Genomic DNA, 72089 nt, shown 5'->3' with positions numbered 1-72089 from the left:
TGATAGCTTTATTTTGCTTGACCCTAGAGGACCAAGAATTAAAAGGTACAGAGGCATGTTTTGGATTAGTAATAGAGATAGTCTCCTAATGATTAGAGATATCCAAAATGGAAGTTTTCTGTCTATCAGTCTTTAGCTGAAGTCTAGTTATTGCTATTGCAGAAAGAAATTACCGAAGTGTACGTGTATGAGGAGGGTAGTTTGGGGGTGGGGATGGGGGGAGTTTCCTGGCCCTGATGGAACTATAGGAGAATTCTGTCAAACCTTTAAAGACAAATTAATACAAATACTACATAAATCATTTTCAATTACTGAGAATACGATATCAAACTAATTTTTGAGACATATATAGTCTAGATGGCACAGAATGATGGAGCAAAGAAGGAGAATTATACACCAATATCATTAATGAACATGGATTTAAAGAGTTTAAATAAAACCCCATCAAATAGACTTCAGCAATTCATTCAGAAAATCATTCACTAACAACCAAGTTGGATTTATACCAGGGATGCCAGGATAGTTCAGCATTAGGAAATCAAACAAAAGCACTTGAAATTATGTAATTATCTCACTAGATGCAGAACAAGCCTTTAACAAAATATAAGGTTCATTTTTGCTAAAAACAAAGTGAGAGTTGCAAAATTGCAAAGAACAGGCATGTACTCAAAGAAGAGAAGACACTTTCCCCACTGGGAGATGGTAGAGGTTGGAGGCCTTTGAGTGTAGAGCATTGCATATGTTTTCAGAGATTTTTCATTGTATCGATGACTTTTGGTAATTATTTTTCAGTTCCTTTTTTCATTTTTTCTTTGAAAATATTCTTTGTTATATGGCATTGCTCTCTGGGTGGTGGTGGTGGAGAAGGGAGTGTTCAGGGGGATATTTAGGAAAACAAAAAAGCCAAATACATTTAAAAATATTCAGCAAATGTGTCTTCTCAGGTAAAAGTCGTCACTGAATAGGTTGGCTTTCACATCTTCTCAGAGAAGCATTTTGGAGTCAACATATTCTTTACAGCTGTCTTTACGTCCTTGTTCCTCAGGCTATAAATGATGGGGTTGAGCATGGGTGTCACCACACCATAGAAGAGGGAAATGAGTTTGTCTGTAATATCTTGTTTTTCTGCATTAACTGAATCTTTGGTTTTGGGTTTCGCATACATGAAGAAGATTGTTCCATAGAAGATAGTCACCACAGTCAGGTGGGCTGAGCAGGTAGAAAAGGCTTTACGTCTCCCCTCTGCTGAAGGGATCCTCAGAATTGTGGCAAGAATGAAAATGTAAGAGATGGAAATTGATATCAGAGGAATAACTAGAAAGATGAGGTTGGATCCTGTCATACTAAGCACATTAATGGTAATATCTCCACAGGCCAATTTCAGGACAGCAAGAATCTCACAGACAAAATGGTCAATGACATTAGCCCCACAAAATGGCAACTGGACCGCAAGGGATGTTTGTACTATGGAATCCACAGCCCCTGCTGTCCAAGACAAAGCTGCCAGTGACACATATGCAGTCTTCCTCATGATGACAGCGTATCTCAGGGGGTTGCAGATAGCCACATAGCGGTCAAATGCCATCATACTAAGGAGCATGCACTCAGTTGCTCCCATGGCAAAAGACAGAAACATCTGTATGGCACAGCTGGAGAAGGAAATAGTTTTCCTTGGAGTGAGGAAGCTGTCTAGAATTAGGGGTACAGAGGAGGTTGTGTAGCAAATATCCAGGAAAGAGAGATTACTGAGAAAAAAGTACATGGGTGTGTGTAGGTGGGAGTCATAGATGGTTACTGTGATGAGGGCTCCATTTCCCAGCAAGATTACCAGGTACATCCACAGGATCAGTACAAACAAAATGGTCTCCAGCTTTGGGTGGCCAGAAAGGCCCAGCAGGATGAATTCTTTCACAGTGGTTTGATTGGTCTCATTCATTTTTGAAGTTCTCTTTCAGTTTCAAGGATTCTGAGGCAAACAGAATAGATGGTTTTATTCCATAGGTGCTAGTAAGTATGTCTCTGAAGATATGTCAAGTAAACTATAATCCCATGTGTGTGAATATGGGAATTTATTACAACACATAAGATCAAGAGACAATCTACAGTGGATTGCCAAAAGACATGAATAAGTAGTTATCAAAAGAATAATTGCAAACTATTAACAATATTGAAGATTTTCTCAAATCACTAATTATAGAAGAAACGCAAGCCAGAACAGCTTTGAGGTTTCACCTTACAACCAGTAAATTGTCAAATATGATGAAAGACAGGAGGATTCATTGCTTGATGGTGCAAATGGTGGAGGGGTGAATTTGACCAATCATTCTGGAAGGCAATTTGGAATGATACTTCAAAAAATGAAAAAAAGTCCTTATTCAATGCCATATCAATCAAACAACAGAAATGAAAAAAAGAATAACAAAATCCATATGGATGGAAAAAGTTCAGTAATCTCAAGAAAATAATGAAAATGTTATTAAAGGGTAACTACTCCTGCCGGATCTCAAACCATATTATAAAGCAGTAATTATTAAAGCAATTTGCTACTGGTTAAAAATATTAAGAGATCAATCAGTGGAACAGATTAATGAAGCAGATTCGTCAAGCAGAAAAAAAAGTATATCTAATACCCTAGTGTCTGGTAAATATGAAGACCCTAGTACTGGGATAAGAACTCGCTGTTTGACAAAAACATCTGGGAAAACTGTACAACAGCATGAAAGAAATCAGATTGAGATCACATCTTATGCCAAAATAAGCTCCAAATGGGTATATGACCTAGGTATAAGAGGTCACATCATAAACGAATGAGAGAAAAGTAGAAAACACTATGACATCTATGAGGAGAAAAGTTCATGACCAAAAAAGGAACAGAGAGGACTACAGAAGACAAATTACATAACTTTGATTGCATGAAATTTAAAAATATTTTTTGCACAAACAAATCTAGTAAAGCCAAGGAAAAAAGGAAACAATTCCCTGGGAAAAAACTTTGCAGTAAATTTCTCTTGTAAATGTCTAATTTCCAACATATAAGGAATGAATTCAAATTCATAAGAATGAGAGCCATTTCACACATAGTCTAAGAGCATGAGCAAGCAGTTCTTAAGGGAGAAACCTAGGCTATAGTCACGTGAAAAAAATGTTCTGAATCACTACCAATGAGAGAAATTAAAATTCAAACTTTCTGAGATTCTACCCCACACCCATCAGAGTAGCAAAGGTAACAAGAAAGGAAAATGATCAATGTTGGAGGGGCTGTGGGAAAACAGGCAAGAGAGATTGCATTGTTGGTGCAAGTATGAATAGGTACACCCATTCTGGAAAGCAAATCCAGAAAAATTACTGAATAGTGCATGCCCTTTGACTCAGCTATGTAACTGCTAGGCCTATACCCAAAAACGATAAAAGAAATATTGAAAGGTGTGTTATGCACAGAAATTTATAGTAGCTTCTTTTATGTAAAGGCAATAAAACTGGAAATTAAGGCGATATCCATCAAGTGAGGAATAACAGAATAAGTTGTGGCATAAGGATATCATGGCACACTAATGCTGTAAGAAATGAAGAAATAGATTATTTCTAAGAGATCCGAAAAGTTCTATAAACTGATGCTGAGTGAAGTCACCAGAATCAGAAGAACCATTTATACCATAACATCAATACTATAACAATGAAAAATTCCAAGGACCTTTATAAACCAAAGAAGATGAAATTAGCAAAACCAGGAGAACGATTTATGTAATAACAACAATATTAAATGAATTACTTTGAGAGTTGTGAGAACTATGATTAACACAATGACCATTCATGATTCTAGAGGATCAATGATAAAACACATCATGTATTACGTGGATTTTGGGTGAAGAATGAGACATGCATATTTTGTATATAGCCACTGGAGGAATTTGTTTTGCATGACTAAGTATGTTTGTTACAAAGAATTTGTTTTTTTTTCTTTTTCAATGAGTTAGGGAATGGGGAGAGGAGAAAATAAATTTCTATTAATTAAAAAAGAGGTGTGGTTAGAGCGAGTTTAAAACTCCTATACCATTGCTGAGTTGAAATGTCACAATTACAGTTTCAATTTCAATTTATCATAATTTTGATGGCAACTTGACTAATAAAGTTTAGATTAAAATCAGGATAGATGAGGTTCCAATAGACAGAACCCAGATGAGATTCAGAGAGCACCTGGGTCCAAGTCCTGGTTCGTCTGCTTATTCTCTGTGTAGCCTTGGGCAAATCAGATCCACCTCTCTGGGCCTTATTTTCCTCTTCTATAAAGCAGAAAGTTGAATTCATCTCAAAAGCTCTAATTTTTTCTATGATCTATGATAACAAAAAATACAAAAAAGCAACTGTGGCTGATGATTTTTTCCATTCAGATAACGGTGTCTCCCAAATATTGATAACAGAATAGGACATGTCTCCTAACCAGAGGTTGCTTCAGCACTGAGGTTCCTATTAATTAAGGAATCACAGAAACAACTCCTCAGTCAGGAAAATAGACTATTAAGTGGCATGCCTGTCCCTGAAGGATAGGTGGTGGAAACAGGAATGGATTTGGAGTCAGAGACTTGAGTTAAGAATCCGGACTCTCCCAGGTGCTATCTGTGTGACCTGGGTTAAAAGCTTCTCTAAAGCTCAGCTTCACACATAGTTATATGTAAAACCCAAATTATAAAATTATAAAATAATTGACTTGTGAGACTCAAATGAGATAATTGTTGTACACACTTTATCATTCATAAAGTACTATGTAAATGGAAGTACTTATGACCAATGACTTTAGATTGCATCTTAAGCTAAGATCTGTCTCCGTAAGAACCCTACAAATAACATCTATTTTTATCAATTCATTTTGTACATATGAAAGCAAAACTGGCCTGTTTTCCAGAGTCTTATAACTCAACACCTCACTAATATCTGTGGAAAAATGGAGCCGTATCATTCTAGAGAATTGTGGTTGCCTTACTTCTTCAACAAAATCCTTTCCACACTAACCAGGTAATTATGGTGAACCAGAAAGAGTTCATATTCCTCCTTAAACGTTGTATCAGAAGTAGATGACCTCTGAGATCATCTGGCTTACTTAATCCCAGCTAGGTATGATCTCCCTTTGAGTGCATAAACTCAGAAGGCTCTATTTCCAAATATGGAAGATTCAGTATAACAAGGATGTCCATTTACCTCTTTATCCTCTAAGAAATAGCTTCCTTCTTGATCAGAAGAAATTTATTTTTCACTTCCAGTGGCTCTAAAATTATGTCAGGAAACTGTTTTTGCTAGCATATAGAGCAGTGATCAGTATAATGTGGGTAAATATTTTTGGTATTTTTTTCAAGATTCACTGATAGAATATTCATCTAAAAAGTTGAAAATGTGGCTATATGGGAAGCCATTTGAGATTTTAGTACACTCAATTTTATGAATTTTCTGTCTTCATTCTCTGTAAGTGAATGAAATAAAGAAATACCAGCGTGTCAGGCTGCATCAGCACATACAGAACTATCCACCGACACAGATCTCTATTAGAACTGAGCCAATTTCCAGGAAACAACAGTCTTGTTCTCTATAGCATTTCTGTGCTTTCCAAGTTCCAGTTCCATTCTCCAAAGGATCAGCTCTTGGAATTTAGGAAATTTAAATCCCTCTTTGCTTTAAGGGGAAGTTCTAATCCCTGAAGCAATTTAAAGTTTATAGAAAGTGAAATGGGGAAACCTGGAAACTTTGTGATGCTTCAGGGACAATGTCCCACAGACCTAATTAGAAGGAAGTTACTATTCTACTCTAATTGAAGTCTAACTTGGAGAACAATTTGTCTATATGATCCTTAGATAGTGGAAGTATTATGTAATGTTCACTGACTTTAGGACCAAAGTTCTAGCACGGGCCACTGGTCTTTGTCCCAGTTAACATACTGACTTTCAGGGGTTAGGGGTAGGGTCAATGACACTTCTGCTCCCTGGTGAATTTAATGTTTTGGCTATTCCTCTCCCTTACCTGAAGTCATGAGGTATTGTTGCCAACCAGTTCCTCTCCTTTCCCAACCTCCAACTTTGGCAAATTGGCTTGACTGGGTTCAGGCTACCTAGTACACATGGGTTTGAGCATGGAAGAAGGGCGAAGGAAAAGAGTCAATGGTGAAGGCACCATGCACCAGTATTTACTTTTTTGGCCCTCAGATTTCTCTTAAGGTATCTGTATTTAAGGATAATGTTTGCAAAGGTAAAAACAACCCCTTGTAGTAGGAATGGGCCTAGAATTTTGGTGTTCTGGGATCAAGCAAAGGTTATAGACCATTTACTAGCTTTGTGAACATGGAAGGGTCGGAACAGTACATTTGTGTGGTAGCAAGGAATGGGTAAAAAAAAGTAGTTGGCCATTGGTTTGGGGATGGCTAAGCAAATTATACTATATGAATTTAACAAAATGTTATTGGACTATAAGAAAAGAGGAAAATGAAATCATGAGAAGTCTTATATGAACTCATGCAGATTGGAGGAAGTAGAACCAGGAAAACAAGATACGCTAGAATGATTGCATTGTAACTGGAAAGAACAACTAAAAAAATCCAAAATTGAACACTGCACATAATAATCAAGCTTGGCCTTAGAGAAGAGCTGAGAAAATGTGTCTTTTTTTCTTCATTGCAATAGTGGTGGACTGTGGGTACAGAATATTGGTTATGCATTAAGTTGTCTTGTAGAGAGACTGTGAGATAAAGTGAAAAAGAACACTCATCTTGGAGATGCTCATGAGAAGCTTGGTTTCAAGTCTGTTCTTACATTACCAGGTACATGACTTACGTGATTTCTGTTCTCCAGGTATCACTTTCCTCTTCTGCAAAAAGGGATGTTCTCTGGATTCTACTCTTGACTCTCTGGACTTATATTGTTTTTTTTTTTTTAGTTTACAACACATGGTTCAACATAATTTTGAGTTCCAGATTTCTCCCCTCCCTCCCCCTCCCTCCCCAAGATGGCATGGAATCTCATATAACTACCATGTATAACTTTGCATTGAATTAATTTACACTAGTCAAGTTGTGGAGAAGAATTATGACCAATGGAATGAATCATGAGAAAGAAAAAACAGAACCAAAAAAAAACAAAAAAAAACCCCCAAAACAAAAACAAAAGAGAAGAAAAAAGGGGGGAAAAAGGCGAGCATGAAGTGTGCCTCAATCTGCATTCAAACTTCATAGTGCTTTTCTGGATATAGATAGCATTCTCCATCAAGTCCTTTGGAGTTGTTTTTGTACCTTGTGTTGCTGAGAAGAGCGAAGTCTGTCAGGGTTGGTCCTCACGGAATCCATATATCTGTGGTTGTGTATAATGTTCTCTGGCTGCTCCGCTCACTCAGCATTATGTCGTGTAAGTTTTCCATATGGCACAATAGTATTCCATTACCTTCATTTACACAGCTTGTTCAGCCATTCCTAATTGATGGGCATCCCTTTGATTTCCAATTCTTGGCTACTGCAAAAAGAGTCGCTATAAATATTTTGTACATATGGGTCCTTTTCCCGCTTGTGTGTGTTCTTTGGGATACAACCCTAGAAGTGGTATTGCTGGGTCAAAGGGTATGACTACCCAGCAAAACTAAGCATAATTTTCAGGCAAGGAGATGGACATTCAACAAAATAAGGGAATTCCAGACCTTACTGATGAAAAGGCCAGAACTCAATGGAAAATTCCAAATACAAAACTCAAGAGAGACATAAAAAGGTAACCAGGGGAAAACCCCTACAAACCTTATTAACCAATAAGGGCAGGTGTTTGCATCTTTATGTGGGATTATATCATCTTATGTATGTTCTTCATTGCAGTAGTGGTGGACTGTGGGTACAGAATATTAGTTATCCATTAAGTTGTCTTGTAGAGGACTGTGAGATAAAGTGAAAAGAACATATATAGTGTATATATATATATGTATATATATATACATATATATACATATAACATATATATGTCAGTCTTGAGAATGGTACAGCTATTATGACAATTGAAAGGGATACACATAGATTGTGAATGCCTGTATAAATTAACTGATGTAAGGATAAAAAACGTAAGTAAGAGATGTAAAGGGAGGGCTATGAGAGAAGAGGTAAGGAGGTAGTAGAAAAGGGTAAATTACACCAAATGAAGAGGCACAAAAACATATTATAGTAGAAGGAAAGAAGGGAGGGAGAAGAGCAGTATTGAGCTTTACTGTCATCTGATCTGGTTCAAGAAGGGAATAACATACCCTGATAAGTTTAGAAATCTATCTTGTCCTATGGGAAGTAGGAGGAGAAGGGGGGAAAAAAGGGAGCGGGGGTGGTCAGAAGGGAGGGGAGAAGTAGCAAGTGGGAAACAGTAAGATAAAGGAGGGAATAAAGAGGGAGGCTAAACTGAGGAAGGCGGCGGTCAAAAGCAAAACTTTGTTGAGGAGGAGAAGGGGAAAGGGAGAAAAAAAAGCATAAACGGGGGAATAGGATGGAGAAAAAGACACAGACGAAATTATAACTGTGAACATGAATGGGATGAACTCTCCCAAACAGAAGCGGATAGCAGAATGGATTAAAACCATAATCCTACAATATGCTGTTTACAAGAAACACATTTGAAACAGGGGGATACACACAGGGTAAGGTAAAAGGCTGGAGTAAAATATATTGCGCCTCAGCTAAAGAAAAAAAGCAGGTGTAGCAATCCTAATCTCAGACAAAGCGAAAGTAAAGATAGATTCAATTAAAAGAGATAAGGAAGGACATTATATCCTGCTCAAAGGCACCAAACAATGAAGCATATCATTGTTTAACATGTATGCACCAAGTGGTATGGCATAAATTCTTAGAGGAGAGGTTAAGGGAGTTACAGGAAGAAATAGACAGCAAACTATAATATTGGGAGACCTCAACCTCCCCCTTTCTGAACTTGAGAAATCTAACCTCAAAATAAATAAGAAAGAAGTTAAGGAGGTAAACAGAATTTTAGAAAAGGCAGATATGATAGACCTCTGGAGAAAACTGAATGGGGATAAAAAGGAATAATTTCTTCTCAGCAGTACATGGCACATACTCAAAAATTGACCATGTGCTAGGGCATAAAAACCTCACAATTCAGTGCAGAAAGGCAGAAGTAGTGTTGTGTTGGTAACCAAAAAATGGGCTCCTTAGCACTTAGTCAACAAGTGCCCTTGACTACTTTGGCTTTTTCCCCTGAACTGAATGCTGTTTGTATGTTGGATTGGAGTAAGCTTGTCGGCCCCTTCACCTTGCTTCCCTTGCTTAAGCTGATCGAAAGAACCTGTGCTTTCCCGGTCAACCCCTTCACCTTGCTCAAGCAGTTCGAAAGAACCTGTGCTTTCCCTGGCGTACCTTACACCCGCAGAAGCCGGATGGTTAAAAACAGCTTCCGGAGCCAGAGGCTGCTACAGCTACAGCCACAGCCAAAGCCGAAGCAGGAGCTGCCGGTAGCAGAGCTGACTTACAGGAGGAAGCTGAACAAGGACTTGAGGCCAGTGGGTAATCTTTTTACCATAGAGGGGAAGCATGTATATGATTTTGCTGTACACCATCATGCTTCTCTGTGGCCTCCTGGTTACTCTTGCGAGGTGTACTTACTGGGCCTGGAAGCTTTTGATCAATATAATGGGCATGCTGGTTCATGGGTTGGTTACTGTGGAGCCTAAATATATGCTTTGATTCTTTGCCTTCTACTCTGAGAGTTTCTTATATCCGGTGGTTCCGAACCTTTCAGACATATATTGATCCTCTTTGAAATTATAAACTCTGCCCTCCTAATACAGTAGTCAAAGTACACTTTTCAGATCATGATGCAATAAGAATTATTTGTAACAAAGAACCATGGAAAAATAAGCTAAAAATTAATTGGAAACTAAATAATCTAATTCTAAAGAGTGAGTGGGCCAAAGAACAAATCAGAGAAACAATTAATAACTTCATTCAAGAGAATGACAATAATGAAACAACATACCAAAACTTATGGGATGCAGCAAAAGCAGTTCTTAGGGAAGAGTTTTATATCTCTAAATGCCTACATGATAAAATAGGGAAAAAGGAGATCAATGATCTGGGCATACAGCTGAAAAGCTAGAAAAAGAGCAAATTGAAAATCCCCAATTAAATACCAAATTAGAAATACTGAAAATCAAAGGAGAGATTAATAAAATTGAAACCAAGAAAACTATTGAATTAAATAAAAAAAAGAGCTGGTTTTATGAAACAACCAATAAAATTGATAAACCTTTGGTCAATTTGATTAAAAAAAGAAAGAAGAAAATAAAATTACCAGTATCAAAATGAAAAGGGCGAGTTCACTTCTAACGAAGAGGAATCAAAACAATAATTAGGAATTATTTTTCCCAATTGTATGCCCATAAATTTGACAACCTTAGAGATATGGATGAATATCTACAAAAACATAAACTGCCCAGGCTAACAGAAAAGGAAGTGAAATTTCTTAATAACCCCATCTCAGAAAAAGAAATTGAGCATGCCATCAATGAACTCCCTAGGAAAAAATCTCCAGGGCCAGACGGTTTACATGTGAATTCTATCAAACATTTAAAGATCAACTAATTCCAATACTTTGTAGACTATTTATATTGTTTTTTAAACAATGCCATAGTGACCTCTTCCCCATACTTCTCATACTAGAATTTTACTCCACTCCACGGTTCTTCCGATTGTCTAGTTCTTCCTAGAACATCCATTTTAGGTAAAGCGACCAATTCCTCTCTGGGATCCACTACTGAATCTCTGCACTTTCTCTACCATTCCTCACCCCTTTGTCATTGCTCCTCACTTTTCAGCTTCCTTTTATGTATTTCCTCCCCCATTAGAATGTAGACTCCTTGAGGGCAGGGGCATCTTTCTCTCTCCTTGTATTTGTATTTTCAGTGCTTAGCACAGTTCCTGGAGCATAGTAGGCGGTTAATAAGTTCTTGTTCGCTTGTTGACTACTTTATGCATATTGGGAAAGAGTGCTATAAATCCTACATGAATGTGAGTTGCTACTATTACTGTGATTTCCATTCCATTGAGTATTCCCATGCACAATTTATTTTTTAAAAGAAAGTTCATGATGGAAGCTCAAGCAGCTTCCAAATGAGTTTAGTGACAAATGAGTTCTTGTCTCCCCTGTCATGGGGAGTTGTATTGATTAATGGATATCTCCAATGGAGTCCAGAGATCTATGGTCTGAGCCCTCTCCTATGGCTTACACATTGTAGGCATCTCAATAACTTTTTTCTAAAGTAAATTGAATTGACATTTTTACTAACAACTGCATTACACAGTCAACACTTGTATAGAACACAACACTTGAGTGATTAATAATAGAAGCTAGCATTTATATAGCACTTTAAAGTTTGTAAGCACTTTACCTATGTTATTTCATTTGATCCTCATAATATCCCTGGAAGATTGGTGCTATTATTACCTGTATCTTACAGGTGAAGAAACTGTGGCAGAGAGAGGGGAAGTGGCTTACCTCTGTCGCTAACCAGCTGAGGCAGTATTTGAACTCAGGTCTTCTGACTCCAAGTCCATATTTTACCCGCTATACCACCTAGCTGCTACTAATACATTAATTGACAGAATCAGGATTTTAAAAAATCAGTGAGCCAAACTAACCTAAATCATATACAAAGTGGCAAAGCATTAAAAAAAAGACCTTGGAGGTTGGTGGACCAAAAGCTCAAGACGAGTCAACAGTGTGATGTGGTTACCAAAAAAGCAGCCAAAACTTTGGTCTGCATGGACAAAATAGACCTCCCGCATAGAGGAAGCAAACACGCCTGATGCACGCTTCTTTGTTAAGACACTATCTCTATGTTGTGCATTTCTCAATGCATGTTTATTCAGGGTTAACAGAAGAGTCTCCTGCATTCAGAAGACACTGATACTTTAAGAAGGGACGTCAACAGGGTTAGATGTGTTTAGGATTGTGGACTCAATCTATCTGCAAGTGTATTGTTTAGAAGCCCCTCACTATTTTGCTTCAACTCCTCTAGATAATTCTAGTTCATAATTCTTTAAACTGTGCTGCTCAGACCTGATGTGTCTCACTGGCATAGAATAACTGAGTCTACTACTTCTTCCTTCCTTCCTTCCTTCCTTCCTTCCTTCCTTCCTTCCTTCCTTCCTTCCTTCCTTCCTTCCTTCCTTCCTTCCTTCCTTTCTTCTTCCTTCTTTCTTTCTCCTGCCTTCCCTTCCTCCTTTCCTTTTTTCCTTCTTTTTTAAACTCTCTCCCTCCTTACTTCCCTCCCTTCCTTCCAAAAACACATTAAGGTACGAACTATATGCTAATCTGTGCTATGTATAGTGAGATGTCACATAAATAATACAATCCTTATCCTTAAGGACTTTACAATTTACAGGGAAATCACACAAGTACATAGGTACACATACATAAACATACTCATTTATATCACAAATTTGAAAATGGTATTTAAGAAGAGTACAAAATACTACGAGAGATGAGATGGGGGAAAGATCAATTCTAATCATAAGGAATCATTTAGGTCATAGGAGACTTTGAATGTCAACTAAGGAATTTGGACTTTCTTCTGCAGACAACTGAGAACACTAATAGGTTCTTGAATAGAGAAGCGAGATGATTAGCTATTAAGGAAATCAATTGGGCACATGTAGGGTGGTCTAGGGCAAATCAAGAGGTAGAGGGGGACTACTAAGAAGTGATTGCAAATGAACAAGAGATGAAAAGAGCCTGGACTAAAGTGGAAGCAATGGGAGTTGATAGGAAGAAATAAATACAACAATATTGTGGAATCAATATACTTGGCAATGGAATAGATCTGATATAAGGAAGACGGAGAAATACAATATGAATCTGTGGTAAAATGTCTGCATGATTAGGAGAATAATGTCCCTATTGACAAAGATAGGGAAGTCAAAAAGAGGATGAAGTAGCTTGAAGGGGAAAGACTTGACTTCAAATATGCCTAAAATTGCATTCGTTGAAAAAAATTAACTACAGCAAACTACTATACTGGCTTGTACAAAGATTGTGATCTACTAAGCTGCCTATCCCTAAAATTTTTTTAAAGATTTTTATTAATAGTTTTTGGTTTTGTGTTATCTCCACTTCCAAATATGTCCCTCCCCTAAACCCTACCTATACAGTCAGCCTTTGCAATAAAAATCGAAAAGCAAGCCAGTAAAATTAACCAACGTATTAACTAACTCTGATAGTAAATGTGATGTTCAAGATCTATAGTCTCCCCACTTTGCAGAGAAGGGAAGGAGGTACATTTCTCTTCTTTGGGGCCAAGACTGGCCACAAATTATAATCACACAGCAGCAAGTTTGTTTCTCTTAATTTTTCTTTCCATTTACTTTTCGATAGTCATTGCATATGTTGTTTTTCTGGTTCTTATTATTTCATTTTGCATCAGCTGTAAGTCTTCTCCTATCTTCTGTATTCTACTCATTGTTTCTTATGGTACAGTAACATTCTATTTATTATTTCACGTACTATAATTTATTTAACCATTCTCCAATCAATGGACATCTACACCCCGCCCCCCCCCCCCAGTTCTTTGCTATTACAGAAGGTGCTGCTATAAATATATATATCTGGGACCTTCCTTTTTATTATTAACTTCCTTAGGCCACATACCTAGTGGGCATCCCTAGGTCAAAGGATATGGACATATTAGTTGCTATTTTAGAAGCATTATTACAATTTTTTTAGAATGGTTGGATTAACTCACAGCTCTATAAATAGTGTATTAATATACCTGTATTTCCACAACCGCTAACATGTGGACTATTCCTGTCTTTGCCCAGTTTTGCCAGTTTTCTGGAGAATACAATAGGAGTTTGGGTGATGGTTGGTGGAAGAGGATTCTTTGTAGAGACACTTAACACTTTTTCTTAGGAAGACTCAGGAGTCCAAAGCCCAGTACAAGGACACCTGCAACACATAAGAAAGAAAATCAAGCCAATTTCATTGAAGAAACAATTAAAATATGAAAGGGAGTCAGGGAAGATGGTACAAATGCTTCAGGTCCACTGAAGTCCTGGGTAGAATTGGGTGTACTTTGTTTCAAGGACCCTGGATGGAATGGGATACCCCAAAGCAGCAAAGTCTGGTGGGTTTTACAGTGTTATTATTTGGGTCTAGCAGGGCCAGGAGGTCAGCTAGGTGGTACAGTGGATAGAGCCCTAGGCCTGGAGTCAGGAAGACCTGAGTTAAAATCTGATCTCAGACACTTATTACGGGTGTGACCCTGGGTGAGTCACTTAATATGGTTGCCTCAGTTTCTTCATCTGTAAAAATAGGATAATAATAGCTCCTAATTTGCAGAGGATCAAATGAGATATATTTGTAAAGCACTTAGTGTAGTGCCTGGCACATATTAAGCGATATATTAATGTTACCTATTATTAATGATAATGTCAAGTATAGTATTAATGTAGCATTAGTATATTATAATATCACACATTAGTAATATTAGCATATATTAATATTATATTAGCTATATATTAATGGCAACAGGTAGCATTTATACAGTACTATAGCACAGTAATATAACTAACATTAATAATAGCTAGCATTGATGCAGAACCTCAAGACCTGCAAAGCAATTTACAAATATCACCTTCTCATTTTATCACCTCCAACCCCCTGAGAGGTAGGTGCTATTACTGTTCTCACTTTATAGACTGAGGAAACTGAGGAAGACGGTGGTGAAGTGACTTACCCAGGGTCACCCATGATGGTCAGTATCTAAAGCTGGGGTGAACTTAGGCCTTCCTTATGACATGTTCAGGGCTCTATTCACTAGGATGGTGAATCAGTTGTTCAGTTGTGTCCAACCAGGTTTTCTTGGCAAAGATACTGGAGTGGTTTGTCATTTCCTTCTCCAGCTTATTTTATATGAGGAACTGAGGCAAACAGGGTAAAGTGACTTGTCCAGGGTCATACAGCTAGTGTATATCTGTGGCTGCATTTGAACTCAGGTCTTCCTGACTCCAGGCCCAGTGTTCTATCTACTTAGCCATCTAAGCTGCCTCTCATTCACTGTACCATCTGGCAAAACTTATGGCACAATAGAATAGAATAGAAATCTGTTATTCTCTCTTTGGCCATCATTGTGACATGTATATGTGGGTTTGAGGCCACGGCTTATCCTGCTTCAGAGTCTATACATGGTGTGTGCCAGAACTGGGGAGGTAAACCTTGATGAAAGCTCTGGTGAAAATACAACCCAAAGGAGCCTGTCTGATTTGCATTTCCCATCTCCTAGCTCCAAAAGAAAAGAGTATGGAAAGCGGATGGTAGAAGTAATATAGGCGCGGGTTTGGCAATGAATGAATGGGTCTAGCACAAAAGGCCAAAGGATTCAAAATAGAGGACAGTGTGGAGTCAAATTGTTAACTATAGGGTCAAGGTTGGGAAGAGGAGAGTAAAGTCAGAGCGTAGACAATGGCCTGAGAAATGACTGAAGGGGAAGAGAGTTTGAAGGTTGTGATTAGGAAAACAATAGGTTTGGGAGGGTAAGGTACAGGGAGAAATGGAATGATAACTTTATGGCCAAAATAAGAAATGTTAGAACTAAAAATTTTTTTATTAGAAAATAGAAAACTTGTGGGTAATGGCACATATAGGGTATGACCGTACATCTCTGTGTATTACTGAGGTGGAGTGGAGGAATAAATTACGGGATTTAAAGGAGATTGAGGAATTTGGAGGTTAGGAAGTAGAGAACTCCATCATGGATGCTGGAATCTTCTAGTATAAGGGCAGAAGTTGAGGACAAGAGGAAACAATGAACCAGGTACCGAACGCCATGAGAAAGGAGCAAGAATCACCCGGAGGCTGGTACATAACATCCATCACGATTTGAAATGGTAGAAAATTTTAATACAAGGAGGAGAGATTGTTCAATGATGGCAGCAAAAGGAGAATCAAAGAATTCTGAACGTTCTGAAAGAGGTGGAAGAAGCTGTATTACCATTCTCCTTACAGTACTAGTGTGGTGTTGATTGTGGTGGCGGTGGGGTGAATGAAGGTAGAGCCAGAACTACAGAAGGAGGTAAGAAATGCAATGTTCTTTGGGGGGAACCAGGAAATATATGGAAAGAGTATGGGAAAAGCTCAAGAATGGACAAGTTTGTTCACTATGGCATGGGAATTCCAAAGGGCACAGTGGAGGTGTGGGAAGAGCTGGAGTGGGCCATGGGTCAAATAGGGTTGAGGAGGATGGGCATGAGGATGGAAGTGGGGGTTGGAATTTGCTCCTATGTAATTGGTGATTTAGTAAGGCAGAGAGAGGAGAGTAACAAGTGTTGAGAATTTGCCAGCAATAGTTTGCTGGAAAGGTGTTGGTGGAGGCAGATGAATTATAATGGTTACAGTAATGAAGGCACATTGTTGCTGGGCAAGGGTAAGAGGTTACGTGCTGTAGATATTCCCAATTGTTCCTCCTGACTCAGACTAGCTGGGGTTGGTGGGTGGTATTGTAGCAAGTCCAGGGTTGGCAGAGCTCTCTGGGCAAAGACTTAGTCACCTAGCCTGTGCTTCCAGGTGAGTGGTGTAGCTGGGTGCCCCTGGCCAGCGTTGGCCACTAGGAAAGGTCTCAGTCTGCTTCCTCTCATTGTTTGGGCCAGTGGGGTAGTTATGTTCCTGGACCTGCTCCATCTCCTCCATAACTGAACAGGCAAGAGTACTGAAGCAGCAGTAGACTGGCACACCTATGTCTTCCATCCCAGGCCTTCGTCTACCCCAAAGGTGGCTCTATGCTTATCCATGTAGGAACTTAGAGAAAGGTAACTGTACTTGGCCAACAGAAGCTGTGGGATTAGTTAGAGAGTAGAAAGAGGACATGTTATGTCATGCATGGTCATGGATGCGTGCACTTTAGAGGGAGTTGTAATGGGGAATGGCACTAATATCACAATAAAAGCCTGTCTGTTTGAGGAAAATGATTTTAATAAGTGTTTGTTCCAATAAACTGGATTACTCATCTCACCTTGGCATCTGTAGAATGACAACCATGGAAAGTGACAAATTTGAACATATTTACTCTGATTGCTTGTTGAGTAACAGGTAAAGTTCCCAGGGTAGATTTTTGATTAATAAAGATATGAATCTTGATGTTCTGGGTAAGTCCAGGGAGAGAAGTCTCTTGTTTACCTTACTTGCATCTATGGGAATAATACCTCAATATACATGAGAGGAATTGGTTTTTACTTCCTCTTACTCTTCTCTGAAAGGGCTTTGTATATTGCTACTGGATAGAAATAACTGGTGGAGAATGAATTTCCTCCCTTCCTTAGAGTGATCATGCATCACTGCTGATCTTTTGGACATTTTGTTTGTCCCACAGACATCTCAAAAGCAATATTTCTTAAACCGAAGTCATTATATCTCTACCCCTCCCCCCAACACTCTTCTGTTATGACCTTCCCTGTTATTTTGAGGCCAACTTCACAGTCATCCAGGCCAGCAGGCTTGGTATCATCTTTATTCACCTCTCATATCTAATCTGTTAACATATCTTGTCCTCTCTACCTTCCTACTATCTTCCCTTCTCTCTATTCTCATGGTTACCACTTTAGTTCAGAGCTTCCATTATCTCTCACATGGGCTATTGTAATAGTTTTCTAACCTGCCTCAAGCATCTCCACATTCCAACCCATCTCAGCTGATCATGTCATCCCCTCCCCCCCACTTCTATTCAATGAACTCTCACGGCTTCCTATTGCTTCCAGAATTAAACTTCTGTGTTTTTCATTTAAACTTCTTCCCAACCTTGCCACTCCTACTTTCCAGTCTTCTTACACTTTACTTCCTCCCATGTGATCTATGATCCAAGTACTCTGGCCTCCCTGCTGTGCCCGGAACACGACACTTCATCTCCCATCTCTGTGTGTCTGTGTGGCTAGCCCCCATGCATGGTATACCTTAGACTCTCGCTTTTGTCTTGTAGGCTCCCCTGGCTTCCTTCAAGACTCAACTCAAATTCTGTCTTCTGCTGGAGGTGTTTTCCAGTGTTCCTATCTGAGATCACCATCTACTCTCAATCTTTCTCTGTCAAAGAATATACACACACACGTGTGTGTAGGTATATATGTGTGCATACATATATACCTATCTGTATATATACACATATGAATATATATACATAGATCTCCATCTCGAGTCATTCTGATCTATATCTTGCCATTGGACCCAGATGTTCTGAAGGAGAAAGTGAAGCTGGTGACCTTGCAAAGCCCTCTGTCCCTTAAATCCAATTCACCTGCATGTCATGGCATCATCTTCCTGATGTCATGGTCCTCTTCAAGAATGAAGGATAAATAACAATAATCTGTATATATACATGTATTACACATATGTATATAATCACATATATTTATACCTAATTATAGAATGTTGTATATACCAGTATAATGCACAATGTTGCATATAGCTGGTTATATAAAACTGATATCTCTCCTAGTAGAATACAAGCTCCTTGAGGACAGGGATAGCGTTTGCTTTTATTTGTTTCTCCAGCACTTAACCCAGTGCCTGGCACCTCATAAGTACTTCATAAATGCTTGCAGACTAACATGTTTCCTGCTCTTTTCCTTTCCTTAAATGGCAGCTGATAAATAGATCATAGGAACACAGCATCATAAATAGAGTTGGAAGAGAGCTCAGAGGCCATCTAACCCACCCTCATTTTACAAGGGAGGATAATGAGGACAAGGGAGGTGTGGGGTTTGCTCCAGGTCACACAGTTAGTAAGCATCCGAGATGAGATCTGATCCCAGGTCCTTGGACTCTGGAGATACCTTCCCCGCCTCCCTCCATCACTCTCCAGGAAACTTGTTGAGGATGGAATTTTTCCTGTGAAAAAGCTTAACAATCCCACTGTAACCTATTTCACCTCTACAGTAGTGTGTAACGGGGGTGCCGTTTTTTAATGATGCCCTGTGAAATTAGGTTCCCTTCTACAGAATTAGCATTAGAATGTGACTCTGTATTCCCGTGGGAGGAACTGAGACCGGGATGATGAAGAGAAAGTAAATAATCATGGCTTTCTTGATTTGGGTGCCCGTTGGAGGCTTTTAGGTGCCACACATGAGTAGTTAATTTGTATGAGAGTGGTAGACTTTATTTTAGGTGTCAAAAATCTTGTAGAAAAAGTAGTAGTAATAGTCCCCCCCTTTCTAAAGAGCTTTGAGGCTTACAAAGTACGAAACCTTTGGACAGAGGTATATGTGTCTTGCTATCCCCCCTTTTTCTGGAAGAGGAAACTGAGTTTCAAAAACTTGCCTAAAGGATAGGGGATTATCACTTTGGAGTTAGAAGGTGATCTAGTCCAGCTCCCTCATTTTATAGGTGAGGTGAGTTCTGAGACATTAGGTAACCTGTTATTCCCACGTGGCTTTCCAAACTCCCATTTCTGTACCTTTACGTTGGTTGCCCACTCCCTCCACCCCACCCCCATGCCTAGAAGAGTTCTCACATCTACCTTGTAGAATTCCTCTCTTCCTTCAAGATGCTGCTCAAGCACCATCTTTTATATGAAGCCTTGCCTGATCCTTCCAAATGTTACTCTCTCCTTCCCTAATTACTTCCCTATCTTATATTCATTTTGCATTTATTTATTCTGTATGTTCTTATATATGCCTGGTGATATCCCCTGATAGAATGTAAGCTCCTTTGTAGTAGAGATTGTTTTATTCTAGTGACCTCCTACCATTCTAGTCTTCTCACACCTTATTCTCTTCCATCTACTCTTCGTCCAGTAACACTGGCCTCCTTCCTGTACTAAGAGCAAGGCATTCCATGTTTTAGCTTAAGGAATTTTCTGGCTGTGCCCCATTCCTAGAAAGCTCTTGTTTCTCATCTCTACCTAGGACTTCATTTAGGCCCAGCTAAAATCCGTTCTTCTAGAGGAAGCCTTTCCCAATCCCTCTTTCTTATTTATCCTGTATATGGGCTATTTGTATATATTTGCTTCCTTGTTGTCTTTTTCCTGGATTGTCAGCTCCTGAGACAGTGGACTGTCTTTTGCCTCTTTTTGTATCCCCAATGCTTAGCATAGTATCTGGCACATAGTAGGTACTTAATAAGTGTTTATTGAAGAATAGTCTTTATTTTATATCTCCAGTGCCTAGTACAGTGGCTAGCACATAGAAAGTGCTTAAAAGTGTTTATTTTTTCCTCAACAATTAGTAATAGAACTGCATTTAAACTCATGTCATTAGACTTCAAAACTGAGTGTTCTGATAATTAGGAAATACTAAGTGACTAACATATTTAGTGTTGATCATGACATCTGAATTGGACTGAGAATCTCTGGTTGTCTGACCTTGCGTCCGAGCCCTTGGAGAACACCATACAAGTTATTGTTTGTGTCCATAGCTAATTCATCCCATCTAACTTCGGCTGAAGCTTTATGGGTGCTTTGCTTCACCTTTTTTTGCTTCTCTATTACATTTGTCACAGCAGGTATCTAAACCTTTTCTACCCTCTCCTGTCTTTCTAGCCCATCCCTTCTGTTGCAGCAAAAGATCTTGTCCTCCTTTACCAAGGTCAAGGCCACCTTGAGAAAACTCCCTAGAATTTCTCCTCTCTTCCTCAAATATCTCTGCTTCCACACCTCCTCATCCACAGAAAATCACCCTGTGTCTTTAGCCATTCTTTTGTTCTTTCTCAATAGTGTGATTCTTTCTTTCCAAGGATCCTGCTTGCCATACTTAGTTGGCTTCCTCAAAGATCTTGTATAGGCTAACAAACACCTCTGCTATTTTTGGAAGTGCTTATTTATTTATTTATCTATTCATTCATTCATTCATTCATTTATTTATTTATCTATTTATTAATTTATTTATTCATTATTTATTTGTTTGTTGTTTGTTTGTTTGTTTGTTTATTTATTTATTTTTACTAGCAATTAGTGTCCCTTTCACTGCCCCTTACCTTGACTGATAAGAAAATTAAAAAATACCTCACAACAACACGCATAGCCCAGCCAAGCAAATTCTTGCATTGGTCATGTCCGACAAGGTGTAGCTCAGTCCGGATTTCAAGGAATCACTTTTTCTGACAAAAGGTAATACGGCATGATTCATCTTCAGGCCTCTGGACTCATGGTTTATTCGTGCATTAATCGGAATCCTAAAGCCTTTCAAAGCTGTTTTTCTCTCTCTCCCATTTTTGCCATCAAACACCTGTGTTCTTGATCCTACCCCTTCCTTATTCCCCTAGGACCAAGTATCCCCTTTTATTACATAGTTAATCTTTTGTCCCCTCAACTTGTTCTTTCCTCTCAAGTTATCACCCTATGCTTTTTCTTTCCTTTCACCTTCAACATTCTCTAAAGAGTTGTTTGTACAAACTGCCTGACTAGAGGCCTAGATCTGAATCCAGAGGATCTGCTGTTAAACCCTGTCTTTGCCACGGACCCTCTATAGTGTGAGAATGAAATTAAATTATATAAAACATGTATTTACATATAAACATTTATACAAACATGTATGACATACACATATATGTATATGTATGTGTCTGTCTGTATGTATGTATAGGCCTGGCACATTTTTGTTGTTGTCTCAGTTGTGTCTGACTCTCTGTGAACCTATTTGGGGTTTTCTTGGCAAAGATAGTGGGGTGGTTTGCTATTTCTTTTCTTCCAGCTCTTTTTATTGGTGAGGAACTGAGGCAAACAGGGTTAAGTGATTGTTCAGGGTCACACTGTTAATAGTGTGTGAGACTGGATTTGAACTCAGGTCTTCCTGACTCCATGCCCTGTGCTCTATCCACTGTACCACCTAGCTGCCCTCAGTGGCACATAGTAGGTGCTTAATAAATGTTGACTGATATAAAAAGTTCTCTTCAAACTTTAAAGTTTGCTAGCTCTTAAAAATCATTGTTAACCATCATTTTGTTCAGGTCCCTCATACCCTGAGACCCATTCATTCTTTGGCACATTATTTTGAGGGATTTAGCTCACTTGGTCTAAAGGGAGAAAGCTCACCCATTGTTCCCAGAGTGACCCATCACAGACAGAGAGGGTAGAGGAAAAGCCAAATGCTACAGAACTTTCATGGCGGCTCCTTTCTCATGATATTCCATTCTCTCCCGTCCTTTCTGGGATACGTTTGATTTGTGAGGGGAGGAAAGGATGCTGCTGCTGCAGAGTGCTTACCGTGGCAAGGTGGATGCATCGATGAAGGAGGACTCAGAAATTCCTGGCTTTCCTTTTTATTTCCTAGTTGCACAGCTTCAAGTGGCCAGGACTGCAGCTGTGTGGGTGAGGCTGATGAAGATGGGCTATGACAAACACACCACTCTATAAAAGAATGTTGTCTTAGTCTGTGAGGGAAAAACGTCAGTTGCTGACTCCTTGGGCTTGCCTCCATGGTGTTTCCCTGACTTTTTTCCCATGCAGACCCACCTCAGACTTTATATAATTTGTTCCCTGAATGGCCTTCTGAGTTAGTTGCCTTTATAAGCTCCTGGCTTTGACCACCATTTTCTTTATTCTGTTGAGTTGTGCCTTTTTATCCCCAGTTATTCAGCTGCTTTTTAGTCATGTCTGACTCTTTATGACTCCATTTGGGGGTTTTCTTGCAAAAGATACTGGAGGGATTTGCCATTTCCTTTTCTAGCTCATTTTACAGATGAGGAAACTGAGGCAAACAGGGTTAAGTGACTTACCCAGAGTCACATAGCTAGTAAGCATCTGAGACCAGATCTGAACTCAGGAAGATGAGTCTTCCTGATTCCAGGCCCAGCTTTCTATCCACTATGCCACCCAGCTGCCTCTTTCACCCCAGGCATGTATTACTTATTCCATCTGAATGCTGGTCCCATTAGAGCTGGTGAGGTACTGTGGCTCAGCAGAAAGAATGCTAGCTGTGGGGTCACAGGACCCAGGAATTTATCTCTGCTCTATCACTTTTCATGGACCATGGATGGACCACTTCTGCACCTCAGTTTTCCCATCTTTAAGATAAGTAAATTGAATTAACTGACACATTAAGGCCTCTTCTAGCTCTAAACATTTATAATATCTCCAAGCCTGTTAGTTATTCTGAATTATCGTTAGCTATTGTCAGAAGTGTACTGGAGCCAGATCGAAAAAGGCTAGAGAGAGATGACTGGTTAATTTTCAGCGTGAGCATTTCTACCATAGAAATTGGCAAATGCTTCAGATCAGGATTTGGTTTATTTGATGTTTTGTTGATTGCCTAGACTTAAGAAAATGATGGAGAAAGTGTTAATAAAGCTGATTAATCTTAGAAATGAATCCTGAGTACATTTTTTTTTCCTGGAGAGGCCAGTAAAACACTTACCAGCACATTCCTGCTTACATGTGTCACAAGTGAGGGCACACAACTAGATGGTTACAATCCTAATTATTCTCAATTTTCTTATCTGTGAAATGGAGATAAAAATGTAATCTGCTATTTGACCTTAATTATTCCCCACTTTCTATCTGTGAAATGGGGATAACAAGATAACCTGTAATTTAACCCTAATTATTCTCAATTTCCTTATTTGTAAAAGAGGTAATGTCACCCATAATCTAGAAAAATGTAACGCAATCTATAAAATGGGGATAATAATACATGTCTTTTTGACTTATAAAACAATTATAAAAATCAAATGAGATGATGTACATCTTAGGAGTGGTTGCTGTGTTTGTCCTTCATTCTCAAAGAGGATCATGACATCAGGGAAATGACGACGTGACTTGCAGTTGACTTTGATTTGAGTGAGGGGGGCTGTGCAAGGTCACCAGCCTCACTCCTCCAGGGCCATCTGGGTCCAGTGGCCAGATATTCATAAGGATGACTGGAGATGGCCCAGAATGCAATGGGAGACCCTGGCCCTTTTAGGCTAAGGCCTTTTCAGGTTCTTACTTTGAGTGAGGTAACGACCATTCGGTGAATAGGCCACTTTAAGAAGTGAGTCAAGGGGTGGCCCCTTTACAGTATGGAATGATGAGCTCCAAATTTGAAAGGCAACCAAGAGAATGAAAACGCTCATGATCAGAGAGACGGAAAGTTCTGTGATAGTGATCATCCAAACAGTCAAGATTCTTCTGAAAAAGTCAGAACGTAGACTTTGTCCATTCTGACCTTGGCAGCTCTCGTGTTTCTGATTTTGAATTTGACCGAACTTCTGACTTTGAAGTTTGTGATTGCGAACAAGAAGTCATACATAGGTAATTTATGTGGTTATTTTGGCTGGAGGACAAATCTCACCAGTCTTCTTCAAAGACTCATTGTAGTCAGGAGGTGACTGTGACCCCTAAAGTTAATATGGGCAGAACAGAAACTATGGCAGCTTCTGCAAAGCTGGAAAGGCTTCAGATCTAAGCCCCATAGGAGACTCTTCCTGTTATCTGAGGACCAGCTTAGCTAAAATTGAAGAGTCTGAACAGCAGATGAATATAAGCTCTGGCAGAAAGATGACACCTCGAAATCAGGGACTGTTTCATTTTTGCATTCATTTGTATTCTAAGGGTTTAGTACAGTGACTAATACATTAAAATTATCTGTGATTTTGTCAGTATAGAGTTGAAATCCCCATGCTTAGAGGTCCCAGTGAGGGAATCGCTCCATCAAGGCAGCTCAGCAACTGAACTACAGTTTGTAGACTTAGAGAGAGTCTAAATGAGCTGCCCAGAATCACCCAATCAGTGTATGTCAAGAGGCAAGACTTGAATCCTGACTCTGAGGCTGTCTCTCCATCACACCATGCTGCCTCCTTTTAGCAGGAGCTTAATAAATGTTTGTTGGATTGAATTCATTGACTTGAACCAGTTAAAGAATTTTTGCCTACCAGCTCATAAAACCATCCATATATAAAACCATCATAAAACCATCCATGAATATGTGGAGGAGCTTAACCTGAGTAACCCGCATTGATAAAATCAGCTTTTTTGAAGCATTAAGGTAAGAAGAAAGAAAACTTTATATGGAAAAATACGGTTTTTTTAAAAGATTAAGGTTAGAGTAGTGTGACAGGACTTTTGAGTAGAAACATATCATAGAAGTAATTATTTCAACCCCCTCATTTTACAGATGAAGAAACTGGGGCCGTATTGGGTAAAGTGATCTGCCCACAGTAATATAACTAATATGGGGCACAGCTGGAATGATCAACAAACCTTGGTCTTCTGACGCTACATCCAGTGATTTTCCCAGGATTCCTCTTTAAGGAGAAAAATTTTTCTAGACTGTTTCTTTTGGTACAATTCTTGCTATTAGTTTACTCAATTAAATCATCTGCTTCAGGGGCCATATTTTTCCCCCGAAGACATGACCAAATATGGGCATATCTGCTTTATTAAACTGTTGGCTTTTTGACCCCAGTTACCAGATGTAATCTTATCAAAGACTATCTGAGCCAGGTACAGTGAAAAACTTGTGTTGTGTTTGTGCTTGAAGCTTTAAAAGGTCCCTTTGAGCCCCTAAGGAGGGACATTTAATTAACAAACCATCCCAAAAAGGCACAATGTACTCATTTTCTGATCCACATCAGCCAAAGTGTAAGCAGGAAGCAATTTGTATTTTTTATACTCACATCAGCCAACTTTAATTTAATTATGTTGGGCATGTGCGAAGTTCACATCCCTCCTCCCAGCCCCCTGAATTTAATTGAGAGAGATTGATGGTTATGAGGTAGTAAAAATGATCTAAAGTTCTAGGCCAGTCTCAGCTAGTCTCAACTCAGTGAGATAAGTGGAAGTTTTCTGATGATGGCCTCCTCCCTGGAATTTCCTCATGACTTTTGTATTGCTGCTGGTGGTGTCTCTGTTCCATAAAGGAGTGGTCTCAGACTCAAAGTACGTTTGTTTTAAGTTTATAGCACTCATTTATTGTGCCAGTACTATGCAAATCTTTGTTTCCCTGCATACTCAACCCACTTATATCCATACATATACATGTGTATATATATATATATATATATATATATATATATATATATATATATATATATATATATATAAATTTTTTTTCTTAACAAAGGGCAGAGGGTTACATAATATGCAAAACAGGTCAGTGTGAGATCCCTGACAAGGAACATGCTGCAGACATTTCACTGAGAAGGCTTATGACTGAGCAAATTTCTTACAGCACTTTTTACGTCCTTGTTCCGAAGGCTATAGATGATGGGATTCAGCATGGGGGTGACCACTCCATAAAACATGGAAATGAGTTTGTCTGTTGCTTGCAACTTGTCAGCTCCGAGAGGGTCCTGAGACTTGGGTTTTGCATACATGAAGAAGATGGTCCCATAAAATATGATCACCACTGTCAGGTGGGCTGAGCACGTGGAGAAGGCTTTGCGCCTTCCCTTGGCTGAGTTCATCCTCAGAATGGTATAGAGGATAAAAATATAGGAGAAAAAAATCACCAGCAATGGTAGAACCAGAAAGACCATGTTGGAGACCACCATAGTAATCACATTGAGGGATATATCAGCACAGGCTAATTTTAAGACCGCTAGGATTTCACAAGTGAAATGATTGATGACATTATTTCCACAGAAAGGTAACTGCATAGCAAGAGCTGTTTGTACCACTGAATTGATCCCTCCTGACAGCCAGGACACTGAGGCCATCAGTACATACACAATCTTATTCATGATGATGGGGTATCTTAGAGGGTTGCAGATGGCCATGTATCGGTCAAATGCCATCATGCCCAGGAGTAAACATTCAGTTGATCCCATGGCAAAGCCAAGGAACATCTGTAATGCACATCCTGTGAAGGAGATGTTTTTTTTCTTAGATAAGAAGCTTACCAGGGTGGAAGGTATTGAAGTGGTTGTGTAACAGATGTCCAGGAAGGAGAGGTTACTGAGGAAGAAGTACATAGGGGTGTGAAGGTGAGAATCACACATGCTTGCTATAATGAGGATGCTATTGCCAAACAGGATTACTAAATACATCACTAGAATTAGAACAAAAAAAGTGATCTCAAGCCTTGGATAGCCAGAAAGTCCCAGAAGAAGAAATTCTGTCGCAAAAGTTTTATTTATTCTTTCCATTTCTACCCCCTTGCAGGAATTCATAGGAAGAGATAATGCGAAATGCTTTTATTCCTGACTCACATGTTGTAAAGATCTCCAGCAGTCATGTTACTAGGTTGTCACCAAGGAGCTTGGTTGGAAATCATTTTAATTTCTGATCACAACGAAGAGTTTCTTTTCTTAGAGGAAACAAGATCAGAAGTGATCAAAAGACTCTGTTTTCCTTCATCCTTCTGCATGATTCCAGGAAGCCTAGAAGTGCTGTTTCTGCTGTTGAATTCAGTCTTCAGGAGTTGTGGGACTTAGGCCTTCCATGTCTTTCAAACAGCAATGTCTAATTCTGTTCCACCTGTGCAGACCTAGCTAGGGCATGAAGGAAAGGGTGACAGATCAAGAAGTGAATTTTTCAGTGATTTTGCAAATGTCTTCCCTTGCCAATTTGTGAGCTAACTAGTATGAAAAATACAAATTCAACATATGTTTATTAAGCACCAGCTATGGGCAAAGTACTGTCCTAGGCACTGGAGATACAGAGGCAAAAATGAGACGGTACCTGCTCTCAAGAAGTTTATATGCTACTGAGTGGATACAATATATACAGAAACAAATACAGTCCAAGGAAAATTGATAAAAGGGAGAGCACTGCCAATTTTGAGGGGCTCTGTAAAGGCTACAAAGGTGGTGACATGAGTTGAGCTTTGTGAGAAGAGAGGGATTCTAAAGTATAGAGGAGAGGAGGGAGTGTTTTCCAGGGATGGGCATGTGTCATTTTATACCAAATTAGAAAAAATGTCTAGAATGAGCGTAATGCTTGAGTTTATGGGGCAGCTTTATAATTGTTTTCTCATCTGAGACACACAACAACCCTGCAAGGTTGTTGCTGTTCAGTTGTTTCAGTCATGTCTGACTCTTCATGACCCCATTTGGGGGTTTCTTAGCAGAGATACTGGACTGGTTTGCCCTTTCCTTCTCCAGATCATTTTACAGATGAGGAAACTGAGGCAAACAGGGTTAAGTGACTTGTCCCGGGTCACATAGCTAGTAAGGGTCTGAGGTCAGATTTGGACTCAGGAAGATGAGTCTTCCTAATTCTAGACTCAGCACTCTATCCGCTGCACCTCCTAGCTGCCTGTGTTACTGGTTACAAGGGGACAAAAAGAAAAGGGTCTGAACCACTGAAAATCACAAAATACGGGACCTATCTAGAGAGGGCAGTCAAGTGTAGAATAATAAAATATTAGAGATTGGCAAGGGAAAGAAGGGACAGGTTGAAATTCATATGGTCCAACACCCTCAGGTTAAAAATTAAGTAGCCGGCCGCTTCTAGCTGTTCCCAATGAAGCAGCAGCAGCCGCTGCCGCCGCTGCCGAAGATGGGGGATTTCTATGACCCTGAACACCCCACCCCTGAAACGGCAGAACCCACAGAACAGCAGACGGAAGCAGGGCTCCAGCCCAGGATAGCCTGGATGGTCTCTGGGTGAGGTCTATTCCACACGGAGCTGGGAGCTGGGAACGGAGTGGAGCAGAGCCCAGCCTGAGCGGTGTGGAACAACCAAACCTGGAGTCGGGCGGAGGGGGCCCTAGCGCCCTGAATATGTGAGCTGCGGCAGTTACCGGACTCCTCGACCCACAAACACCAAAGACTGCGGAGAAGGTTAGTGGGAAGAGCTGCGGGAGTAAAAGGAGTTCGCAGTTCGGCTTCCAGCCCCGGGGGCAGCGGAGGTGGGGCAGCTACAGCTGTTGTTACTTCCGGCTCCAGGTCCACCTGGTGGGAGGAATTAAGTGGCGGATCAGAGCAGGGGTGCACAGCCTGCCGAAGACCTAAGCCCAGTTCGGGTTGGGGGTTCTTGGGGAAGGAGCAGTGCGGGTCTGACAGAGCTGGCACCTCCCCCCCAAACGTGGAACATAGAACTCGTTAGTCTACAAGCAGTCATACCCCACTGAAAAACTCAAGGGTCAAGTTAGTTGGTTGGGAATATGGCCAGGCAGCGAAAATGCGCCCAGATTCAGTCTCAGACTTTGGATTCTTTCTTTGCTGACAAAGAAGACCAAAACATACAGCCTAAAGAAGACAACAAAGTCATAGAGCCTACAACAAAAGCCTCCAAGAAAAACATGAACTGGCCCCAGGCCATAGAAGAGCTCAAAAAGGATTTGGAAAAGCAAGTTAGAGAAGTAGAGGAAAAATTGGGAAGAGAATATGAGAATAACGTGAGAAAACTATGAAAAACAAGTCAATGACTTGCTAAAGGAGACCCAAAAAAATACTGAAAAATACACTGAAGAAAACAACACCTTAAAAAACAGACTAACTCAAATGGCAAAAGAGCTCCAAAAAGCCAATGAGGAGAAGAATGCCTTGAAAGGCAGAATTAGCCAAATGGAAAAGGAGGTCCAAAAGACCACTGAAGAAAATACTACTTTAAAAATGAGATTGGAGCAAGTGGAAGCTAGTGACTTTATGAGAAATCAGGATATTATAAAACAGAACCAAAGGAATGAAAAAATGGAAGACAATGTCAAATATCTCATTGGAAAAACCACTGACCTGGAAAATAGATCCAGGAGAGAGAATTTAAAAATTATTGGACTACCTCAAAGCTATGATCAAAAAAAGAGCCTAGATACCATCTTTCAAGAAATAATCAAGGAGAACTGCCCTGATATTCTAGAGCCACAGGGCAAAATAGAAATTGAAAGAATCCATCGATCGCCTCCTCAAATAGATCCCAAAAAGAAATCTCCTAGGAATATTGTTGCCAAATTCCAGAGCTCCCAGATCAAGGAGAAAATACTGCAAGCAGCCAGAAAGAAACAATTTGAGTATTGTGGAAACCCAATCAGAATAACCCAAGATCTGGCAGCTTCTACATTAAGAGATCGAAGGGCTTGGAATGCGATATTCCGAAGGTCAATGGAGCTAGGATTAAAACCTAGAATCAACTACCCAGCAAAACTGAGTATCATATTCCAAGGCAAAATATGGATTTTCAATAAAATAGAGGACTTTCAAGCTTTCTCAGTGAAAAGACCAGAACTGAATAGAAAATTTGACTTTCAAACACAAGAATCAAGAGAAGCATGAAAAGGTAATCAAGAAATGGAAATTGCAAGGGATTTAATAAAGTTGAACTGTTTTGTTTGCATTCCTACATGGAAAGATGACGAGTATGATTCATGAGACCTCAGTATTAGGGTAGTTGAAGGGAATATGCATATATATATGTACATGTTTATATATATATATATGTGAATGTATATGTATGTATATATCTATGTGTATATGTATGTATGTGTGTATATATATATGTGTGTGTGTGTGTGTGTGTGTTTTTATATATACATATATATATGTAAAAGAGAGAGAGCAGACAGGGTGAGTTGAAGATGAAGGGAAGATATCTAAAAGAAATGAAATTAAGGGATGAGAGAGCAACATACTGAGAGAGGGAGATAGGGAGAGATAGAATGGGGTGGATTATCTCGCATAAAGGTGGCAAGAGGAAGCAGTTCTATGGGAGGAGGGGAGAGGGCAGGTGAGGGGGGAATGAGTGAACCTTGCTCTCATCAGATTTGGCTTGAGGGGGAATACCATACATACTCAGTTGGGTATCCTACCCCACAGGAAAGAAGAGGGAGGAAGATAAAAAAAAAATAAAGGGGGGGGGATGATAGAGGGGAGGGCAGATGGGGGTGGAGGTAATCAAAACAAACGCTTTGGAAAGGGGACAGGGTCAAGGGAGAAAATTCAATAAAGCGGGATGGGTTGAAAAGGAGCAAAATGTAGTTAGCCTTTCACAACATGAGTATTGTGGAAGGGTTATACATAATGATACACGTGTGGCCTAGGTTGAATTGCTTGACTTCTTAGGGAGGGTGGGTGGGAAGGGAAGAGGGGAGAGAATTTGGAACTTAAAGTTTTAAAATCAGATAATCAGATATTCAAAAAAAAGTTATTGCATGCAACTAAAAAATAAGATACACAGGAAAAGGGGCGTAGAAATTTATCTTGCCCTACAAGAAAGGAAGGGAAAAGGGGATGAGAGGGGAGAAGGGTGATAGAGGGGAGGGCTGACTGGGGAACAGGGCAACCAGAATATAAGCCATCTTGGAGTGGGGGGGAGGGTAGAAATGGGGAGAAAATTTGTAATTCAAACTGTTGTGAAAATCAATGCTGAAAACCAAATATGTTAAATAAATAAATTTAAATAAAAAAATAAAAAAAAATTAAGTAGCCATGGCCTAGAGACAGGTAATGAGTGTGCAATGGTCACATTACTAGTGGCAAGACCAAAAGTAGAACCCAGGTTTTCAGGACCACAGGCCAGGACTCTTTCCACCAATTACCTCTCTCATTGACATTATCATATCATTTTAAGGGCAGCACATTTTCATTTTGACTCTCCTGCTTTTCAATCTCATGAGAAACTGAGTGGTCTAATGTATTTTCCTTTCCTTCAAACAACTTCTCAAAGTACTTTGACGTCTATTGAAATCTGTTTATTAGCCAATCCTCTTGCTCTTCCAAACTCATACCTTGGGCGGAAGAACTTTTCACTCTCACGCTGAGACATCTTTCAATTTCATTTAATCTGATCCAGACCTGTTATCAAATCTAGATTTTTTTTTTGGTGTCTGAATTGGACTCGTTGCACCATGAACAAAGCCAGGAGGATTCTGAACCTACTTTAGATTTAACAAAATTAATAATCTTAACTTCCATTTTTCTAGCCTCAGTTTTTTAGCCTCTCTCTTACCTAATGGTTGGATTTTTGTTGAATAATTTCTGATTTAAGTCCAATTCAACAGAGACTTACTGAACAGCAGCTGCACACAGAGACCTACCTGTGCCAGATGCTGGAAGAGCTGCAACGTGAGTGTCTTATTTCAGGTAACTGTTTAGAATGTGTTCTGAGTCCCTTAATTCTCTTGTTAATTCTTCATACCATAGATGAGACAAATCACACTCTGCCTTATACTATTGGTTTTTGTGCGTTAAAAAATTCATTCCCTCTATTAGATTGCAAATGCTTTGGTTCCATCTTACTTTTGCATTCTCCTTCAGCGCCTTTCACATTTCTGTTGTTGTTTAGTTATTTATTAGTTGTGTCTGAGTCTTAACAACCCCATGTGAGGTCTTCTTGGCAAAGATACTGGAGTGGTTTACCATTTCCTTCTCCAGCTCACTAAAAGTTGAGGAAACTGAGGTAAAGAGGGTTGTGTAGGGCCACACAGCTAGTAAGTGTCAGAGGCTGGATTTGAACTCAAGAAGATGAGTCCTCCTGTCTCTGGGCCCAGCATTCTATCCAGTGTGCCACATTGCTGCCCAGAGCTTTTTATATAATAGATGTTTAATAAACACTTGTTTTCCTATAGTTTAGTATTTCAATGGTACAGTATTTATAACATCTAAATCTACTGTTTCTTCAGCTACATGATACAGTGGATAGAACATGGAACTGGGAGACGGGAAGATCTGAGTTCAAATCCTGCCTTGGAAACTTACTAGCAGTGTGACCGTGGACTAGTCACTTAATCTCTCTCAATCTCATGTCCCTCATCTGTAAAATCAGGACAATGTAGCCCCATCTCAATGGGTTCTTATGAGGATCCAGCAAGTTAGCTTACGTACAGTACTTTGTAAACCTTAAAGCACTATATAAATGCTAGTCGTTATCACTTTAATAATGGTTATATTTTTATATTATAGTATTACTTTATTATATCATATCTCTATTATGTTTATATCATATTACCATAATGATTATTGTATATATAAAATTAATAATAATTATTATCAGTTCCTGAGTTTTGCATGAGATTACATATCGTGTGGAGCGACAATGAATTCCTGCTCTAAGCCTTTCTAAACAAATCACTCAGGGTGGGAAGTAGCTACAATTCAGGAAAAGTACCAAATAATACTTGACTACGGTCAAGTATTGATGTCTAAAAGTCATTATAGGTTGGAATATTATAACTCATGCTATTCATAATCCATATAACCAAATTCTGGCATAGTTATCATCAGAAATTGAAAAATTCCAGCTTGGCATCAGGTCATTATATTCAAGGTTTACCTGCAGGGTGGAGAAATTATTTCCATCTCTTCAAAGAGATGCTCTAGTTCTTCCAAAACGTCACCAAACAATTTCTGACATTATGATAGTCTGCATATATTTCATAAACTGCCAGACTCTCACGGGCGGATCACAGTAAATATCTGTTAAGCAGCCATTACCCAACACACTCGAGGATAATCCCCAGAGCAATTTAAAGTTGAACAGTGAAAAGTGCCAAATTTAGAAACTTTCCGGTGCTTCAGGGACAAGGCCCACAGAGCAATTAGAAAGAAGATGTTAATGCATTTTAATTGAGGAGGAAGTCAAAGGAACAAGAAAACATCTCTTGCTGATAGAGTTTTGGGGAAGGAGGATTTTGAAGAATAGCTGACAAATTTAAGACTGTGGGTCAGGCAAATTGGACAATTAAGACAGAGCTTTTAAATTATGTATCTATCTGTCTATCTATCTATCTATCTACCTTATCTAACTATCATCTATTATCTATCTATCTATCTATCTATCTAAATATCTATCTATCATTTATCATCTATCTATCTCCATTTATCTACCTACTCATCTGTCTATCTGTCTCAATTTCTTTCTATACACACATATATATCAGAAGATACACAGGTACATATACATGTTGTTGTTTGACCTTCGTTCTTGAAGAGGACCAATGACATCAGGAGGGTGATGTCTTGACTTGCAAGTGAATTGGATTTAAGTGAGGCAGGGCTGTGCAAGGTCATCAGCCTCACCCTCTCCTCTAGTCATTGGAGTCCAATGGCAAGACTTAAGTCATGTTGACTGGCGATGGCCCGGGATGCAGTGGGAGAGCTTGGGCTTTTTAAGCTAAGGTCTTTCCCAGGTCTCAGTTTGCCAGAGGCAACACCCATTCAGTATTAAAGGCTAGGTTAGAATTGAGACAAAAGATAGCTTACTTTGCCTTCCCAAAAGAAACAATCTGGGAGGGGAATAGCCTCAAAGTTTGTGGCCAGGACAGAAAATAACTGAGATTAAGTGATTCGTCTATGGCTATATAGTTATTAAGTGAGAAAGATAAGATTTGAATCCAGATCTTCCTAAAGTAAACCCCATAAAACTAGTGGTGGAAAGAAATGAACAGAGTGATTCAAAGTAAAATTTTTTTCAATAGTGTTTTTAGGGAAAAAAAAATTGTTTTTGTTGTGAATTAAAGAAGTGAGTTGGATTAGATAAATTCTGATTTTGTATGAGCTTCTGTTAAACATTTTTGCTTGGCACCCCCTTCCCCTCCCAGTTCTGTACTTAGTCAAGTTTATAAAGGAAAAAAAAATAACACAAATGAGTTAGAGGATTCAGTCTTCCAAAGCTACTCCTGAGGACCATAAATCCAGAAATGCTTTCTTTGACCTCTGAGAGGCTTCTACTCAGAATTTTTTGTGGGCCTGAATTCTGGAGAGGAAAGAGATGCCAGCTTTGGGACTCCATGTTAATTGTTTCTGCTAGGTAGCTGGGAATGGGGTGGATGACCCAGGAGCTGCTGTCTGTCTGTGGAGCAAGGTCATGCATGGACTCAGAACAGCCTGGAAGAAGGAGGAATGGAGTAGATTAGAAATGGGTACTGGATTGGTACAAAGCTAGCAACTGCTGCCTAACTGAAATCGAGAGGCAGCTTGATGGTACAGTGAATAGATTACTGGGCCTGGAGTTAGGAAAACCTGAATTCAAATCTGACCTTAGAAATTTTCTAGCTGTGCGACTCTGGGTAAGTCACTTAAGTTCTCTCTGCCTCAGTTTCTGCATCTATAAAATGGGGGCAGATAGCTGGCACAGAGGACCCTGGAGTTAGGAGGACCTGAGTTCAAATTAGGTCTCAGACAGTTATTGGCTGTCACTTAACCCAGTTTGCCTCAGTTTCCTCATCTGTAAAATAAGTTGGAGAAGGAAACTACTCCAGTATCTCTGCCAACAAAACCCCAAATGGGGTCACAAAGAGTGGGACATGACTAATCGACTAAACAACAGCAATAAAATGCAGATAATGTAATAACACCTGGGTCCCAGGGTTGCTGTGAGGACCAGATGAGATGTTTGTAAAGGGCTTTGTAAACCTTAGGATGCTATAAAAATACTAACTGTCACTATTATTCATTCTCTAGTTTCTTCTTCCTCTGTCTACTCAGAGCTCTTGCTATAGAAGCTCCCACTAGATTTTATATAACTAGTCCTTTTCCTTTTCATCTCTTAGATCAGCTATAAGGAAGGGAATGGAGGATAGTCTATCTAATAATATTACCATACATATATTTCATTAGGGGAACATTTTTGTAGATTGTAACCCATCTACAACTTAGTAGATCATTCTGAGAGAGTTGGCTGGGTTTTAGGGAGGTTAAGTAACTTGCCCATGGTCACAGAACTAGTAAATGGTCAGGCATTATTTAAAGTCAAGCTTTCTTGACTCCAATTACATCTATCTATCTATCTATCTATCTACCTACTTATCTAATTATACATGTAATATATGTATATTGTAATGTGTATAAGTATATATATATATATATATATATATATATATATATATATATATATAAAGTCCGCTATGCTATCCTGCCTCTCTTCAACTAGAAAATACTCAGTAAATGTTATTGACTTGCTTCAGAACCTCGAACACACAAAGGAGCAAGCATTTATTAGGCTCCTTCTAAGTGCTGTTCTATGCACATTACAAATATTATGTCATTTTAGAGTATACTTTTATTCATCTCAGAAATGGGATCAGAGGGAAGCATGTGGACACTGAATGTAGATAACTGAGTCTCATAATCTCTTATGAAAAATTCCATAAATGCAAACCTGTTTTAAAGATCATGTAGTTGTTGCTGTTTTACTGAGTTGCTGTGGCCAAAAAACCTCTCCAACCACCCCAAAAGACGATGAAAAGATGAATCAACAGGCTATAACATGTTACCAACAAAGGCTTAAATGCAAAAAAGTGTAAGGGACGCTATCAAATACATAGGTTCAGAAAGGGAGGCAGGAGGGTTCTATAGTGAAAATGAAATAATAGATGGACGATCCAAGTTATACGTTGATATCTTCGTGGTACTTAAAAAAATAGAGTAAGGCCTCAGTTGTATTGGATGGAATATCTGCCGAGAATTTATCAGAAAACATGGACCAGAATTCTACAAAATGGGATAAATGGAGAGAGGGATTGTGATCTTCTTTGTAGGAGAATGTACCCCCAAATGAGGAATTCAAAGTATCCAAGTAAGTTGTTGCCCTATGAAGCAGACCTGTAAGCATGGGGCCAAACCAAATCTGTCACAGTTTCCCTAAGGACAGATTTCTGCTCAGCACTTTTTTCACTGCAGCATTCACATCCTTGTTCCTCAGACTATAGATGATTGGATTGAGCATGGGGGTGAAGATCCCGTAAAACATGGCAATCAGCTTATCTGTGGTCAGAGAGGCTTTGGACTTGGGCTTCATATACATGAAGAGGATAGTCCCATAGAAGATGATCACCACAGTCAGGTGGGCTGAACAGGTAGAGAAGGCTTTGCTTCTCCCCTCAGCAGAGCGGATCTTCAAAATGGTGGAGAGGATGAAGACATAAGAAACAACGATTAATAGGAGAGGGGTCAAGGTGAGGATTATAGTTGCTACCAGCATGATGAGTTCATTTAGGGAGATGTCGGCACAGGCCAGGTGCATGACAGCCAGGATTTCGCATGTGAAATGGTCAATGACATTTTTCCCACAAAAAGGTAGCTGCATAGTAAGAATGGTTTGAAACAGAGAGTTAAGACCACCTATTAGCCAGCACAAAGCTGTCAGGTGCACATAAACGGTTCTGTTCATGACAATGGGATACCTTAGAGGGTTACAGATAGCCACATAGCGGTCATAAGCCATCACAGCCAGTAGGACACACTCTGTGGTTCCCATGGCAAAGGAGATTGACATCTGGGCAGCACATCCTGAGAAGGACAAGGATTTTCGGGTTGATAGGAAGTTCACCAGCATTTTGGGCACAAATGAAGATGTGTAACAGATGTCTAAGAAGGAGAGGTTACTGAGAAAGAAGTACATGGGGGTGTGAAGATGGGAATCCAGAATGCTCAGTATGATAATGACACTATTTCCAAATAGGATGACTATATATATTGTCATGCATAACACAAAAAAGAAAATCTCAAGTTTGGGGTATTTGGAAAGTCCCAGTAGAATGAATTCAGTTAGAACTGTCTTATTGGTCCCTTCCATTTCTTTCTCCTTTCAGCTGCAGAAAGTGAAAGGAGAATATAGAACAAATTACTATCAGGATTTCAACAAATATTTGAGCCTTACTATAATGCTATCCATGGGTTATGTTATGGGAGAGAATTCTGGTCTTGGAGCCAGGAGGACCTGAGTTTAAATCCTGCTTCAGACTCATGCTTTGTGACCCTGGGAAAGTCGTTTAACCTCTGTGTCTGCCTCAGATTCCCATCTGTAAAACTGGGATAATAATAGCATCTACCCCATAGAGTTATCGTGAGGGTCACATGAGACAACATGTAAAGCATTTTGTAAAACTTTGGTTCCATTCAAAATTCTGTATTCTTTTCTCTATAAAACCATCCGTATGAAGTCACTGATTCTAATGTTGTCCATATTCTGACCCATCAATAGCAGAAATAATCACTAAAAACAATCTTAGACAAGCTTAGAAACCCAGTGACTCAATTTCTATGTTTAATCAAAGTCAGAAGTAAGTTCTCACAGGCAGAGAGAAAAGCGTACACACGTAAAGCACTTTGCAAAACTTTAAGCACTGTTGCTAAGTAATTCTGAGACATGTGTGGAGTTAGGGAAGAGGTAAGGTTGTCTTATAATAAGGGTTTTTTGGGAGGGTACCTCCTTAACTAAACTCACTTGGCTGAGGTACAAGTTAGACTCATCTTATACAGAAGGAAGGGTGTTTGGAATACATTTTATTCAATAAGGACATTTAAAAAAGTTTGCATGTGTATGCTTCTAAAAGTCTTTTAAATTATTGTTTCCTTCTAGGAAATCTAAGATGCTAGCAGTATTAATGAAAGTTATTAATGTTAATCACAGCTCAGTAAATCCCTTTCTTCCATTTTCAAATATGCCAAATAAAAGTATTTTGCTTTGTTGATATTTCTGGCTATCCCTTATAGATTCACATAATAAAATCAGAGCTGGATTGGACCCAAGTCCTCTAGGATTTTACTCTAGGAGATTCTTAACTTTTTCTCTGTTACGGACACCTTTGGCAGCCTGGCGAAACCTAAAGACCCCTTCTCAGAATAATGCTTTTAAGTTAATAAATTAAAATGCATAGGATCACAAAAGAAATGAATATATTGCAATATAGTTATCAAAATATTAAAAAACCAAGCTCACTGGCCCCATTCAGAACTCCTCCTTTACTCTTTTTTCTTTCTTCCTTCCTTCCTTCCTTCCTTCTTCCCTTCCTTCCTTCCTTCCTTCCTTCCTCCCTTTCTTCCTTCCTTCCTCCCTTTCTTTCTTTCTTTCTTTCCTTTTCTTTCCTTCCTTCTTTCTTTCTCTTTCTTTCTTCTTTCTTTCTTTCTCTTTCTCCCTTTTTCTTTCTCTTTTCTATCTATCTATCTATCTATCTATCTATCTATCTATCTATCTGTCTGTCTGTCTCTAGACCACTTAGGTGGTTTAGAATCAATCCATAAAATGATGAACTAGGAGTCAGAGAGAATATGAATGAGCATAGAACAATATAAATATTTATCAAAGAACCTATAGTATATCAATCCTTTATTTCCAAGAAATAAAATAAAAGAATAGTCAGGAAGCTTAGGTTGATAAGGAAACAAAGTTATTTACCTCCATTTTTTTCTGATAAGAGAGAGCTAATTTTCTGCACAGGCCTTGGCAGTTCTGTGTGGATTCATGATAGTCACATGGTTCATCTAGTTTTCCTCTTATCTGCTGTCTGTGTGAAATGGGAGACAAGTTTCACTTAGACTCTTTATTATTGTATTGATCATGAAACATTTTATTTTTATTTGACCTTCATATAAGCCTGTGCTTCATGCATAGTAAGAACTTAATACATGCTTTTTTCACTCATTCATTAATTCCTTCAATTATAAAATGCAGATAATAATATCACCTACCTCATAGGGTTGTTGTTGGTGTGGTTGTTAGCTATGTGACCTTGAATATATCATTTGCATCTCTGGGAGTCAGTTTATAGTGTTCAGTTGTGTCCCACTCTTTGTGACCTCATTTGGGATTTTCTTGACAAAGATCCTGGAGTGGTTTGCCATTTTCTTTTCCAGCTCATTTTACAGGTGAAGAACTGAGGCAAACAAGGTTAAGTGACTTGCTCAGGGTCACACAGCTAGTTAGTGTCTGAGGCAGGATTTGAACTCAGGAAGATGAGTCTTCCTGACTCTTGGCCTATCTACTATTTACTATGTGTACTGTACCATCTACCTGTCCTGTGGGAGTCAGTTTACTGGTGTGTAAAAACTAGCAATCCTAAGTTTAGGACTGGAAGGGACCTCAGATTTAATCTGTGGATGGAATATCCAAAAAAGGACAAATACACATGAAACCTCAGATCTGAGTCTTTTACCAATTGGAGGAAAGAGAGGAGTCTAAGAAAAGGATTCAGGGTAAGTTATAAAAGAGCTTTTTAGATCAGGCAAGTGGAATAAAACCCAGATTAGGGTCAGCCATGATTTTTCTGTTGTCTTTAGCGACGTAGTCTGCTTGAATACAGATTTTGGCTAATGCTTCTGCTTTGTATTTAGCACCCATGGGACCATAGATTTAGATTGGGGAAGGACCTTAGAGGTCACTGGGTCCAAGACTCTTCACTTTCCAGATGAGGAAATTGAGGCAGAGAGAAATTCTGGGATTTGCCCAGGGCCAAACAGCTATTTTGTATCTGAAGGAGTATTAACACAGGTTTAGCAGGCCCTCCCTCCCTTCCTTTCTTTCTTTCCTTCTTTCTTTCCTTCTTTCTTTCTTTCTTTCTTTCTTTCTTTCTTTCTTTCTTTCTTTCTTTCTTTCTTTCTTTCTTTCTTTCTTTCTTTCTTTCTTTCTTCCTTCCTTCCTTCCTTCCTTCCTTCCTTCCTTCCTTCCTTCCTTTCTTTCTTCCTTTCTTTCTTTCTTCCTTTCTTCCTTTCTTTCTGGATATCAGGTCAGGGGAATCCTTTCGATATCATGTCACTTGGAAGATTTATGGAGTATAAATTCTGAACCAGGTGAAGGGAATATACAGTGTGAAGAAGAAAAGAATTTAGGAGTATGTGTCAGGGAAGGGAGGATGATAGTAATCTTTAAGTATTTGAGGACAGCTAGGTGGCACAATGAATAGATTGCTGGACTTGGAGTCAGGAAGACTTGAGTTTTAAATGCTATCTCAGACCTAGCTGTGTGATCCTGGGCAAGACACTTAACACCTGTCCGCCGCAGTTTCCACATATATAAAATGGGGAAAATAATAGAAGGAAAGTAAACACATAAAGTGCTGCACAAACCTTGATGTACTATATAAATGCTAGTAGTTATTATTACTATCGAAGATGGATTAAATTCTCTACACGACTCTAGAGGGCAGATATGGGATCAATAGATAGGATTTTGTTTTTTTAAAAAGGAGGGTTTCAATTTAATTTAAGAAAGACCTTTTAACAATTAAAGTTGTAAGAAAATGGAATGGCTTGCCTTATGGATTTGTGAGTGGTTCTCCGGCAAGTTTTTCAGGAAGAGCCTGGTCGATCGCTTATCGAGGCTGTTGTAAGAAGGGCTCATGCTTTTGTGTAAGGGCTTGGCTAGCTGACCGCTACGTTACCTTTCAACACTGAGGTTCAGGATCAGAATTTAGGACCTTTTATGAGTAATGGGAGCAGCAGCAGCCATTGAGAAATATGCGTGGGATTAGAGTGGTAGTAGGGGGCTATTTAACTCAGGTCAGGGTAAGAATCAATATTCACAGCTTGAAAAGGTTGAGGTAGAGAAGTCCAGTCTTCATCTGCAACACAAGGGGACTGAACTTTAAGACAGTGGTGTCAAACTCAAGTAGAAACAGGAGCCACTAAACTCTACATAAGGATGCTTGTGGGTTTATATTAACTTAGAATGTAACATATTAATATTATCTTTATTCTATTGTATTTTTGGTCATTTTGTTCAATATGTCCCAATAACATTTTAATTTAGTTCAGGCCACAATCTGGAGCACTGTGGGCCTCATGCAGCCCACAGGCCATGTATTAGACGCCTCTGCCCAAGATCTCTTGACTTTATGGAAAGGAGGGCTGGTTTTTCTAGCTGGAAGAGCTGTGATAATGAGAAAGTCAATTTCCATCAGCTTGAAGCTGGGGGAGGGAAGAATCATGGTGCTGTGAAAAGCACAATGGATTTGAAGTCAAAGGATCTGAGTTTCAATTCCAGCTCTGATCTTGATTCAGGCACTTAATCTCCAGGATCTCAGTTTCCTTACCTGTAAAATGAGGGCATTGAACTAGATGGCCTTGAAGGTCACATTTAGCTCTAAATCTATGGTCCTTCCATCTCTAGATCCTGTGATCCTATGGAATGGTTCTTGTTTTAGTAACAGGCGCAATGACTCAATGAATGATTCTGACAATACTGGTTAACACTTGTGTATCCTAGCTCATAAGATTTTCTTCTATGGACTCTGCAACTTTGCTTTGTAATCCTTATTTTAAAACTAAATAATTGTTAATTATTTTGTTAATATTGTTAATAATATGTAATTAAAGCACAATCTAAATTTTTAGCATTGAGGATTTTCCCTTTGGAAAATAAATTCAGTTATGCTCTGTATATGGTTGCTCTATTTAGGGTTTTATAACAGTGTGTGTGTGTGTGTGTGTGTGTGTGTGTGTGTGTGTGTGTGAGGTGGTCTCAGATTTGTGATTTCAATGGTACAGGGAACTCTGATGCAGAAAATCCTTCCATTAAAACAGATCAGCCACTGGACTGTAACCTGGGGGGCACTTAGAGAATGACTCACCAATCCAAAAGGCAGACCGTTCCATTCTTGAATTGAAACCCTTGCCCTTTGGTTCCATATCTACCCTCTAGAAGTCCAGCAGAAAAAGTTTTATCAAAAAGATAAGATTTTTTTCTAAATAACATTAATATTAATAGCAACAATGATGATGCTGATGATGTGACCTGCCTGCAGTCACACTGCTAAAATACATCAGAGATAGACCTTGAAGCCATATCTTTCCAAAGCTGACCATTTTCACACTGTACCACATTGCCTCCTATGAATAAATAAGAACCAGATATTCATAAAGTCATGAAATCCCACTGTAATATCACTGCTGTTCTCTATCTACATTAAACAAAACCTACAGGATGAACTGAGTAACTTAGTTAAGTCCAATGGTCAAACCAGTGGTACATGTGGACAGAGCCTCTTTTCTGAATATCTATGTTAAGATGTGCTTGATGAGATTTCTCCTTCCCTAACTCAAAATGTCTGAACCTGATCTGTCCAATTCTTACACAGTTCAAATATCTATGACGTCATTGGTGTGAGCATTACTTCCACCAACGTAGATGACAAGCCCGCCATAGCACACAAGATGCCCCACGATAATTGCTGTGGCCAACTAAGTCATTGCCCTGTGCCATGACCCTCTCCAGATTTAACTAGGATGTTCCGTGGATGGAAACACTGGCTGGACTGGCTGCCTGGTGAAGCAGTGAGTTTCCTGTCTTTGGAAATATTCATTCAAAGGCTAGATAGTAATTTTTTGAGGATATTGTATAGAAGACAAATGCTTTCAATAAGGGTTGGACTAGGTAACTGATGAAATGCCTTTCAATCTGAGATTTTATAATTAACCTCCAATATCATGTTCTAGCCTCAGAAACTTTGGTGAGCAACATCAGTGACCATTAAGAAACAAGGAGGGCACTGAGATGTCACTAGACTGTAGCTCCAGTTGAAACAAATTTATTAAATATATTAAATATATTATATATATAATATATATTATATATAAAATATATAATATATATAATATATTATATATTAATATATTTATATATATAAATATATTAAAATTCATAAAACAGTAATAATGCTAGGATGAAACCACCAACACTGAGCTTTAATTTACAAAACAATGAATCATAATTTTAATTTATTTCTAGATATTTCTTTCTTGTAGATCAGAATTAAATGGTTTCTTTCCTGGTTCCTCTTTTGCAGAGGTGGGGAACCTGCAGCCTCACATGTGGCCCTCTAGGTCCTCAAGTACAGCCTTTTGACTGATTCCAAATTTCACAGAACAAATCCCCTTAATAAAAGGATTTGTTCTGTAAAACTTGGACTTAGTCAAAAGGCCACATCCAAGGACCTAGAAGGCCACGCATGGCCTTGAGGCCAGCCGCAGGTTTCCCACCACTGTTTTAGAATCTCTAATTCAAGTTATGTTGATTTTTTCATAGATATTTGAACATGAAGTGCTTTGTTTCAGAGTCCTATTTCACCATAGAAGGGCTGATATAAACTCAGCATTGCAAAGAAATTTCTAATACCTCTTTAACAAAATACTTTTAAGAGAGATATTGGAAGAGAAATTTTCTGGTACTTACCTAGCAATGATGAGATAAAATCTAGTGCCTTTCAACGAATTAAAAGTTTCAGCTTAAGAGACAACTGAGAGTTGGGAGACCTGGTTCCTGGCTCCTGGCTCCTGGCTCCACCACTGATTACCCATGTGATCTTAATGTACTCATTTGCCCTGTTTGAGACTAGTTTCCAATAAGAGGTTTGGTTCAGATGTTTGGTCCTCTTCCAGCTCCGACGTTCTAAGATTTTATGGACTTCCAAAGCTAAGTTCTTAAGTGTCAAATCATCTCATATGCAAACCACATGATAGGAGTTTTAGTTGATCCACAACCTCCAATTCTAATTTGTATGCAAAGAAATTTTCTAAAAGATCAGGCACTAGGGGCAGAAGATAATTTAAATCTCTTGTCTCTTTAAAAGACCTTTTTTTATCCTAGCAGCAATTTAAAGTTTTGACATGTGAGTGTTCAGAAGTGAAGAAATACACACGAATGCTTAAGGGATCATATGTCCCCAATACCCAATTATATGAAACTTAAAATAAACTTTAATTAATATAGAATTCCATGGACCAAAAAAAAAATCAACCACAAAAAAAGTCTTCCCTCAGAGAATATAGAGAGGGGCATTTCTTACCAGTGCAGGAGTATTCTCTACTCAGCTCTTCTGGCCTGGAAGAAACTAATAGGTTCTAAAGCTACAGAATGTGTTCAAAGTATGAGGATGCTTAGAAAAAAGCAAATTGCGTTTACCTCTGGAATAGAGGGAAGGCCTTTAGTTAATCCCATGGGAAAATTGAAGTTTGGGGTGATGAAATCTTAAGATAGAAATAGAAATGCTTAGCTTTTTTCATTGTTGAAGGTGTCAGAAATTCAGGACACAATCTAAGCTAAGAGTCTTGAAAGGAGAATTCCAAGGGAGGCTGTATGATACAATGCAGAGAATAGGATTTACTTTGGGAAGATCTGGATTAAGTCCCATCTTTGTCATTTATTAGTTATATAGCTGTAGACAAGTCACTTAAAATTTCAATAAATACCAGTAGTTCCTATTTCATAGAGCTGTTAGGAGACTCTAATAAGAGAGTGAATCTAAAGCAAACTTAAAATCACTACACAAATATAAATTATTGTTATCCAAAAAGAGGATGGGCTGGTCACATTGTGTGATGGGAAGGGACAGACATTGGTTTGAATATTTCATTAGTATTCTTGAAATTCCAAGGCTAGAAGCCTTCCAACTTTTCATTGTATACTCCTTGGCATTTCAAGAATACCAATGTAGTATACAATGAAAACTTGGAAGACTTCTATTGCTTTGGGGTGGACCCCTTCTGTAATAAACTTATGAAAGGCCAAGGGCAAGAGTCATGCAATACAGGCAGGGTGGAATGAGTTGTAATCTCGATCATGGGAGGGAGTAATCACATCAATGAGATGAAAGATCTGTTGGAGTAAAACCCTGTTTTTGTTGAAGATACCATCATCTTTCTAGTCATTTACCAATTAATTTTGCCTTTTCACTTAATTAGGTCCTCTACCTGGAAGTCCTTCCACAGTCAGTTAGAGTTATTGTTTGCATGTATTGTCATTGTTCACCCTTCTGACACAAAGAAGACCAATGACATCATGATGTTGAGGTCAAGGGACAGTGTGTTCGATTATGGCTGATCAGTCCAATAGGAGCTCACAAGGCTCTACCATAGGTTGGGCACAAACAGATAGTCCATTTGAACGTTTGGGATGGAGATGTCTCTAGATTTGCACGTCTCATATTTCCTTTGTGATACTGTGATTCTGCTTTGCTTGTAGAGCACAGTGCCTTCTTTGATGCAGGCATGCCATGCTGGGCGGTCCTGTGCCCAGTGTCTCCCATGTCTCACAACTGATATCAAAGTTTTTCAGAGAGGTCTTCAGAGTGTCCTTGTACTGCTTCTTCTGACCTCTGTGTGAGCTCTTGCCTTGTGTGAGCTCCTCACAAAATAGTCTTTTAGGTAAATGTGTGTTTGGCATTTGGGGTAGATGGCTAGCCCATCAGAATTGCACTGTCTATAGTAGAGTTGGAAGGCTTGGCAGTTCAGCTCTAGAGAGGACCTCAGTGACTGGTATTTTATCTTCCCAGGTGATCTTCAGAATCTTCCCAAGATAATCCAAATAGAAGTGGTTGAATTTTCTGGCATGGTGCTGGTAGATTGTCCAGATTTCACAGGCATACACAAAGGAGTCAGCATAATGGCTGCGTCAAACCTCATTAATACCTCTTCTCTCCTCCACTTTCTTTTGGAGCCTCCCAAATGCTTTGCTAACTCTGACAATGCATGCATCAAACTCATCATCCATGTGGACATCCCTGCTCTGCTTGTTTGTTATGTTGTAAAGCTGAAGGTGGAGACCTTTTGTTGGGTTTTCATGGGATCCTCAAATCTCAGAACTCCAAGGAGCTCAAGAGAAATTACCCCTTTAACAATACTGAAAAGTGATCATCCAGTTTCCACTTGAAGACCTCCAATGAGGGAAAACTCATTACCTTCAAAAATAGTCCTTTAATTTTTTTTGGATAGCACTAATTATTGGGAAGCTTTTCCTTATATTGAGCCTACAGGACAATCAGAATGAGCCTAATGCCATTTTACGATGGCTGTTCTTCAAAGATTTAATAGCTATTCTGTCCTTCTTAAGCATTTTCTTCTTCAAGTTAAAGGTTCTTCTTTCCACCGGGCCTTATGTGACATGGTCTCATGTAAGCTGGCTCACCATTCCAGATTTTTCATATCCATCAATGGTGAGCATGTGTCTTGCAACACTATGAACTTAATTCTTCATTTTTACTAATTTCTAATGGTATGTAACCCATTCATCTATATGAGTAAGATGAAATGATAACAAACGCTTTCTGGATTTTGTAAGCACCTTATAGTATATGAGTATATTCCTAAGAAATATCTCATTACTCTAGATGGGGCCACTGAGGATCAGAAAGACTCAGATCACACATATCAAAATAGTATCGTATAGAATCATGGATAAAACTGAAAGGTACTTTAAAGGCCATCTAGTCCAGCACATTCCTTATGCAGATCAAAAACCTGGGGCCCACAAATGTTGAGTGGCTTCTCCAAGGTCACATAGGTAGTAAATAGATCTGAATTTTGGGCTGGGATTCTAAGTTCAGTAACTCTTTCCACTGTACCACATGGGATAATAGAGTGATCTTTAAATGGGAGACTGAAGGACTGACCAAGAGTTGACGTTTTCCTAGAGTAGTCAGTGGTATAGGGAGATCTTCTGAGGTGTAGATTTATAGGAGAATGCTTGATACTTTTATTCTTTAAAATAGTTCCTGTGACCCTATGGAGAGTATTTTCCCTTCTTGCATAATTTAAAATTATTCATTTGGTCTGGGTTGTTGGAAATCAAACACTGGGGTGGTGGTGGTGGTGGTGGTGGTGGTGGTGGTGGTGGTAGTGATGGTGGTGGTGGTGGTGATAGAAATAATACTGCAGAAACTGGAAATAAAGAAGACCTCTTTTAACATGTTTTCTTTCCACAGACACCTCTTTTACTACCAAATAGCAATGTCCCAAGTGCTTCAAGGCCATTAGTATACAATGACAGGTGAGCCCCGTGGGACTTACATTAACAGACAGACCATCAGGAGGACTCAATCAATTAAAAACATTTGTTAAATGCCTTTGTTAATAGAAGAGTATCTATTTGCGAAGCAAGCATCCAAATGGGGTGAGCAAACATCCAAAACAAACGCATATATAAATACCTAAAGGACAAATATAAAGTGTGTAAATGCAAGTATATACAAAGTAGTGAAAAATCAGATATTTTGGGAAGGAAGGCCCTAGTAGTTGGGAGGAATCAGGTAAGGATTCATGTAGAGGTTGGCCCTTGGGCTGCCTCTTAAAAGAAGAAAGGGACTCTGAGGTGGAAATAATGAAGGCATTCATTTCAGTTGTGTACAACTGCCAGAGCAAAGGTTTGGGGACAGAGCATTGTATGTGAGGAAAAGAGAGAAGATCAGTTAGCTGAATTGCAAAGTGCAGGAGAGGAGTCATGTTCATGGAGGGTGGAAGGATAGTCTGGGGCCAGGCTGTGAAGAGAGGCAGGGTGGTTGTGGTGGGGTGTGCACCCCTTTCAAGAATTAATTAGATGTATGAAAGTGGAATGGATTAACTCAAGAGTGAATTGACTCGAGTTAACTCCTTGTAGGTCTTTGAGAAGAGGCTGACTGTTGTTGAGTTGTGCCAGACTCTTTGTGACCCCATCTGAGGTTTTCTTGGCAAAGACACTTGAGTGGTTTGCCATTGCCTTCTCCAACTCATTTTACAGATGAGGAAACAGAGGCAAACAGTCAGGGTCACACAGCTAGTACGTGTGTAAGGCCAGATTTGAACTCGGGAAGATGGATCTTCCTGACACTCTATCTGCTGTGCCCCCTAGCGGCCCCTAGGTGGAATACCTTCTTCTCAGGTGTAGTATGTTTTTGAAAAGGCCTCAGGAAGTAGTCTTATAATCCAAAGCTTATCTGAAAGAAATTCTCTCAAAAACATATTGTAGATGACTACTATTTCTCAGGTACAGGATGTTTTTGTGGGAATTTCTTACAGATAAGCTTTGGATTATAAGACTACTTCCTGAGGCCTTTTTCCAGCCCTCAGTTTCTATGATTCTGTGATTCTCCATTTGTCTGGAGCAGATGGCCTTAAATTATAGAATTACAGAAGCGACCCACTGGTGGCAAAAGTGCTGGGATATGAATATAAAACCTGCTGGTGGGCGCAGTTTTAACCATTTTTCACATGGAAAGAATAAGGCACCTATCATCTCCTGCCTTTATTTTAAACATCTTTGCAGACAGTTCTGATATTTATCTTTAAGCACTTGATGCTCAAATGCAAACATATCGGTTAGTGGTGTTGACCCAATGCAATTCTTGGAGTGCCACGCTCTTGGAAGAATAAAGTTATAAATGGCCCAAAGGTCAATGGAACTTGTGTATGATGTTCATAAGCAGTTGAAGTATATTTCCTATGATGACTTATATGCACAATGTGGTGTAAAGGATACCACTGAGGTCATGTCTGACTAGAGGAGGTGGGCATGTAAGGTATAAGCAAGAGTGTGCTGGAGTTAGCTTGTGCCAGCTTACAAGAGTTAATAGTAACATTTTCAGTGTGAGGAATTACACCTGGGAAATAAGCAAAATACTACAAATGAGGGGTTAACTTGGAGTTTTGTTGGTTGTCCAGGGTTAAGAAAATGATGGTCAAAGAGTTACTAATATAGATTAAACCTAAATTTTTGTTGTGTTTATGGTTTCTTTGAGCCAGTTGACAAATATTTACTAGTACATCCCTGTGTATAAGAAAACTACAAAATCTCCAAATTAGAAATTATTCTAAGTCATCTAACTTGTCTTTGCCTGACCAAGAATCTCTACAACTTCCCCTGAAAGTGTTCATCTAGCTTAAGGGCATGTAGAGAAGAATTCATTTTCTCCCAGGTCAGCCTATTCAATATTTGGATAGCCCCAATAATGAGGGAATTTTTCCTTATACTGAGTGAGAGTCTGTGTCTTGGCTACCTCTGCCTTCTTGGTTCTGCCCACTGGGGCCAAGAAAAACTATTCTTATTTCTCTTTTCTATCACAACTCTTCAAATATATGATGCCTTGAGAATAAAGGCAACATATTGGTATAGTGGGACCTCTGATAAATGTATATATGTATATATATATATACACACATATATATGTATCTGTGTATATCTATACACACAATCTATATCTATATTTATATCTGTTTCTGTATCTGTATTCATATATGTGGAGCAGCTAGGTAGGGCAGTGGATAGACCACCAGACCTGGAGTCAGGAAGACTAATTTCTGTGAATTCCAATATGACCTCAGATACTTTCTAGCTGTGTGATCTTGGGCAAGTTACTTAAACCTGTTTGCCTCAGGTTCCTCATCTGTAAAATGAGCCGGAGAACAAAATGGCAAAGCACTCCACTATCTTTGCCAAGAAAATCGCAAATGGGGTCATGATGAGTTGGACACGACTGAACAATACACATCCACACATACATATGCATATATTTTTATACATCCATCCATACATATGCATATGTGTGTATACACACATACACCAAGAAGCAGATTTCTAGCTCATTGTGCAAATCTATTTATGGGAAAATATACGACCTACATCTGTGAATAGAGGATCACAGAGTTCAAAGTAAAAATATTTTAAAAACCAAATTTTTGAGTTCACAGACTAACAAAATGAAGGCTACTAGGTAATGATGTCATTGATTCCCGAATATATACTGTGTAATTTTCTTATATTTAGTATCTATAATAAAAACAGTGGTATGTGCTTCATGTTCTTTTAGAGAACATCACCTTTTTCACTGCTGCCTTCACCTCCTTGTTCCTCAGACTATAGATAATGGGGTTTAGCATGGAGGTCACTGCACCATAGAATAAGGCAATCAGTTTGTCTGAATCTGGGTCTTTTGCCTTGGGTTTCAAGTACATGAAGAGGATAGTGCCATAGAATATGATGACCACGGCCAGATGTGCTGAACAGGTGGAGAAGGCTTTCTTCCTTCCTTCAGTTGAGTTGACTCTCAGAATGGTGCCAAGGATAAACACATATGAGATGAAAATGAGCAGCCCTGGAGTCAATGTGACCAATGTAACTGCTACCATCACGACAAAAGCATTGAGGGAAATGTCCACACAGGCCAGTTTCAGGACAGCCAGGATTTCACAGAAGAAATGATCAATGATATTATTTCCACAGAAGGAAAGCCTCAATGCCAGGATCGTTTGCAGTAATGAATTTACACTCCCAACTATCCAGCTCACAGCTGCCAACTGCACACAGACTCTGGTATTCATGACGATTGTATATCTTAAGGGATTGCAGATGGCTACGTACCGGTCATAGGCCATCATGGCCAACAGAACACTCTCTGCTGTTCCCAGGGCAAGAGTTAGGTACATTTGTAATGCACATGCTGGGAAAGAGATGGTTTTTCTGGCTGATAGGAAATTGACCAACATTAAGGGAACAAAGGAGGATGTACCAAAGATGTCCATGAAGGAGAGGTTACTAAGGAAGAAATACATGGGGGTGTGAAGGTTGGAATCCAGAATACTCAGAACAATGAGAGAGGAGTTCCCCAGCAAAATGACCAAATATATGACCAGGCACAACACAAAGAGGACAATCTCAACATTGTGATGCTTAGAAAGCCCCAGCAGAAAGAATTCTAGCACAACGGTCTGATTTGCCCCATTCATTCTCTTATCTCTTGTTTCTAGCATTAGCTACTTTGAGAAGCACAGAGTAAATTCAAATACTCACTGCTCCTTGCACTGTTAAGTAACTGTATAAAACAGGGATGGCCCTTCTGGTTGCATTTCACACGTTCATTTAAAGCTATACAAATGATTTTTATCTGAAATTACAGGATATGTTCTAGGCTACCATTTAATTCTGCAAGATGATTCCTGTGTACTACCTGATGCTGCTTTATTCCCAAATACTAAAACTTCTAGGAATGCAGTGAAATTGTAAAATAGATGCTCATTTTCCCCAATCATATTGCCAAATATTTAGGTGCTTTCAATTTTTGTCCAAGTTTACTTGCTTATTACTGGTGGATGTCAGCTGCTATATATTACTTGAGGCTAAAGGGGAAGGGGAGAAGAAACAATTTGCGGGGCAAGAATGAATAGTTTTGGTTTTAGAGAATGACTGACTCCGTATGGGTTTTTTGTATATACAAGTTCTGTTTGGCTGCACATGTATTTACTTCCATTGGGTAATACAGATTCCTTACTCTTCAGATCTTGGATCTCCTCATCGTTGCAGTTAAGGGATGGCAGGCAACAGAATCTTAAGAACAATTGATGGAATTCCACATTAACTTTTTAGGAAAATGAGTATTGTCTCTGTAAAGAGAAAAGAGAAGTCAGGATTTAGTTTGTTAATAAAATCAGAAGTTAACATACTTTATATCACCTTCTCCCACATGACCAGTGAAGTTAATGGCTTGAAATGCCGTCAGGATTCTTAGTGTGCACTTTGTGTATACTAGCCTTATTCCTTCTTTCTCTATAGCTCAGTTTATGACTATCTATAAATTCTGCTTACATTACTCTCGATAGTATCTGTTTTTATTCTTCCTACCTTACCATAGGCATGATTGTAATTGAAAATTATGTTTATTGTTTCTACTCTACTCCCAACCCGCTTCATAAATTCTCAGTGATATCCTTTGCCTTCTGAATAAAGCCAGGTATTGAAGGCCTTCTTCAACCTAGAACCAAACCTTTCTTTTAATCAATTAATTATTTATTTAAAATAGCATTTTTCCAATCATATGTAAAGACAATTTTAGAATTCATTTTTATAAAATTTTGAGTTCCATTCATTGTTCTGAAACACTAGTCTTTATCTGTACCTCTGATAATGATAACATACTATTTTCTGTTATGAGACTTACTGCATTCGGTTTTGCATAATGGAGTCATTGTTTTTGTTTTGATTTGTATGTCTTATTTCCCTGATTAGATTACTCATAAGTACCAGGGATTGTGTCTTATTCATTTTCTAAACTGTTCCTTCTGCACTCAGGCTGATCTCCTTATGTTTCTCCCATCAGAATAGGGGCTCTGCCATTAGGACTCTGGGTTCTGATTGGTAAGCTTTTGTCTTTTCTTTCCCAGAATCAGACCACCCAAGTGACCTGCTTCCAAACCATACGTCTGTGTGCATCCCCTCCCCCCCTGCAACTTCTAGCTCCCATTTTGTATGTTATCTTCTTGTATTAGAGTATAAATTTTGGGAGGTCAGGCTAATTTGTATTTGTGTTTCCATAACTTAGCATAGGGCCTAACACATGGTAACTACTTAATAAATGCTCATTCATTTATTCATTTCTATATCCTTCCATCTCTAGTCCTTCTTCCCTGACCACCACAGTGGTGGTAGACAGTCTCATTAAATAACAGGACTCACTGTTTTTCCTCCCAAACTCACCCCTCTCCCGAACTTTTTTGTTGAGAACTTCCCCATCTTTCTAGTAAAACGGGTTTGTAATCTCAGGATTCTTTATTTTCTCCACATCCAGTCAGTTCCAAATCTTAGCATTTTCACCCCCATATTATTTGTGTCACAAAAGGAATTTGGTAGGATTCATTCTTTTGCTATTTTTGCAAACAGTTTGTGTAATGCTGGGATTAATTGTTTGAATATCTGATAGAATTAACTTGTGAGTCCATCTAGTCCCCAGTTTTTTCTTTGGGAGTTCTTTTATGTCTGGGGAAGAAAGGAAAGAAGAGAGGGAAGAAGGGAAGGGGGAAAGGAAGGATGGGAAGGAAGAAAGGGAGGAGAGGTGGAAGAAAGGAAAGGAAGAAGGAAAGGAGGAATGAAGGAAGAGAGGGAAGATGGGAAGGAGGAAGGAAGAAGGAAAGAAATAAGGAAAAGAAGAAGGAAGGAGAAGAAGGGAAGAGGGAAGGAAGGAAAAGAGGAAGAGAGAAATCTACGAGAGAAAGTAAGAATCAAAGAAGAAAGGAAGAAAAGGAGAAAGAAAGGAGAGAAGAAAGAAGGAAAGAAAGAAAGTAGTCTTTGACACTGTTGCTTTGCTCTTATCGTCAGTATTACTGCTGCTGATGGTACCATGACTAGCTGACATTCCTATCACACTTTGAGCATTACAAAATACTTTACCTCATTGATCTTCCCAACAATCCTGTGAAGTTGGTGTTCTTATTATCTCCATTCACAGATAATGACGTTTAGAGAGGTTGGTTCCTGCCAAGATCGCACACAGTTAGTTAGTTGGTGAGTCTAGGAGGAGATGTGAGCATAGGCTTTCTTGATTCCAAATCCATTGTGCTCTTTGTTGCCTCCTGCTGTCTCTCATACTAACTCCATCCCTTTTCAGTCTCAGTTTACCTCATCTGAAAAATAGGGTACTACTTTGATGCTTTGATTGTTAATAATAATTGTCATTATCATTAGAGCTACCAGAAATGGGATGAACTGCCTCTGTGGGGAAAGCATTCCCCATCATCACAGGTTTAAAGTGGAGGCTAGCTGACCACCCATTCAAGAATGTTGTGGAAGGGATTCGATTTTTTTTTCAACTGAATGTTTTTTTTTTTTTTAAAGTCTTGAATCAGCGTTTCTTACCTGAATTTCGATGCTACTTAGGATCAGAGACAGGTAACTGCCATGTTCAAGTTAGAGCTAGAACTCGTTTAGTCGTCAGGAGGAGCTGCTTTTCTTCATGTTGTTTTTGCCTAAAGAGATAAAATAGGAGAGTGTGTTTGCTGAGGGTGTTAAAAGTTGGATTAAAAATGCAACCATGCTGATTGGCATGACTTACGGACTCCCAGGCACAGGCTCCACAAGAAACCAGGAGAATTCATGATGGAACAAAGCTATAGGGAAGGGAGAGTTAGTAACCACTGGGAATATGACCCATGGCTGCACTATACTTCTATCTCATGCAACATTACTAGCATACATCATAGCCATGGGATAGGTTGGCATCCAATTTTAAGGCCATTCAAATAAAATGAAGACGTCATTAAGGGTGTGAAATGTCTATATGAATGTGTCCTGTCCAAAAATAATTATGTATCATTATGAAATAAAGATGCCTGATAATTCCCTAATTATATTCACCATACTTTGCCTACCTTAAATTAAACTCCTTTGAATTAGCCATTACAATTACTTTATTTATAACTTCTCATGCTCTTAGGGACTTCTGTAGTCCCTGAACAATTTAAAGTTGGAGTTCTGAGAATGTAGAAAGTAACATTTTGGCACTTTAGGAATATTGTCTCAGATACCCAATTAATCTCACTTGTTTATTGGGCTATTTTTCTCCAGTATTTTAATTATTCCTTCATACTAAGTTACTGCTTCTAGGAGGTATGTTGATACTAATTAAATGTTTTGTTATATTTACTCCTTCAGGAAAAGATTTTGTAAGGTTTTAGGGAAAGTGTTTCTTAAGTCTTTTCTCTTGGCCCTCCCATGACTAAATTATTCAGGGACTAAAATGTATTTAAGCACAGTATACAACTGTGAATTCGAGGTCAGCCCTCCCTTCTGTCACCCCACTCCCCTCCCATCCCCTTTTTCCTTACTTTCTTGTAGGGAAGATAAATTTGTATGCCCCATTGCCTGTGTATCTTATTTCCTAGTTGCAAGCAAAAAATTTTTTTTGTTTTTAAACATCTGTTTTTAAAACTTTGAGTTCCAAATTCTCTCCCCTTTTCCCTCCCCCCACCCTCCCTAAGAAGGCAAGCAATTCAACATAGGCCACATGTGTATCATTATGTAAAACCCTTCCACAATACTCCTGTTGTGAAAGACTAACTATGTTTTGTTCCTTCCTAACCTATCCCCCTTTATTGAATTTTCTCCCTTGACCCTGTCCCTTTTTGAAAGTATTTGTTTTTGATTACCTCCTCCCCCTATCTGCCCTCCTTTCTATCATCCCCCCTATTTTATCTTCTTCCTCCTTCTTTCCTGTGGGGTAAAATACCCAATTGAGTGTATATGGTATTCCCTCCTCAGATCAAATCTCATGAGAGCAAGATTAAATTATTCTCCCACAGCTGCCCCTTCTTTCCTTCCTACGGAACTGCTTTTTCTTGCCACTTTTATGTGAGATAATTTACCCCATTCTATCTCTCCCTATCTCCCTCTCTCAATATATTCCTCTCTCATCCCTTAATTTGATTTTATTATTTTAGATATCATCCCTTCATATTCAACTCACCCTGTGCCCTCTTTATATATATATATATATATATATGTATACACACATATATATACACATACATATATGTACACACACAGACATATATATATATATATATGTATATACACACATGTATATTCCCTTCAGCTACCCTAATACCGAGGTCTCATGAATCATACACATCATCTTTCCATGTAGGAATGTAAACAAAAGAGTTCAACTTTTGTAAGTCCCTTGTGATTTCTCTTTCTTGTTTACCTTCTCATGCTTCTCTTAATTCCTGTGTTTGAAAGTCAAATATTCTATTCAGCTCTGGTTTTTTCACTGAGAAAACTTGAAAGTCCTCTATTTTGGTGAAAATCCATATTTTCCCTTGGAGCATGATACTCAGTTTTCCTGGGTAGGTGATTCTTTGTTTTAATCCTAGCTCCATTGACCTCCAGGATAGTGTATTCCAAGCCCTTTGATCCCTTAATGTAGAAGCTGCTAGATCTTGTGCTATTCTGATTGTGTTTCCACAATACTCAAATTGTTTCTTTCTGGCTGCTTGCACTATTTTCTCCTTGATCTGGGAGCTCCAGAATTTGGCGACAATATTCCTAGGAGTTTTCTTTTTGGCATCTTTTTGAGGATGTGATCGTTGGATTCTTTCAATTTCTATTTTACCCTCTGGTTCTAGACTATCAGGGCAGTTCTTCTTGATAATTTCTTGAAAGATGATATCTAGGTTCTTTTTTAGATCATGGCTTTCAGGTAGTCCAATAACTTTTAAATTATCTCTCCTGGATCTATTTTCCAGGTCAGTGGTTTGTCCAATGAGATATTTCACATTGTCTTCCACTTTTTCATTCCTTTGGTTCTGTTTTATAATGTCTTGATTTCTCACAACGTCACTAGCTTCCACTTGTTCCAATCTCACATTTAAGGTAGTATTTTCTTCAGTGGTCTTTTGGACCTCCTTTTCCATTTGGCTAGTTCTGTCTTTCAAGGCATTCTTCTCCTCATTGGCTTTTTGGAGCTCTTTTGCGATTTGAGTTTGTCTATTTTTTAAGGTTTTGTTTTCTTCAGTATTTTTTTCAGTATTTTTTTGGGTCTCCTTTAGCAAGTCATTGACTTGTTTTTCATGGTTTTCTCACATCATTCTCATTTCTCTTCCCAATTTTTCCTTTACTTCTCTAACTTGCTTTACCTAATCCTTTTTGAGCTCTTCCATGGCCTTAGACCATGTTTTTCTTGGAGACTTTTGATGTAGGCTCTTTGAGTTTGTTGACTTCTTCTGGCTGTATGTTTTGGTCTTCTTTGTCACCAAAGAAAGATTCCAATGTCTGAGACTGAATCTGAGTGCGTTTTTGCTGCCTGGTCTTGTTCCCAGCCAACTTACTTGACCCTTGAGTTTTTTATTGGGGTATGACTGCTTGTAGAGTAAAGAGTACTTTGTTCCAAGCTTGAGGGGATGTGTTATTGTTTTCAGAGCTATTTCTATACAGCCAGCTCTGCCACACCAGCACTCCTCCTCCCCAAGAACCACCAACCCAGACCGGACTCCTGATCTCAAGCAGGCTCTGCACTCCCACTCTGATCCCCCACTTAATTCCTCCCACCAGGAGGGCCTGGGACCGGAAGCAACTGCAGCTGTAGTTCTGTAGCTGAACCACCCCCAATGCCCCCGGGGTGGTGGCTGAACCCTGAACTCCTTTCACTCTGTCCCCTGCAGCTTTCCCCACTAATCTTCTCTGTTGTCTTTGGTGTTTGTGGGATGAGAAGTCTGGTAACTGCCATAGCCCACTCCTTAAGGGCACTAGGGCCTGTTCTGCCTGGCTTCTGGTCTGGTTGGTTCTGCCACCGACAATCCTGGGCTCTGCTCCCCTCTGCTCCCAGCTCTGTGCACAATAGACCTCACCCATCAACCATCCAGGCTGTCCTGGGCTGCAGTCCTGTTTCCCTCTGCTATTTTGTGGGTTCTGTAGTTCTAGAATTTGTTCAGAGCCATTTTTCATAGGATTTTGGAGGGACCTGGTGGGGAGCTCATGCAAGTCCCTGCTTTCCAGCTGCTATCTTGGCTCCACCCCCTCCCCCAAACATTCTCTTTTTTATTCCATCAGATTGAGGATTTATAGATTAGGGTCCAAAATATTTCAAGTTTATTGATAGCCAGCAAGTAGTGGGAGGCCTTCTGGATAAGTACATGGTAATGGATAAATAAGAAAAGACCAGTGCGCTTGGAAGGAAGTAGAGGAGTGGGAGCATCACTTTTAGGCACTCCCTGTTGTCTGGAGTAGGGGCCTTTGTCCTAATGAAAAACTCCTTCATGGGCAGAAGTACAGGAATTTTGAGGTTTAAAGGGAACAGGTGGAGAGTCTGATGGCCACATTATCCCAAAATATTTAAAAATATGAGGAAAACTATCAATCCATTGTGTAAATATTCTATATTGGATTTTGGGGAATATGTGGAAAAGAATCCATCAGTGAGCATGTACTAAGCACCTTCCATGAATCAATTAGTATATTAGGTTCTGGAGATAAAATTTCTAAAGATACCTACTCACAATGCTATCTTGTATAAAGACTTTTTCTAAAGAATTCCAAGATTCCAAAGAATTCCTTAAGGAATACCAAAGGAATTCTCAAAGAATTCCAAGAATTCTATTTAATGAATAACACAGGACAAGGGAGATACCATGGTGGGGTGGAATGGACACAGATGGAGGGATGGATATCAACACTGATTATAATGTTGAAGTGTGTATTCTCTATTCTTATATTGGAAGTATAAAATAGAGAACAATGGTTTGTGCTTCATGTTCTTTTAGAGAACATCACCTTTTTCACTGCTGCCTTCACCTCCTTGTTCCTCAGACTATAGATAATGGGGTTTAGCATGGAAGTCACTGCACCATAGAATAAGGCAATCAGTTTGTCTGAATCTGGGTCTTTTGCCTTGGGTTTTGAGTACATGAAGAGTATTGTTCCAAAGAATATGATGACCACGGCCAGATGTGCTGAACAGGTGGAGAAGGCTTTCTTCCTTCCTTCAGCTGAGTTGACTCTCAGAATGGTGCCAAGGATAAACACATATGTGATGAAAATGAGCAGCACTGGAGTCAATGTTACCAGCACAAGTGCTACCATCATGACAAAAGCATTGAGGGAAATGTCCACACAGGCCAGTTTCAGGACAGCCAGGATTTCACAGAAGAAATGATCAATGATATTATTTCCACAGAAGGAAAGCCTCAATGCCAGGCTCGTTTGCAGTAATGAATTTACACTCCCAACTATCCAGCTCACAGCTGCCAACTGCACACAGACTCTGGTATTCATGACGATTGTATATCTTAAGGGATTGCAGATGGCCACGTACCGGTCATAGGCCATCATGGCCAACAGAACACTCTCTGCTGTTCCCAGGGCAAGAGTTAGGTACATTTGTAATGCACATGCTGGGAAAGAGATGGTTTTTCTGGCTGATAGGAAATTGACCAACATTAAGGGAACAAAGGAGGATGTACCAAAGATGTCCATGAAGGAGAGGTTACTAAGGAAGAAATACATGGGGGTGTGAAGGTTGGAATCCAGAATGCTCAGAACAATGAGAGAGGAATTCCCCAGTAAAATGACCAAATATATGGCCAGGCACAACACGAAGAGGACAATCTCAACCCTGTGATGCTTAGAAAGTCCCAGCAGAAAGAATTCTAGCACAACAGTCTGATTTGTCCCATTCATTCTCTTATCTCTCTTCTGTTTCTAGCATTAGCTACTTTGAGAAGCACAGGGTAAATTCAAATTCTCATTGCTCCTTGTATAAAACAGGTAAGGCCCTTCTGGTTTCATTTCATATCTTCATTTAAAGCTATACAAATGATTTTTGTCTGAAATTCGAGGATATGTTCTAGGCTACAATTTAATTCTGCAAGAAGAGTCCTGTGTTTCACGTGATGGTGCTTCATTCCCAAATAATAAAACTTCTAGGAATGCAGTTAAATTGTAGAATAGATGGTGATTTTCCCCAATCATATTGCCAAATATTTAGGTGCTTTGAATCTTTGTGCAAGTTTGCTTGCTTATTACTGGTGGATGTCAGCTGCTATATATTACTAGATGCTTGAGGCTAATGGAAACAATTTGGGGGGCAAGAATGTATAGTTTGGGTTTTGGAAAATGAGTAACTAGATATGTGTCTTTTGTATGTATAAGGTCCTTTTGGCTGCACATGTATTTACTTCCATTGTGTAATACAGATTCACTATTCTTCAGATCTTGGATCTCTTCATCTTGTCATTAAGGGATGGCAGGCAACAGAATGTTAAGAACCATTGATGGAATTCCACATTATCTCTTTAGGAAAATGAACTTTCTCTCTATAAAGAGAAGATAAAAGTCATGATTTAGTTTGTTAATAAAAACAGAAGTTAATGTACTTTATCTCACCTTCTCCCACATGACCAGTGAAGTTAATGGCTTGAAATGCCCTCAGAATTCTTAGTGTTCACTTTGTGTATGCTGGCCTTATTCCTTCTTTCGCTATGGCTTCAGTTTATGAGTATCTATAAATTCTGCTTATGTTACTCTCGATCATATCTGTTTTTATTCTTCCTACCTTACCACAGGCATAACTACAATTGAGAGTTATATTTATTGCTTCTACCCTACTCCCAACCCACTTCATAAACTCTTAGTGATATCCCTTTGCCTTCTGAATAAAGCCAGGTATTGAACGCCTTCTTCAACCTAAAACCACACCTTTCCTTTAATTAATTAACTTTGTGGGATGAAAGACCCTCATCAATTAAAAGTTAATTTATAATAAGGAGCCATCTCAGGGTGGGAATAGAAATAAATTGTATTCCATTCTTGAGAATAGGGCATCCCCTGCTAGCACAGAGCAGAACCATGAAAGGAGGCAAATTACAAGAGGCAAAGCACCAATAATTATTCCTAACACAAGAGAATTCCCGCCCACCTCTGACCCTTCTCAGCATTGGCTGGGAGGCAGGCTTACAATCTGAACACAAAAGCTGGACAAAGAACCGGGAAATCGAGGCACAGAAACTCCAATTTCCATTCCCTTAGTTAATGATTACAACTGAGGTGACATCTATAAATCTAAAGAAGGAGAATAGGATAAGGGGAGGGGGAGACCCTCTCCATTCTTTTACAGTAATTTTACAGTAAAGGAAAGCAGGTCACAGTGACCGTATTCTTACTGAGCAAATCTTTAAACCAGAACCAGAAGAAAGAACAAAAAGTTTCAGGGTAAACTTTCCCAGAGGCTGAGCCATCAGACTCTCCTCACGGCCTCAGAATTTTTCCACTTCCCTATTTCCCTGTTTCTTGATTTTTAAACATTTCTTTATATGCGTATATATATATATATATATATATATATATATATATATATGAATGTATATATATATATATGAATGTATATATATCTTCCTTGTGAAGTCTTCACATTTTATTTACCTCACACATTAACTAATTAATTAAAATAGCATTTTCCCAAGTATATGTAAAGACAATTTTAGCCTTCATTTTTGTAAAATTTTGAGTTCCCAATTTTTCTCCTTCCCTCCCAAACCTTTCTTTATATCATTGTCTCCTACTACCAGATTCAATTCAATAGGCATGTATTAAACACTGTATGCCAGGCACTAGGCTAGATGCTTGAAATAAAAAAGAAAAAAATAGTTCTTGCTCTTCAGGAGCATACATTTGACTACTTACCTTTATATGTCCTAATCTTCAGAAGAAAAAGACTGGACTGCTTTTTCTGGACTTTGGGACCTCTTCCTTCCCAGATCTAAATCTTTGCTTATGCTGTTCCATCCTTTTGGAATGTTCTCTCCCCAGTCCCTGAACTGTCTCTTCTCCTGTCTTCATTGTTGTCCTTCTAAATCCTGTTTGTCCTTTAAGGTTTAGTTCAAATACTGTTTTCCCAATGAACATTTCTCTGGTTTCCCACCCACTCCCCTCTGATGAACAGTAATGTGTCATTGTTCTGAAAGACTATTCTTTTTTTTTAATTAGATTTTTTATTTTTAGTTTACAACACTTAGTTTTACACGTTCTTGAGTTTCAGATTTTCTTCCCTTCCCTACCCTCCCCCTTACCCTCCAAGAGAGCATGCCATCTGATACAAATTCTACATAAACCTTCGCATTAAATTTATTTACACAATAGTCAAGTTGCAAAGAAGATTTTTGACCAATGGAATGAATCATGAGAGAGAAGAGACAAAACCAAAGAAAAAAAAAGAGAACAAATAGTTTGCCTTAATCTGCATTCGGATTCCACAATTCTGAAAGACCATTCTTTATCTGTACCTCCGATAATGATAACATACTATTTTCTGCTATGAGACTTACTGCATTCCGTTTTGCGCAATGGAATTATTGTTTTTGTTTTGATATGTGTGTCTTATTTCCCTAATTAGATTATTTATAAGTACTAGGGATTGTGTCTTATTCATTTTCCAAACTGTTCCTTCTACACTCAGGCTGACCTCCATACATTTCTCCCATCAGAATAGGGGCTCTGCCATTAGGAGTCTGGGTTCTGATTGGTAAGCTTTTGTCTTTTCTTTCCCAGAATCAGACCCCCCAAGTGACTTGCTTCCAAACCATACTTCTGTGTGCATCCTCCCCATCCTACAACTTCTAGCTCACCTTTTATATGTTATCTTCTTGTATTAGAGTATAAATTTTGGGAGGTCAGGCTAATTTGTATTTGTGTTTCCATAACTTAGCAGAGGGCCTAACACATGGTAACTACTTAATAAATGCTCATTCATTTATTCATTTCTATATCCTTCCATCTCTAGTCCTTCCTCCCTGACCACCACAGCAGTGGTAGACAGTCTCATTAAATAACAGGACTCACTGTTTTTCCTCCCAAACTCACCCTTCTCCCCAACTTTTCTGTTGAGAGCTTCCCCATCTTTCTAGTCATACAGGTTTGTAATCTCAGAGTCACCCCGGATTCTTCATTTTCTCCACATCCAATCAGTTCCAAATCTTAGCATTTTCACCCCATATTACTTGTGTCACATAAGATATTTGGTAGGATTCATTCTTTTGCTATTTTGGCAAACAGTTTGTGTAATGCTGGGATTAATTGTTTGAATATCTGATAGAATTAACTTGTGAGTCCATCTAGTCCCCAGTTTTTTCTTCGGGAGTTCTTTTATGTCTGAGAAAGAAAGAAAAGAAGGGAAGGAAGAAGGGAAGGGGTAAAGGATGGATGGGAAGGAAGAAAGAAGGAGAGGAAAGGGAGGAGAGATGCAAGAAAGGAAAGTAAGAAGGGAAGGAGGAATGAAGGAAGGGAAAGAAGAAGGGAAGGGGGAAGGAAGAAGGAAAGAAATAAGGAAAAGAAGAAGGAAGGAGAAGAAGGAAAGAGGGAAGGAAGGAAAAGAGGAAGAGAGAAATCTACGAGAGAAAGTAAGAATCAAAGAAAGAAGAAAGGAAGAAAAGGAGAAAGAAAGGAGAGAAGAAAGAAGGAAAGAAAGAAAGTAGTCTTTGACACTGTTGCTTTGCTCTTATCATCACTATTACTGCTGCTGATGGTACCTTGACTAGCTGACATTCCTATCACACTTTGAGCATTACAAAATACTTTACCTCATCGATCTTCCCAACAATCCTGTGAAGTTGGTGTTCTTATTATCTCCATTCACAGATAATGCCGTTTAGAGAGGTTTGTTCCTGCCAAGATCGCACACAGTTAGTTAGTTGGTGAGTCTAGGAGATGTGAGCATAGGCTTTCTTGATTCCAAATCCATTGTGCTCTCTATTGCCTCCTGCTGTCTCTCATACTAACTGCATCCCTTTTCAGTCTCAGTTTACCTCATCTGAAAAATAGGGTACTACTTTGATGCTTTACTTCACATAAACTTGTGAATGTACTTGGTAAAACTGAAATAAAATTTAGTCCTGAAGGAATTTGAGTTAATGCAATTCTAACTGTTGTCATTAATGAAAATTTCCAGCAACACCCAGATAGAAATTGCTTTTAGGAGGACTCTAAATCTGCTGCTGATTAGCTCATGATGCTGATTCAGTCATTTCCTTCTCTGGACCTCAATAATCCCCTCTGCAAAATCACTGGTTCGTGCTTCATGGACTCTAAGACCTTTTCTAGTTCTGTTGTAACATTCATTTGTGAAATACAAACAGTCTCAGACTTGGCCACCAACAGTCTGTCAAGGATGGTAGGATTTTGGCATGTGATCTTTTCAACCCTGGGTAAGGTCTCTAAGTAGAAAAACAAAAACCTGAGTCAGGGGAGGCCTGCAAATGCCTTTAAAACAGGAGAGAAAATTAGAAAATACCTGAACAAAAGTTCGTTTTCATCCCCAGTCATTCAGAGGCTAAGAAAAAGAAGACAATGGGAGTCCAACCAAATGAGAATTTCCAAGACTTTGCCCCCACTTCTTGGTGTCATCAGTTTGTACCGCTGAGTCCATGGAGCTCTTTGGGTGTCTAAAACCTTTACCTTATGAATCTATAAAAAGTTATTCCCTGAGAAGGAATTTTGGATTCAGTCTAGGGGATGTGAAAAATTAGCCTGCTCCATTTTCTAAAAAAACAAACAAACCAACAAAATTTGTAGCATTTTACAATGCTTTCTTCATAAACCTTCCCCTGATATGGGCCATACAAGTGTCATTATTCCTACACTACCTATGAAAATACTGGTAATTGGAGAAATTAATGGAATTGCTCAAGGTCACATGATTAAGAGTGATCATTCACATATACTGTCATATCCTATTTCTAAAGCTTGTCCTGTTACTTCATGGTACTACTTTGAGTGTATACAAAAGCTGTGTTGCATCTTGAAACAAAGTTGAAAAGGATGCTAATCTAAATATTGCTGGAAATGAACTCGATTCAACTATTGAGTTTTTGAAAAAATTAAGTTATTAGCTGTATGGGTTGATTAATGTCAGAGTCCACATTCAAACCCAAATCTTTTAACCCCATGTGCAGTGCTCCTTCCCCTAGAGTGTAAAATGAGGGGAGACTTCCTAAAACAGAGAAAATTTAGTATATTGGAAAGGATGTTTGACTAGGAGTCAAAAAGACCTGGATTCAAATCCTGGCTCTCTACCAAAGGCATCTTTAAATTACTTTAAGGGATGCTGAGTAGTGAGGGGGAAAACACTGTCTATGGAGTCAGAGGACCTGGGTTCAAATACTATCTCTTTTTCCTACTGCCTGCCTAGATAGTGCAGTGGAAAGAGCACAGGGCTTAGAGTCATGAAGATCTGAGTTTAAATCTGTCCTCAGTTACTTAACAGCTGTGTGACCCCAGGCAAGTCACTTAACCCTGTTTGCCTCAGTTTTCTCACCTATAAAGTGAGCTGGAGAAGGAAATGTTAGACCACTCCAATATCTCTGTCAAGAAAACCGTAAATGGGGTCACAAAGTGTCAGACACAACTGAAATAGCTGACCAACAACAAACTTAGGTCACTCAGCCTCTCTGACCCTCAGTTTCTTCATCTATAAAATTAAGGGGTTCCACTAGACCACCTCCAAGGTCCCTTCCAGCTGTAGATCTTTATCCTATGATAGTCAGTTTGAGTGGAACATGAAGCATATATAGAGGGAGCATGATGAAATGAGCTAGAATATGTAGAGAGATAAGAAAACTGTGGGACAGCGTGGGGGAGGGGCTTTTAAAAGGGTGTGTGGATTGAGATAGTGTAGGGGGAGGGAATGTGGGGAACATTTGAAGGGGTGGGTGAAGTGGGAGGTGTGAGGAAAAGATAAGGTGAAAAGGATAGGGGAAAAGAAAGGCTGAGAAAGAAAATAGTGAGTAAACATAAGATGGAGGGAAATTCAGAAATAATAATTATAACTTGGAATGTGAATGGGATGTTTAGAGCAGCTCTCTCTGTGATGGCAAAGAACTGGCAATTGCAGGGATATCCATCGATGGGGGAATGGCATCTGCTTGTGATGGAATACTACTGTGCTATCAGAAATGGTGGGCTCAGTGATCTTGGAAAGGCATGGAAAGACTTGCATGAAATGCTGAAGAGCAAAGTGAGCAGAACAGAAAGAATGTTATAGACAGTAACAGCAATATTGCTGTAGGAAAGACTTGGAGTGACTAGGTCGTTTGACTGTTATAAATACATAAATTCAAAACAAGGGACGCGTGAAGAAAGATGCTATCTGTGTCCAGAGAAAGAACTGAGAAATAAAAGTATACATAGAATAACACACATATATGTGTATATATGCATGTATTTGTGTGTGTGTGTGTGTAATGGTAGCCATGTCAGAGGTGGAAGAGAAGAAAAAAAGGAAAAAATTCCATGATACTTTTGTTGTGTATTTGGAAGGAATAGCAAATTGAACGTGGTAGATTTGTAGTTTCATGTGTCATCATCTTTTTTGTCGTGTTATGGAAATGCTGCTTTGGTTTGAATTGAATATAAAATAAATTTTAAAAAAAGTCAGTTTTCAAAGAAGGTCCTCTGGAGATCATGACGGCTTCCTCATCGCAGTTATTTTGCAGATTGTGTGATCATATACATTGCTCGTAGGCATTGTTGTTATTATTAATAATAATAATCATTATCCTTAGAGCTACCAGAAATGGGATGAACTGCCTCTGTGGGGAAAGCATTCCCCATCATCACAGGTTTAAAGTGGAGGCTAGCTGACCACCCATTCAAGAATGTTGTGGAAGGGATTCGATTTTTTTTTCAACTCAATGTTTGTTTTTTTTAAAAGTCTTGAATCAGCATTTCTTACCTGAATTTCGATGCTACTTAGGATCAGAGACAGGTAACTGCCATGTTCAAGTTAGAGCTAGAGCTCGTTTAGTCGTCAGGAGGAGCTGCTTCTGTTCATGTTGTTTTTGCCTAAAGAGATAAAATAGGAGAGTGTGTTTGCTGAGGGTGTTAAAAGTTGGATTAAAAATGCAACCATGCTGATTGGCATGACTTACGGACTCCCAGGCACAGGCTCCACAAGAAACCAGGAGAATTCATGATGGAACAAAGCTATAGGGAAGGGAGAGTTAGTAACCACTGGGAATATGACCCATGGCTGCACTATACTTCTATCACATGCAACATTACTAGCATACATCATAGCCATGGGATAGGTTGGAATCCAATTTAAGGCCGTTCAGATAAAATGAAGACGTCATTAAGGGTGTGAAATGTCTATATGAATGTGTCCTGTCCAAAAATAATTATGTATCATTATGAAATAAAGATGCCTGATAATTCCCTAATTATATTCACCATACTTTGCCTACCTTAAATTAAACTCCTTTGAATTAGCCATTACAATTACTTTATTTATAACTTCTCATGCTCTTAGGGACTTCTGTAGTCCCTGAACAATTTAAAGTTGGAGTTCTGAGAATGTAGAAAGTAACATTTTGGCACTTTAGGAATATTGTCTCAGATACCCAATTAATCTCACTTGTTTATTGGGCTATTTTTCTCCAGTATTTTAATTATTCCTTCATACTAAGTTACTGCTTCTAGGAGGTATGTTGATACTAGTTAAATGTTTTTTATATTTACTCATTCAGGAAAAGATTTTGTAAGGTTTTAGGGGAAGTGTTTCTTAAGTCTTTTCTCTTGGCCCTCCCATGATTAAATTATTCAGGGACTAAAATGCATTTAAGCACAGTATACAATTGTGAATTGCATATTATTCTGTGGCATATCTTTTAAAAGTGTGTGTTTGGGGATTGTTCCAAAGCCTTTTTTGTCCTAGACCCTTTGGCAGTCTGGTGAATGTTGTTTTCACCTTCACAGAAGGATGCTTTTAAATGCATAAAATAAAGTACATGGGATTACAAAGGAAATCAGTCATATTGACGTAGTTATCAAAATATTTAAAAAAATAGGGAGTTCAGAGACTCCAGAATAAAGCCCCCCTTTTTAGAGTATTTAATTTAAAATACAGTTTAATTAGTGATTTAAAGTAAGCAATGGATGAGATTAGTTCATCTTAATGCTAGTGCCATTTCCTGTTTTCCTTTAGTGCTTAATGCTTTTCCTTAATTCCTTCTAAGAGTAACTACAACTTAACTTGTCTATGGTTTGTTTGTATATAATTGCTTGTTGTCTGCTCTATGTGACTGTTAGCTCCTTGAAAGCAAGGACTGGGATTTTTTTTTACCCTTTTTTGTTTTTTTATCCCTAGCACTTAGTACAGTACCTGGCACAGAGCTTGATAAATGCTCGTTGACTTGTTGTCTTGATTCACTTTTTCTGGGTATTTAATGTTAAACAAGGTTTTGTTTTCTATTGGTGAAATTTCAGCCTAACAGGAATTCTGAATTCCACCTCAGGCATACATAAGGCAATTGGAATTTCTGGATTTCTGGATGCTCTGAATCCTTCTGAAATCTGTAAATTCAGTTGTGCTTTTGAAATCACACTTGAATTTTCTCTCATTCAATGAAACAAGAAAGTTATCTCAATAATATCAAATCAGGTTTATATAATTCTTTATAAAGAATTTTCCATACAGTGCTTCCAGGAAATAGGTAATAAAGGGATTGCTATCTCCATTTTGAAGATGAAGCCACCCATTCAAACCCAGATCACCCAGTCCCATAACCATATCCAGTGCTTTCCTATGCTTTGTGAACCCTTTTTTTCTTAAAGAGAGAGATGCCTTGTCAGGCACAGAGATTTAAACTCAGAATGGGAAGAAACTGTTTCTGATCAACACGCAGTAAGTGGGAAAGAGGTACATATCTAGACAAAGAGGAAGTTTAGGATTCCCTACTGTTTACATCATAGGTTTGGTGGCATCAAATTTGATTGAATTGCCACTGGTATTCCCTATTGTTCATCCCTTGAGTTGTAAGGACTGAGAAAATGAGTCAGCTGTGAAAAAAACAAAATATAAAAAGAGAAAGTGAATTAAGTTTTAGAGCCATAGGGTAGCCACAAGCACACATGGGACTTCAAAGCAGAAATTATGTGGTACATTGCACTTTCAGAGCAACCATGTTGCATGCATATAGAAGACCATAGACAAACCTTGAAACATTGCAACTATGAACAAATCACTTGATTTCTTTGTTTCTCATTTGTAAAATAGGGAGACAGTGTGGTATGGTAGAAAGTGTCAAATTTGGAGACAGAGGACCCATGTTTGAATTTCAACTCTGAGTGACCTTAGACAGGTCACTACAGTTCTCTCGGTCTCCATCAAATGAAAAGATTGGACCAGATTACCTCCAAGTAGGAGTGTGCTGGAGCCATATTCAATATAGAGCATCATGTTAAATTTTAAGCATTAATATTTATCTATACCTCGGACATCTGCAAATCCTTCAAATCAGGGCTAGATTTATTGTTTTGCTATTGTCTCTAAATTTAAGAAATAATGGAGAAAATGTTAACAATGGAGATTAAATTTAACAGTGTAGATGCAGACCTTTCCCCCAAGAGAGCTGATTGTTAAACGTTTATTAGCATATCAATGCCTCTAAGGTTCCTTTCAGCTTTAAATCCATGAACTTACTTTAGTACTGACCTCACAATGCTGCTGGGAGGAAAGGATGCTGGCAATGTAAGCAATGACTAGTGTTGCAGTTTTTACAGATGACTTTTAGATGAAACCCTGTAAACAGGGAGAATTGTCTGGAGCCCTGCATGCAGAAGCCTGGATATATGGGTTATTGAGAGATGCAGCTTCAGGATAACAGCTCCTGTCCCCATCTTGTAAGAGCCTGGGAATTTCCTCAGCAGTGGGGACAGGGACTCCCTTTTGAACTTAGCACTACAGCTTTGCTGATCTTCATGAGGGGAGAGTTGGAACCCAGGAAAAAAGATATTGAGATCAAGCTTGAGACTTCATCCACAGGGGAAGAATGGATAGCTGCAATCAGAGTTCAGGGAATGTCAGGTTATTAGTAAAAAGTTTCTCCTGGCTCAAATTTATTTTTGCATTAAAACAGTTTATTTTCTCTCCCTCTCACCTCCCCAGTTCCCATTGAAAACAAACAAACCCTTGTGAGAAATATTCAGAGTTAAGCAAAACAAGTTCCCACATGGATCATGCCGAGAAATGTCTCATTCTGTACTCAGAGTCCATCACCTCTTTATCCAGAGGTGGGCAGTCCTCTTGAATTCTGGCTGGTCACTGCATTTGTCATAGTTTAAATGTGTTTGTCTTTATAGTGTCCTTTTGTGTAGTGCCATTCTTTTTTGTGTTCTATATTAGCTCACTTTACTGTGCATCAGTTCATAAAAGTTTTCTCAGGTTTCTCTAAAATCATCCCTTTCATCATTTCTGATGGCACAATAATATTCTGTTATATCTACATACTATATTTTATTCACCCATTCCCCAACTGATGGGCATTTCTTTAATTTTCAATTCTTCTCCACTATAAAATGAACTGCTACTAGTATTTTTGTTTATCTGGGTCTTTTTTCTCTTTCTTTGAACTTTTTGAGATATAGTTGGCTGAGAATTCAGGTAGCAATTGATGTGCTTTACCTTCAATTTTCTTCTTTTTCCACAAATGTTTAAACCCAGAGTTTTCTTTTAAGTTGTTTACTGGCTGTTTGGATTAGTATCAAGGTGGGGTCATTTGATATAAAAGAAGATAGTAAATTTCTTTTGAACTGTGTATTTCCTTGCGACTGAAAGGGCTGTAATAGGGAGAAGGTGTTTGGTAATGGTATATAAAGATACAGGAAGGATTTACTACAGAGGTAGAGACAGAGAAAGGTTTAAGCCCTTGTTCAAAAGTCCCAGGCTTTCTTGTGGCTGGAGAGTCAGCAGTTTGAGAGGGAATGTTATGATTTTGATTTATTAATATCATTGATACTTTTTGTAAAACATGCCAAAAGATAAAATTTTAAACCAGATCAGGGTTTTTCCTTTGCTTTAGACTAATATGAGTCACAATGTCATTTTGCTTTCTGAGACAAGGCTATGTCTTTAAGTCACTGATTCCTCATTAACTCCTTTACCCCTGCTGGCAAGCATGTATAGTGAAAGCTTTATGATGGGGTAAGAAACCAACAGAAACTTCCTAGTAGGAGGAGATAAGGTATTGGCTGTATTTGGCTGGTGATGCCCACAGTAGGGAAAAGGGAAGAGAGAGTAGTCTTTTTTTTTCTTCTAATGATCCTTAGGTAGCTTTTGCCTGGCATAGACCTGTCCTCAAATGACCTTGGCTAGTAGAGGCCTAGGAAGCTGTCTTGCAGAGGTCTAAGAGGCCTAACTACTAAGTCACTCTGTAACAACAATGCTGATAGCAGCTGCTGTGGGGGTTTAAGACCAATAACACCAGCATACAGGAGGGCTGCTAGCACAGGTTCTTTGACATGTGTTTCTAAGGAAAGGAACTTGAAGGGATTCACAATTTTACTTTAATTAAACATACATATACCATTCCCTTAGTTCAGGAGGAGAAGCCAGCACCCTGGACCTCAGAGAGAATACAAACAGAAATTACAAGCAAAAATTATGAACAGAGCAAAAGAAACACAAATTAACAGACAGGCTTCTAACTGTCTGACCAAGACATTACATACATAGTTACCAGAGAGAGAATCACCAACATCTGGGTTTTCAAAGTTGGGAAGCTCCTTAATGGCTCCCCAGGCTCCCCACAGGAACCCTTTTCCAATGAGTGAGTCCCCAAACCAAAATGCTAACCTCAGAGCATATGTACCCTGTTTAGGGCCCTGGGGCTTCGCACCTACTTAGCAAAAGGGTATGGGAAAGATTTTTATTCACTAGCACCACATCATATATATTTTTTCCAATCAATGACTCTTGATTCAAACAAAACTCAAAAGCACTTAATTGCCTTAGTCCTGAGAAGCACTCCAAAACAAAAGACAACAAAAAGTCCCACTTTACTTGCCATTACACACTCCTTCCCCCACTGAGAAGGCAAGCAATATGATATCAATTATTCTTGTGAAATTATGTAAAATATATTTCCATATTAGCTTACTACAAAAACATAAAGAAAATGAGGAAAATATACTTCAATTTGCCCTCAGAGTTTGTCAGTTCTCTCCTTGGAGGTAGATAGTATTTTTCCCTCATGAGTATTTTTGAATTAACCTGGATTATAGTCCTGATCAGAGTAGCTAAGTCTTTCACAATTGATCATCAGTACAACATTGCCATTCCTATGGTATATGGTATAGGCTATATATGGTATATAAAGCTTCTCCATTCTATCTCTCCCTTCCTTCTTCTCCCAGTGTGTCCATACTTCTCTCCTTTCATTTTTTGGAGATGATTTTAACATAATTGACTCGCACCTACATTCCTGTCTGTGTACAATCTTTTCACTGCACTGATAATGATAGTGTTGTTAGCAGTTAGATGATTCTTTTCCCCATATGGGAATGTAAACAGTTTAACCTTATTGCCTTCGTTAAGATTTTTCTTTTGAGGTTACATTTTTATGCTTCTCTTGAGTCTTGTGTTTGAGTATCAGATTTGGCTCTGGTCTTTTCATGAGGAGTGCTTGAAAGTTCTCTACTTCATTAATTATCCATTTATTCCCCTGTAACAGTTAGACTCAGTTCTGCTAGGCAGGTAATTCTTG

The 72089-nt window shown here is 38.9% G+C and overlaps 5 protein-coding genes across 5 annotated transcripts; all 5 read right to left on the bottom strand.

The window, feature by feature from the left end:
• Window positions 1-973: 973 nt before the first annotated feature.
• LOC118831237 (olfactory receptor 13C7-like) lies at window positions 974-1936 on the bottom strand. The gene has a single exon (XM_036738462.1). The coding sequence runs from the start codon at window positions 1934-1936 to the stop codon at window positions 974-976; it is 963 nt and encodes a 320-aa protein (XP_036594357.1).
• A 24157-nt stretch (window positions 1937-26093) lies between these two features.
• On the bottom strand, window positions 26094-27072 carry LOC118831181 (olfactory receptor 13C4-like). The gene has a single exon (XM_036738353.1). It carries the CDS (start codon window positions 27069-27071, stop codon window positions 26094-26096), a length of 978 nt encoding a protein of 325 aa, XP_036594248.1. The 5' UTR covers window position 27072.
• A 9336-nt stretch (window positions 27073-36408) lies between these two features.
• On the bottom strand, window positions 36409-37353 carry LOC118831183 (olfactory receptor 13C9-like). Its single transcript, XM_036738360.1, has one exon. The coding sequence runs from the start codon at window positions 37351-37353 to the stop codon at window positions 36409-36411; it is 945 nt and encodes a 314-aa protein (XP_036594255.1).
• Window positions 37354-50093: 12740 nt separating this feature from the next.
• Window positions 50094-51023, bottom strand: LOC118831220 (olfactory receptor 13D1-like). The gene has a single exon (XM_036738441.1). It carries the CDS (start codon window positions 51021-51023, stop codon window positions 50094-50096), a length of 930 nt encoding a protein of 309 aa, XP_036594336.1.
• Window positions 51024-58308: 7285 nt separating this feature from the next.
• LOC118831175 (olfactory receptor 13C7-like) lies at window positions 58309-59238 on the bottom strand. The gene has a single exon (XM_036738344.1). It carries the CDS (start codon window positions 59236-59238, stop codon window positions 58309-58311), a length of 930 nt encoding a protein of 309 aa, XP_036594239.1.
• Window positions 59239-72089: the final 12851 nt, after the last annotated feature.

This window comes from Trichosurus vulpecula, chromosome 9, assembly GCF_011100635.1.
Source record: "Trichosurus vulpecula isolate mTriVul1 chromosome 9, mTriVul1.pri, whole genome shotgun sequence".
In the NCBI taxonomy this organism is placed as follows: Eukaryota; Metazoa; Chordata; class Mammalia; order Diprotodontia; family Phalangeridae; genus Trichosurus; species Trichosurus vulpecula.
The sequence above is the reverse complement of the archived record's forward strand: the minus strand, read 5'-3'. Positions and strand labels throughout refer to the sequence as shown.

Coding starts and splice junctions, on each gene's coding strand:
- LOC118831237 (XM_036738462.1), bottom strand. CDS start 1,936: ATGAATGAGACCAATCAAACCACTGTGAAAGAATTCATCCTGCTGGGC.
- LOC118831181 (XM_036738353.1), bottom strand. CDS start 27,071: ATGAATTCCTGCAAGGGGGTAGAAATGGAAAGAATAAATAAAACTTTT.
- LOC118831183 (XM_036738360.1), bottom strand. CDS start 37,353: ATGGAAGGGACCAATAAGACAGTTCTAACTGAATTCATTCTACTGGGA.
- LOC118831220 (XM_036738441.1), bottom strand. CDS start 51,023: ATGAATGGGGCAAATCAGACCGTTGTGCTAGAATTCTTTCTGCTGGGG.
- LOC118831175 (XM_036738344.1), bottom strand. CDS start 59,238: ATGAATGGGACAAATCAGACTGTTGTGCTAGAATTCTTTCTGCTGGGA.